This window comes from Harpegnathos saltator, unplaced genomic scaffold (assembly GCF_003227715.2).
Source record: "Harpegnathos saltator strain DR-91 unplaced genomic scaffold, Hsal_v8.6 scaffold29, whole genome shotgun sequence".
In the NCBI taxonomy this organism is placed as follows: Eukaryota; Metazoa; Arthropoda; class Insecta; order Hymenoptera; family Formicidae; genus Harpegnathos; species Harpegnathos saltator.
In genome coordinates, this window is record NW_020230083.1 from 47974 (window position 1) to 120062 (window position 72089).

The 72089-nt window shown below is 42.4% G+C and overlaps 2 protein-coding genes across 2 annotated transcripts; one reads left to right on the forward strand and one right to left on the reverse strand.

Annotated features, from left to right (window-relative positions):
* The first annotated feature begins 49826 nt into the window (after window positions 1–49826).
* LOC112588772 (AAA ATPase forming ring-shaped complexes-like) lies at window positions 49827–50852 on the forward strand. The gene has a single exon (XM_025299707.1). The coding sequence runs from the start codon at window positions 49827–49829 to the stop codon at window positions 50850–50852; it is 1026 nt and encodes a 341-aa protein (XP_025155492.1).
* Window positions 50853–59398: 8546 nt separating this feature from the next.
* LOC105182707 (uncharacterized) lies at window positions 59399–59875 on the reverse strand. The gene has a single exon (XM_011140354.1). It carries the CDS (start codon window positions 59873–59875, stop codon window positions 59399–59401), a length of 477 nt encoding a protein of 158 aa, XP_011138656.1.
* Window positions 59876–72089: the final 12214 nt, after the last annotated feature.

The following is a 72089-nucleotide window of genomic DNA, read 5'->3' on the forward strand; positions in this document are numbered from 1 at the left end:
CTGCGACGCGACTTTCGCTCGCCGTCGGCAAACTGCCGTCGGTCCACGCGCCTCGGTCGTCCGCACTCGCACCAAAGAGTTGGGCGCCAGGTGCAGCGGGCTACACCGTTCACCAACACGAGACGGTACACCACCCAAGGCCGAGACACGCGAATCCGACGGGACCGGTAGCTCCGCGGTATTTTACAGTCGGTAGACGGGAGGGTTCGATCGGGAGTCCGGGATTTTATCGGGAAAAAAATTGCAAAAATTGTGGTATGCTATTCAATACTGCGATTTATTCGGTATCGGTATTCACCACGCTCCGGAATCCCGCGCGCTGGTACAATTACCCGCCGCGTTATTTCCGCGGGATCGGTACTGCTTGCGCTCACAATCAATTGACGGGGCGAGACACCGAAACGTTAAAGCAGGTGGACGGTCTTACATGTACGGGAACCTCCCGGCGGCGTGGCCCTGGTCGGTCGTCTCTGCGCTCGTCGCTCGGTCCCTCGGGCGTTCTGGGATTTCGTTCTCTTGTCCGGTAGCGCACTGCACTCCGTGCCTCCTCTGGCGTTTGCTCGCGGTATACCCTTCTCTTTCGCCGGCACTATCCTTGCTCGTCGTTCCTCGGTAACGAACGGTACACACGAATTTTGTTCTATCCGAGAGGGCGGAACACGAATCAAAACCTTCTCAAAAGAGCGATATCGAATCTCAAAACCGTCTAGCGACAAAGCAAATCTTATCGACTTAGCGCCAAGACGATTTTCTCCTCGAGAGCGAACAGCGGAAATCTGCTTCGGTTTAGCGCGGAAAACGGAAGCTGAGGTCAAAATCGAATCTAATCTTCTTTCTCGAGACGAGAAACGAATCTTCTTCTTCCAACGGCAAAAACTCTTTCTTTTCCTCCGTTTTTTTGCGTGGGGTTCTCCTCTCCCCGTTTCTCGCCTTCTCCAGCGGTACCGCAATCCGTCCGCGGATCATTGTTGTTACTCCGCGGAACGGAAGCTTTGTCTCTCTCTCTCTCTCTCTCTCTCCATATCTCCGACTCTCTCTCGCTCTCTCTCTCTCTCTCTCTCTCTCTCGCGGCATCCCGCGAGCACGTCTCTCGGTCTGTCTAGCCGTTGTTTTTCAGTTAGCGGTCCATGCGTCGAGAACGTGCTGGACGGTATCCCGCCTCGCTTCTCCCGTCTCCTTCAGCGTGGTCTGACAACAAACACGACAACCGGTAATCTCGATCGGGACGACATATATTTTTCCAATAAAAACGATAATCGAGAGCGATCACCTGATTTACACGTGCCTGGCGATGAGCGGAGTCTTGTAAGTTCCTCCTGCTTCTCCTGTTCTGCTAGTCGGCTCGGGAGGTCCAGGGGCACAAAATTGCGGGACGCGAGACCATCGCACCTGCGCGCTCTTAACTCTAACTTCTAATTAATACGGGGGGGCAATGCGGCTACTCCCCCCTGCAATCCTCGCGCGATGTACTGTTCGCCCCCCCCCCGCACCCTCGCCTAAGGGTCGAAGGTTCGGCCTGGGACGGGCGCCTTCCCGGCTGCCACGTCATAGTGCAAAGATTCCTAAACAAACAGTTAGCGATTTTTCGTTTGCTCTTTTGAACACCTTCTGTCTTGCCTTCAATAATAGTAGCTTAGCAGATTACATAGACAAGTGTTTTCATGCACTTACGTCTTCTACTTCTCTCAATATAAAATCGATTATTTGCCTCGATATTGCTCATCTCATAAAACAAGTATGCCGATGGTCCTGTTTTAAGAAGTCATCACCTTATATTAAAGACTTTTACATAAGATGTGTCGGGCTGTTAACTAAATGTACGAGTATCGATAATTTTTGCGAATTATGTACAGACGTATTATCAGTCGCTTTTTCTGAATTAGAAGATGTAACTGATAACGAGAATCGAATTTACAAAGCACAAACGAAGCTTTTAAATATGATGAAAACTGACACAATGATTATTGCTGATGAAGAAGAAAGTACAGACTGTCATAAAATCGATAATGAAGAGGATAAACAAAATGAATCAAAAATTTCTGAATTCTTCCTTAAGATGGAAAAGGAAAGTAAGAAAATGGCTCACGGTAATCGACCGAATCCTTACTTCTGTCCAGATTTCGGAAAAAAGTTTTTGAAATTATCAAAATATTTTACGCTGTGGACAGCAGTTATGGCGACTGAAAAAAATTCAACAAACGTGCCTTTCATCCCGACGTCGGCACACAGCGAAGAATATTTTAGAGAATTGAAGTCCCTTGTACTAAAAGGCGAAAAATCCATCAGGGTTGATAAATTCATTATTATTCACTTACGATCGTTAGTCGGAACAACAAAATTATTACATGCATCGTGTCAGCCTCTTGACAATCATGACAATCATCCATCTGGCAGTCAAAGTTTATTGGACAGTATGAGTGACAATGAGAGTGTCAAATTAAATATTTCAAAGGATGATAACAAAACTGATTGTTTAAAAGTACTTGTCGACGATGAAATCCTCTCAAAAACAAAAGATTCTGTTACTAAGGATCAAATGTCGCCGGCTAAACATGCGACTGAACTTGAAACTGATGATTATCTGAACAACGCTAACGGTAAAATCCTCTCGAGAAAGGAAGATTCTGTTGCTGAAGAACAAACGGCGCCGCCGTCTGTACCAACTGAACTTGAAAGTAATGATTACCTGAACGAAAAGGAGGAGTGGAGAGGAATTAATAAAATTATTACGAAACGTGAAAAATATCTAACACCATGTGCAAATATAGAAAATATGCATAAGCGACCACGTATACAGACAAAGTTACCTTTGTTGATCAATGGTAATAGTTCATCACTCATTGAAACAGATAAAGGGCGTCTAAAAATAAGAAATACCTGTCCCTTTGATTCTGTATTGCAGTGCATTATTACTGCTTATCACGATTATCGTACAACGATTATGTGAATCAGACAAAAAATGACATTTTCAACTTGACTAAAAATCTCAGTCCCGTATAACTAATAAAATATATACGATGAGAGCAAATATTCTATTACAGTTCGTATCTGTAAAAAATGGAGAATTAGATTGTGAAATGAATATAGGTGTATTAATACAAAAATTGTTCAAAGATGAGCCTTCCATGATATGGGAGAAAAATTGCGAGAATTGTCATTACCGAAAAGTTAAAGTTGATCCCGTAATAAGCATTGATATACAGCCGATATGCACCGAAGATATACAAGTCTTGCAAAAAGCAGTCGAACAACATTTCGCCAAAACTGTTAAAAACTGCTTTCGTTGCAAAAGTAAAAACCTTACTTACACGTATAAAACCGGCAATCATGCTTTTATCGACATTGAAGCATTAGAATGGAAAGATGCGCGCAAATATCTTGGCGCCAATGAAGCATGTGCTATAACATTAACACTTGCTGCATTGCCAATAGATATAAAAATACAAAATGAAACATTCAAACTCGTAGGAGCTGTAAATTACTTACCCGGGCATTACCAATGCTATTTTTGCAGAATAAATGAAAAATGGGAGCTCGATGATGGTATTAGCAAGACAAAAGAAACAATACGAATAACGCAACGTACACTATTTGAAAAAAGACGTATACATATGTTGTATTACGTAAAAACTTAAAAAACTGAATATGATCTTCGTAATTGGAGAGAGAGAAAGAAAGAGAGAGAGAGAGAGAGAGAGAGAGAGAGAAAGAATGATATAAAGCCCGATTCAATATGTCCAGGAAGTTTCGAATAAAATAGTAAAATAAAAAAATGGATGAAATAGCACATAGACAATTTCGTGTCCAGGCATCCAAATTTGTTCAACCTTCTAGAAGCCGAGCAAAGGCATCAAATGTTAATTTCTTAATTATATATTTCAACAAACATTTTTGGCATCGGTTTTCACGGTTCAAAAAGCAGTCCATCACGCGGAGACAAAGATTAAAACCTCTAGTACGCAGAGTGTTGCAACTTTTTTCTGGACAACTACAAACGAAAATTCCTTCACTACAAACCTCTACGCATTATTTGGCTTCGATATAGTCAGTTTAGAACGCAGTCCCCCTGATAGAGTTGAAAATACAAACACCCCTATTACAAAAATTGCTGCCATTTCTATACTAGACAACTACAAACGAAAATTCTTTCATTACATATTTCTACAAACCCATTAGCGTCGATTAGAACCGGTTTCAAGTCAGCCCCACGACGGGGCGGAAATAGTTACCCTTAGAACTTAAGGGGTTGTAACTTTTTTCATGGGCAACTACAAACGAAAATTCTTTCACTACATATTTCTACAAACGATTTGGCTTCGATTAGATCAGGTTTTAAGTCAGCCTCCCATTTTGGGGGCTGACCATTTTTTCAACCCCTCGTAACTTTTTTATTTTTTAACTACAAACGAAAAGTCTTTCACTACATATTTCTACAAACGATTTGGGGCAATTTTATGAAAAAAAAATTTTTTTGTTGGGGTCGGCGCCTCGTCTCTATCGTTGCCGAGGCATCGGAAGAAAAGGTCGCTCTCGACAGTCGCACGGCCCCTTACATTGGCCGCCTGTGCGACTCCGGATTGTTCCTTCTCCGTATCTCGCGACACGAGGGGGCACGTGACGGCCGCATGCCGCGCGCGCCGAGGCGGTCCTTGCCTGCACGCGCGTGCTGCGTGCTCGCTCGCTCTTTTGCTCCCTTCGCTCGCTCGTTCTTTCGCTCTTGTCGCTCGCTCGTTCGCTCGCTTGCATCCTGCGCAGGGTGCATAACCCGCGGAATGCATTTTGCCCGGTTCGTAACGATCGGTGTATCGTTACAAAGTATAAGGTAAAAGTGAGATTACTCAACATAAAGAAAGATACATATAAAAAATAAAAGTGTAAAATGGAGTATATAATTTTATTTACGATGATGAAGATAAAACAACAACAAAATTTAAATATAACAAGAAACAAATTACGAGTTGCACAAAAGCCGTTCGATATAGATGAAAATACATTTAAAAAATTATATAGGTAAGAATTTTTGCATATTATGTAAATAGTTATATACATATAATTACATCATGTATTATACTTGTGTTTCTTTTATACAGGGTGTCTCATAACTAACCTGGCAGAGCTCGTGGAGACATAGAGCGGGTTAAGACAAATATAAAAGTCCCATACCGTTTTATGAGATTCGCAATAATTATCGAGTTATTAATGACAGAAATTAGAGGAATGAGCGCGCACCGAGACGTTATGGGAGGAGCATCTAGCCGCTCAGGCTAGAGAGCACTGCCCAGTCGACAAAGGAACTGTTGCCGGCGCGCGGCGAGGGGAAGGACAACGCGCCAATGTTTATGTCCTTACCTCGTTGCTCCTACATCCCGCCGCACCGCGTCTATGCTCGCGCCGAAATGGCCGCTGAATATTCGCGATTACAATTACGAGATTATTTTATGAGGTACCACAGACAGCTCATATTGAATTATAAAGTTCAAGGTTCAAAAGTTCTTTGATCAAGGAAAACATCGAAAAGGAGAAAGCGATAGAGAGCGATGAGATCTACAGAAATTCTCATTGTTTCCTATCGCAATCTATCGTTTTGCTGCATCGGATCCAAAAGAAATGATATCACGTAAAGACAGAGTACGATGAACACTTTTCATCATACTCTATTGTACTCTATCGTTAGGAGAATATTTAATTGTTAGAGTATGATAGAATTCGCGTAGAGACTCATCGTGTCCTATCGTTTTATTCAAGTCTACACGGAAAACTAAAGCGGCGTCTACAATGAGGATTTAAGGAGTAAAACTTAAGCTTTAAGCCGTAATTTGTGACGTCATTTCCGTTTATAAGGCTTTCTTGCCCGTACTTACTCTTGATTTTAAGCCTTAAGCGATTTGACAAAATTTCATTTCTTAAAGCTAAAATTTTACGGCTTACAGCCAAACGCAATGTAATGACCAATTAGAAGCGAGATATATGTAGATATTAAAATATAGTGCTTTATTGACTGTTGTTGACGGGCTTCACGATAGATCCGAACGTGAATATCGATTTCATTGAAATATCACAGGAAAATGTCAATGATGACATTTTAATTGCTCTTGTAAGAGAAAATCCGGTTCTATATGTGAAAACATTAAAAGAATACAAAAATAGGGAACTAAAACTTGATATGTGGAAAAGTATTGGAGAGACGATTGAATGTACAGGTTAAGTATTGTTTCTGTGAAATTGGCAAAATAGTAATTAGTTAATAGCAAATATTTCAATTTCGGTGACATTAGGTGAGCAAGCAGAAGGGCGTTGGAATACTCTTCGTAATATATTCACCAAGAAGTTGCGGGAAATGAAAAAGGTCAACCAAGTGGTTCAGGACGTAGACAGACGAAAATGTGGGTCTATTTTAAGCAAATGTCTTTTCTGACACCACACATAGCACATAGAAAGTAAGTATTTAGTTATCTTTAGAAAATATATAATCGCTTAGATAAAACATCAATATTTATATCTATAGATCACGCAGCTCAATAGAACATTCTTAGCAAGAAGAAAGTATGACATCACAAAGTGTTGTGAGATCCTCCTTACTCACTAAAGATTCTACAGTAAAGAGAATGTCAAATCCATTACTATCAAATGATAGATTGAATTCCATAAATGTGTCGATGTGCTCAGATGATAGTATTAGTAATCCTTCACGTGATGAGTCCTTATCAACTAGTACTGTTACGTCAGATCAGCAATTTCTGCTATCTCCAAAGATTATGAAGATAATATATCTGTGCATATAGATGATGAAGTACAAAAGAAAACAGCTGCAGGCGTTGTTACTATGAATAATAAAATTCAGAAGAAAAAAATAGTGCCAGCACTAGATCGATTTGCAATAAAAAAGCAGAAGACAACGGAAACAATGGAAAATGTACTTTGCCAATCTTCTCATACTTTCAATGTAATGGCAACGGCATATTTATATCGTGCTACTACTCAGCAAGAGCAACAGTAGCAGCATCCATATATCACAGCAATAGCTGAAGCAATGAAACGAGTACCAAATGAACAGCAATTGACTTGTTTTATGTCAATCATGCAAACAATTTCAACTTTTCACGTGACAAGTTATTACCAGATAACAAAGATATCTTTGACATACAAAATAGGTTTTATACAGGGTCATCGAAAAGTATCGGACCCCTCTAATATCTTCAGTTAGAATGCATTTTGGAGAAAATGTCCAATAGCAAAGTTGTATAGTTTCAAGCGGGGAGTAAGATGATGACCCTGACTTTGACCTTGACCATGTCCTTTAAGGTCATTTCAAAGTCAACCTTATTTTTTTAAATGGAACCCTCAACATTTTATTGCATATTCTTATAGAGTATCTCGAGAGCTTTCTAAAACACTATAATAAAACATTTTTTCATTAAGTACTTTTTGAGTTATAAAGGTTTGAAGTTAACAATTTTTTGACACAAAATGTAAAATATCTTGTAAAATATTATTTAGTTTTCAGTAATCATAACCTTAGTACTTTTGTGCGCGAAATAATGGACTAATTAATTGGTTTAAAGAAAATACATTAATTGAACAGTATCGACTCCCCATAATATTTTCAGTAAGACTACATTTTGGAAAAATGACCAATAGCAAGTTTGTACGGCTTCAAGCGGTTATGCTAGTAGACTATGGCGGAAAACTGCCCGAAGGTGATCGCGAGAAGCTACCCGAAAGCGTTGGCGGGACTGATCTTTATTGTCTCACTCTCGCAGGCACCAATAGTAATACAAGCTCTTGAGCAAACAATGCGGATCACTGATTTGAATCTTTGATGCAGTGCTGTCTTCTTCTCAGCGAGCAGCAGTCACTTCGTGGACGAAAACGAATAACCCCAAAAATTGTTTCTGTAACAAAAGAAGCCATTGCGCTTCAATTGATTGTCCCAAACATCTTCATTTTGTTTCCAATAGCCCAGAACTTTTTCGTGAATATTAAAAAAAAGAAAAAAAAGGCGCCAAGTACACGCGTCCCAGCATTTGCAAAAAAAATTCGTAAAAAACACTAATTGTTAAAAAATTGTTTTTAATATTACAAAGAAATAAAGACGAATAGTTCTCGAATATATAACATGAAAAAAGAATGTTCAAGAAAAATTGTTAATACGTTGGTACAAAAAACGTTACTTTTTAATATCTTATAAAAAAAGGTAATGAAATCAAAAAATTGCGCCAATTGGTAATGCAAAAGTATATTGTATAAAACATCAAGAAAAATTGTTAATACGTTGGTACAAAAAACGTTACTTTTTAATATCTTATAAAAAAAAGTAATGAAATAAAAAAATTGCGCCAATTGGTAATGCAAAAGTATATTGTATAAAACATAACAAACGATAAAGCAAAGAAAACTACAATAGAGTATAAAGATTTCTAGGATTAAAATATTTGCGTTTTATAACCATTATATTATATAAAGAATTTTTTATTGACATAAAAAAAGTATCTATTGACTAAAACTTAAAAAATATAAAAAATAAAATTAAAAATAAAATATAATTAAAGAAGAAATTGATAAATAATTAAATAATAAATAACAAAAATAAAACTAACATAATAATAAACATAATAAACGTAATTAAAAAAATGAAAATGAAAATTAAGATTCAGATAAAAACACTTGGTGCTCAGGATCAGAACAAAAGTCGTAATAAATTGTATATTTCAATCTTTCAGTAACTGTGTCGAAACAGTTTATACTTTTACAATAGCAGTTAATATTCTAAAAGTTAATATATTTAATTATAATATATAGGCATATAATTATTAATTAACGTTAATTATATATACGAAGGGCACGCCAAGTGTTTTTATCTAAATCTTAATTTTAGTTTTCATTTTTTTTATTATGTTTATTATTATGTTAGTTTTATTTTTGTTATTTATTATTTAATTATTTACCAATTTCTTCTTTAATTATATTTTATTTTTAATTTTATTTTTTATATTTTTTAAGTTTTAGTCAATAGATACTTTTTTTATGTCAATAAAAAATTCTTTGTATAATATACTGGTTATAAAACGCAAATATTTTAATCCTAGAAATCTTTATACTCTATTGTAGTTTTCTTTGCTTTATCGTTTGTTATGTTTTATACAATATACTTTTGCATTACCAATTGGCGCAATTTTTTTATTTCATTACTTTTTTTTATAAGATATTAAAAAGTAACGTTTTTTGTACCAACGTATTAACAATTTTTCTTGATGATTTATACAATATACTTTTGCATTACCAATTGGCGCAATTTTTTGATTTCATTACCTTTTTTTATAAGATATTAAAAAGTAGTTTTTTGTACCAACGTATTAACAATTTTTCTTGAACATTCTTTTTTCATGTTATACAGGGTGGACCATTTTAACCTTTAATGGAGAATAACTCGACCAGTGAGCGAAATCATGAAAAAAGTTTCATACAAAAGTTGTTGGACAAGGAGGGGGACGTATAACCATATCCTTGAATTTGACCTTGACTTTGACCTTAGGGGTTATTTGAAGGTCAAATAACATTTTTTAATTGGAATTGCCTATTTTCGACCCTGGATTTGGAAAGAGCGGGAAATTTTAGAATAGGATATGGTATGATCGATAAGATCAAATGTCATGTTTTGAGGTCATTTCAAAGTCAAAAGGAACTTGTACGTGTATTCATGCGAAAATCGTATCTGTATACGGGGATTTCTAAATTATCTTCTACACTTAGCATTACCCAGAGACAACGACGTGGACGTGGTAGAATTCTGCCTCTTTCGGGGTGCTTGTTTAGAGTGAGTCCCCTTGCCTCTCACTATGCATACTTTGCTATTGTTAATCTAGCTATTCAAAAGGTTTTCGAAAATTGCACCGTTAGCATTTATGCAATAATTGAGCCTTCTTTGGAAATGGGCCACTGTGCTGAGCAAGACATTTCATGGAATCGCTTCACAAGCTCGTCTTATGCGATTTTCCACATCTTCTCTTGTTGTTGGTTCTTCTTTGAAAACAACTTCTTTCAAATAGCCCCAGAGATAAAAATCGAGTGACGTCAAATCAGAAGAACGAGGAGGCCATGCAATCAGACCCTCTCGACCAATCCATCGGTTCGGGTACCTTTCATCTAAAAACCTCCTGACTATACGTGCAAAGTGCGGTGGTGCACCATCCTGTTGGAAGAACATCCTTCGTCTGGTTTCCAAGTCTACGTTCTCCAACAAATGAGGCAATTGATCTGTGAGCAAATCGAGGTACGTATTTGCATTCACAGTACGTTCGAAAAAGAATGGACCGACCAAGTATCCATTAACAATCCCGCACCAGACATTGAGGCTCCAGCGGTGTTGATTGTCAATCGCTCTATGCCAGTGCGGATTGGTATCGGACCAATAATGGCAATTATGCCGGTTCAACTCCCCTGTGTTCTTGAACGTCGCTTCATCGGAAAACATCACAAATCTAAAAAAATTAGGGTCCCGATCGATCTGCTGTAAGGCCCACCGGCAGAACTCGAGGCGTCGATCAAAATCGGCAGGTAATAATGTTTGGGTCAAAGTGATATGATAAGCATGGTACTTCCGAGCCTTCAAAATCCGCAAGATTGTGGACTTCGGTATTCCTGTGGATACCTCCAGTCTACGGCTCGAAATATGAGGATCGAGATAGACCGATGCCAAAATAGTCAGCACTCGAACGTCATTCTCGTCATATTCGTGATGACGACGTTGACGTGTCATTTGCCCAGTACGTGCCCTCGTGGTCAAATTTCTGATCGTCACGTTACACGGATGTCGTCTCCTCGGAAAGCGCTGAGCGTAAAGTGCTGCGGCATTCACATGTGGCCGGTAGGAGCACGCAGAGAAAGACAATATGTCCACGTCGCTTCCGAGTAATGCTCACATTTTTCACTCGTAAGGAATTATTCGCTGAGAATACAAAATAGTGTTATCATTGTTATTATTATCATTATCCGCCCAAAAATAATATTGATAATAATAATTATAACAATAATTATTATAAAGCTAGTATAATAAATATTGTTCATTGAGATAAAACTCAATTATTATCATACAGCTTGTCTCTTAGTATTAATAAGCAGAGATCTGGTGTGATTAAAATGGGAGATTATACACTCAATGAGATCGTTGATATGATTTATATTTTAGGAGAATGTCGAGGTGTCTATGTGAATGCCGCAGCACTTTACGCTCAGCGCTTTCCGAGGAGACGACATCCGTGTAACGTGACGATCAGAAATTTGACCACGAGGGCACGTACTGGGCAAATGACACGTCAACGTCGTCATCACGAATATGACGAGAATGACGTTCGAGTGCTGACTATTTTGACATCGGTCTATCTCGATGCTCATATTTCGAGCCGTAGACTGGAGGTATCCACAGGAATACCGAAGTCCACAATCTTGCGGATTTTGAAGGCTCGGAAGTACCATGCTTATCATATCACTTTGACCCAAACATTATTACCTGCCGATTTTGATCGACGCCTCGAGTTCTGCCGGTGGGCCTTACAGCAGATCGATCGGGACCCTAATTTTTTTAGATTTGTGATGTTTTCCGATGAAGCGACGTTCAAGAACACAGGGGAGTTGAACCGGCATAATTGCCATTATTGGTCCGATACCAATCCGCACTGGCATAGAGCGATTGACAATCAACACCGCTGGAGCCTCAATGTCTGGTGCGGGATTGTTAATGGATACTTGGTCGGTCCATTCTTTTTCGAACGTACTGTGAATGCAAATACGTACCTCGATTTGCTCACAGACCAATTGCCTCATTTGTTGGAGAACGTAGACTTGGAAACCAGACGAAGGATGTTCTTCCAACAGGATGGTGCACCACCGCACTTTGCACGTATAGTCAGGAGGTTTTTAGATGAAAGGTACCCGAACCGATGGATTGGTCGAGGGTCCGATTGCATGGCCTCCTCGTTCTTCTGATTTGACGTCACTCGATTTTTATCTCTGGGGCTATTTGAAAGAAGTTGTTTTCAAAGAAGAACCAACAACAAGAGAAGATGTGGAAAATCGCATAAGACGACCTTGTGAAGCGATTCCATGAAATGTCTTGCTCAGCACAGTGGCCCATTTCCAAAGAAGGCTCAATTATTGCATAAATGCTAACGGTGCAATTTTCGAAAACCTTTTGAATAGCTAGATTAACAATAGCAAAGTATGCATAGTGAGAGGCAAGGGGACTCACTCTAAACAAGCACCCCGAAAGAGGCAGAATTCTACCACGTCCACGTCGTTGTCTCTGGGTAATGCTAAGTGTAGAAGATAATTTAGAAATCCCCGTATACAGATATGATTTTCGCATGAATACACGTACAAGTTCCTTTTGACTTTGAAATGACCTCAAAACATGACATTTGATCTTATCGATCATACCATATCCTATTCTAAAATTTCCCGCTCTTTCCAAATCCAGGGTCGAAAATAGGCAATTCCAATTAAAAAATGTTATTTGACCTTCAAATAACCCCTAAGGTCAAAGTCAAGGTCAAATTCAAGGATATGGTCATACGTCCCCCTCCTTGTCCAACAACTTTTGTATGAAACTTTTTTCATTATTTCGCTCACCCGTCGAGTTATTCTCCATTAAAGGTTAAAATGGTCCACCCTGTATATCCGAGAACTATTCGTCTTTATTTCTTTGTAATATTAAAAACAATTTTTTAACAATTACTGTTTTTTACTAATTTTTTTTTGCAAATATTGGGACGCGTGTACTTGGCGCCTTTTTTTCTTTTTTTTTGAAAAAAGTAATTTTTGTTTAGAATTCACATCTTTTTTTACAAATATACATGTGTATATGTGTGTGTGTATATGTTTACGTTTATATGTAGACATTTATTTATTATTATTATTATTATTATTATTATTATTATTAAATAGAAGAGGTCCCACCACTAGCCCCATCGTATTTTTTGGCATATTATTTGACGGTCCTCTTTACTGATGTTACAAAACATATTATTATCTATATATTTTATATTTATATTACTTATATTTATCAATTTTTTTTAAGAAAAGTATATAAATGTTTCTAGCACCTCTTGACCATTATCTTTCTTTAACTTGCATATCATCAACTTCGATCCATACATTAGAAGTCCCTTCTCTACAAATACTTGTATAATGACCATTACCAATGCTTGATCCATGATGAAATATGGCATTCATGACTTTATAAAATTGGCCAGCTATTAATACTTTAGTTATTGGGACAGCGCATAAATTAATTGTAGGTATTTTCTTCAATTTATCATCCTGTAATAAAAATATACGTATAACAATTATTTTTTGTGTCAATATTAATGTCAATATTAATTCATTTTTAAACAACATATCGTTTCCTGCATATTGTTCACATGATTCATTAAACAATTGATGCCAGTGTGAGAACGTAACATTAATCAAATCTTGAAGCTTATAACTTTTCTTTTTCAAATCATTAATAGGAATTGAAATAATGTTATTATTTGTAATACATTTTGTATTATTACAAGATTTACATCGACTTATATTATTTACCTTATACTCCAATAAATTTCTTATATAATCGTATTTTGCGCAAAGAGCTTTAAAAAATTCATGTGCATCTCGTTTTTCATTACTAGAAAAATAGTCTCCTAAATATTGCCGTATTCCGTATGTACTCAGTTTTGCGAATCTATTTTCATATTGATGCGCTAATTTACTTAGAACATTTAACTTATCAGAAATGAACAATTGTTTTCTAATATCATCTAAATGTAACAAACATTGCAGTACTGCATTTGCATAACATGAAACTTTATCTGTATTTTGAAAACCATTTATGACCCATGTTGTTAGTGGAGTTTCTTTATGTGTTTCTTGAACAGAGAAAAATACGTTTGGCAATGTCCATAAGACATCTTTTATTTTACAATGTCACTTTTTTGAAATAGTAATCATTGCTGTCTCTGCTTTATATGTCTTTCTTAATCGATTATATTCAATAATAGCTTCTTCACTAGCTTTTATTGATGAAGGGTCATAGTTAATCAAATACAATCCCTCTATAGATGTTACTCGTGATAATGCAACATAAACTTGGCCGCAACTAAATACAGAATTACCTATATCCATGATAGCATTTTGTAGACTCAGTCCTTGACTTTTATGAATAGTAATTCCATAACTTAAAGACAATGGAAATTGCTTTCTAATGACATATGCTCTATCCGTTATCTCAAATTTAACGCTTACTCTTTCAATTAAATATTTCATACCTGACGGTAAAAGAATGTTTATTTTTTCTATATAGTTGGTTGATGTATCTTCTACAATTGAAATAACAGTAGCGATTGTACCATTTACAAGACCCAAACTAGTATCAATATTACGCCGTATCATAACTTTTGCTCCGACCTTAATAATAATTTGCTTTGAAAGGCCAGCTGTTTTAGAGTTATTATCATCATTATCTGACAATAATTTTAATACTTTCTTTTTTACATATGGGATACATTCAATAATATCTTCAGCAATCAATAATATTTCTTTTGAAGATATACGATTTAACATTGCAAGATTTAGAACATCGCACATACGAGGGCGGTCCGATAAGTACTTAGCCTCACCGCCCGATGGCGCCACTATCGCAAGAGAAATTTACTATCGTGTAGTACATTCTCGTAGACGGCTACTGTCGAAATTTCAGCCGAATCGGACTCGTAGTTTTGTTTTGACCGCGTGTGGAAGCGGGCGTGTCCGCGGATTTTAGAAAAATGGAAAAAGAGCAATATCGGTCGGTGATTCGATTCTTGTTTTTGGAAGGGAAATCGCGCAGCGAAATCAAAGAGCGCTTGGATGCTGTGTACGGTGACTCTTCTCCTTCGATGACGACCGTCAAAAATTGGTTTAACGAGTTTCAACGTGGTCGCATGTCGGTTTTTGATGAGCCACGCCCAGGTGCCCCGAAAACGGCAGAATTCTACCACGGAGGATAACATGACAAAAATCCACGATCTCGTATTGGCAGACCGCCGATTGAAGGTGCGCGAGATAGCTGAGACAGTAGGCATCTCAAAAGACCGCGTGGGTCATATCCTGCATGAAATTTTGGGCATGAGAAAGCTGTCGGCGCGATGGGTGCCGCGTTTGCTCACTCCGGACAACAAGCGCAACCGTGAGACCACTTCAGAGCAGTGTTTGACGCTGTTTAAGCGCAATCCGAAGGAGTTTCTGCGTCGTTTCGTGACCGTCGACGAAACATGGATCCACTGGTACACACCAGAGACCAAGGAACAGTCGAAACAGTGGATTTTACCCGGCGAACGTGCTCCGAAGAAGGCGAAGACTGTCCTATCGGCCGGAAAGATGATGGCCACCGTTTTCTGGGATTCACAAGGTGTGATCTACATCGACTACCTGGAGAAGGGCAAAACGGTCACAGGGCTGTACTATGCCGAATTATTGGGCCGATTCGACGCCGAATTGCAGAAAAAACGGCCCTATTTGGCGAAGAAAAAAGTGCTCTTCCACCATGACAACGCACCGGCTCACACCTCCGCCCTCGCCACGGTCAAATTGGTCGAATTGGGCTACGAACTGCTGCCCCATCCACCGTATTCTTCAGATTTGGCCCCGTGCGACTTCTTTTTGTTTCCAAACTTGAAAAAGTCACTCGCCGGGCAGAAATTTGAGTCGAATGAGGAGGTCATCGCCGCCACGGAGGCCTACTTTGCAGACCTCGAGAAAACGTATTTTTCAGACGGGTTAAAGAAGTTGGAGCATCGCTGGGTCAAGTGTATCGAGCTAAAAGGAGACTATGTTGAGAAATAAATCGCCATTTTTCCAAAATTTTCGTTTTTCTTTTGTAGGCTAAGTACTTATCGGACCACCCTCGTATAATAAGCACACAGTCCGGTGGTAAATCATTGATAAAGTTACATAAGTCATTTAATCTAGACTCAAATGAAATGCATTTAAAAGATATTTTTCTATTTTCAAGAATTTCTGAATCAGATTTAGTCAATAAATCAACTCGAATTCTGGATAATAAATCACGATAAGATGTGTCTCCTTGTTGACGCATATTGATTGTTAATTCGTCATAGTCGAATAAGGTAGCCCACAAATTAACAGTACCTAAAGAACCAAGATATTTATTAATATTTGCATCCGATAATTGTACAAAAATATGATCTTCGTGTACAGGTGGTAATTGAAGTAGATCTCCAAATAAAAGAATGTGTTTTTGTCCAAACCAACCATTGTCACAATCACTAGTATCATATATTTCTGATAATCGAATATGTATATACATTAAAGTTAAATTGGATATCATTGATACTTCATCAATTATAAAAGGAACAACATCTTTGAGTTCTGCTCTTAAAACTTTTAGCACATGATCGGATAATCGTTTATATTTTGGAGTATGACCATGTTCAACAGGTAATTGAAGCAATCTATGGATTGTCAAACCGTCAATATTAAACGCTGCTATACCAGTAGGTGCTGCTACCGCAGTATCTTTATTGAGATTTTGTCTTATCCAACATTTAATGGTTTTTATCACAAAACTTTTACCAGTACCGCCTTCTCTACTAACATATAATCGTAATAATTTAGTATCTGATGTCACAGTATCGATTACTTTGTCAAATACTCTTTTTTGATCCATATTCAATTTTTCTATCATTTCAGATATGTTAACTTTTTCTAATTCTTTGGTAATTTTATTACCAAGATCTTTAAGATCTTGCATTGTCTCACCAGCTTCTATATTTTGAATACCTATAGGATTTTCAGGGTCATCCTGTGATACATGACTTTTCTGTATATTTTCATCTAAATATTGCTGAACTAATTGTTTTGCAGTTTCAAATGCTTTCTTCAATTCTTCTAATCTCTCATGATATTGCAATGCCTCGGCAAGATGTAATTTCATCCGCTCAAATGATTCCGTATATGTTTCACATCCATCTTTAAGATTGTCCAATGTTCGCCATGGTTTGAATAATAGTAGCAATGAGAAAAAATATTTTTCCGGTTGTATATTAACATCATATCTATAATGATCGATGAGATATCCACGCTGTCGCCGTTTTAAATAATAACCATTACTTATTTTGTAGTATTCAATGAATTCGTTCCGTGGTTTAATTTTCGTTCTGTCGTACCACTGTGCAAACTCATAAAGAGATTTAGATTCTAGTTCTTTGGGTCTATTTGGGTAATAATCATCTATTAAGGATGGACAAAAAATATTTGTGGAGTCTTTGTCAAGAGCTTCAATTTCTCTACGGCTTTTCAATTTTTTATGTCGAATTTGATTAACATCTAACCATTTAATGGTTGTATTTGGATCAGTTCCATATAAAGGGATGCTTAACAATGTATCAGCAGCTTTCAAAGCTCCATATTCTCTGTTGTTTGTAAATCGCAACGCAATATTCCAAAGAAAACTTGCCAATGATTTATTGGCATTATTTTTAGTATTAAGAATAGTATCAGACAATTCGCATTTTCCGGCTTTATTCATATACTTACAAGGGACATTCGGCAACGCAGAAATTCAAAAAAATCTGAAACTCTGCATAATTGTAGAGCAGATATACCTAATAACAAAACAATTTTTCGTTGGTGCCCAAAAACGGTTTTAAGGGTGGAAACAACCCCTTGAACAAAGTTGATTTTTGTCTTTCTAAGCGAATATTATCGAAACTATTAAAGATATGAAAAAATGTTTTAGACAAAAGTTTTATGGTTTTAAAAGTACTTTATTATGCTATATTTAGATTTTTTAAAAATGTAAAATTGTGTATAAAATACCCCCCCTCCTTCTCTTTTTTCAAATTGTTAAAATCAATTGTCCAACCAAAATAAAGCTTATTTTATGACAAATTCAACCATATATAATAACATTATGTTTGGAAAAGGCAATATTGAAAAAAAAATTAAACATGCTCTTATATGTATGCTACGCGTACCAAACTTAAGGATTCGCTACTTGACGATGGCATTTCTTTCTTCCTCAAATCTTCCTCATAATTGCAAACTGTAAAAGATAAGGAAGGAAGAAAATAGAAAATCTAAAAAAGCAATAAAGTTGATGTTAAGAAGTAAGTAGGAGAAAAATAGCATGATAAGGATACAGTCACTAATATTTAAAAATGTTATAAATTATAAAATTTACGTAATAGACGTTTATTTTGCCAACATTGCGGCTACCTTTTTCATTAATTTAAACGACACGCGTAAATATAAATAAATATGTGTATGTGTGTATGTGTGTTTTTGTACGTGCGCACGTGTGTGTACATCATGGCAACATGCAAAACACTTGTCACAAGTTTTATGACTGTGCGACCAAAATAGCATTCTTTATCAAGTTCAGTGCAATCAAGGTTCATTATATTGACATATGTTATCTTCATTCATTTGCATATAAAAGCTGTCCATTTTGGAATACATTTCAGTGTTATTGAAGCAGTTATTGAAGCAGTACGTATATTATTATTGCTGTGAGAAATGTTTAATTAAAATATCCTTAAGATTTGTATCATAATGTCAGTAATAAATCCAGCTAATGTTATTAATTTGTTAATTGCGACATTTCATTTCACAAATATTGCAATAACTCCTGTTAATCATCAAGAGGTGGAACTCCATGATACAATTACTGATTTAATAAAGAGTGCTATACATCACGATATTACGATCGAACATGACTGGGGACTTGATTTTGACGATTCATCAGAACCGCATGACGTACAATTTGTAGATGTGTACGATATTGATGCTGAAGAAGATAATTATGGAAATGAAGTTTGCACTGTGGATGATGAAGGTGGAAATGTAAACTTAAATTATAAGAAAAAGGCAATCGAATTTTGGAAGAGTGGAAAAAAAGGACATTTATCTCTTACTTCTGTACAACATCGTTTTAGAAAAGTAAAGTTTAATTAAAAAATAAGAAGAATAATACATAGTAAAATACTTGAGGCTTTTACGGTGTACAGTGACCGGCAGTGATTCGTTCCGCGACAGAGAGAACTCTATTTCCCCTCTCGCGGAACGCATCATTGTCGGTCATTGTACATACAGCTTTGACTATAAGTATAAAGCATCCCAAAAAATTTATTTAAATTGTGTAATAAAAACATACTATATGAATATATGGAGAACATAATATAGTATACGAGTATATGGAAAAATAATATAATAAAAAAATATAATATAAGAATATGTGGAAAATAATATTTATTTTACAATATTTATTGTAATATAATATAATATTAATATAATATAAATTATAATATAAATATAATATACATAAATATAATATACACATTATATCATAAAATATTAATATAATATTTATTGTAAAGAGATTATATATTTACTATGAGTATATGCATTGATTTCTAGGAAAATACAATGAGTTAGAATGCTTTATACTTATGACCAAAGCTGTAAATTATATAGTTAGAGTCGCGTTGTTTTTTATTTTAAGTTTTACAATTTGATGTTTCGTGAACATTTAATTCGTATATAACTTCTTTTATTTTTGAATTCGAATTGTTTAATATTGAGATTTGTTTTCTTCTAGGTAAAATCTATTCAACAATTGCACAGATGGCAAGAACATGTAATGCGTGGGGGTTCAAATACAGACAAACTTGTAGTTATTGCTGAATATGTTCTTATAAAATTCCAAGAAGCTGTTAATAGAGGACTTATTATTCATGATATAAATCTGCGAAAATGGGCACTAGAAGCAAAGGAACAAGTGGATTTTTCTTCATTTAAAGCAGCAAATTGGTGGATATAGAATTTTAAAAAGGCACATCGTATTACATCACGTAAAATAACTGCATTTAAAACGCGGTCTTCTCATTTAACTGATCTAACTATACGTCAAAACGCTGAGGAATTTGTAAATACAGTAAAGCCACATATTAATGTAATCGGTGCTGAATCAACTTATAATGCGGACGAAAGTGGCTTTAATTTAGAGATACATGCAGGAAGAACATTAGCTAATGTAGGAGTGAAGACAGTTGGAGCTACTATCCAATCTTTATCTGCTATGACTCATAGCTACACCATTATGCCTATTATATCTGCAGATGGACATCTCCTTTCGCCTTTGTATATAGTATTAAAAGAATCTACTGGTGTTTTTGGACCACAAGTAGAACAAACTCTTTTTAGACCAGTGAATATTTACATTGCGGCTTCAAAATCAGGGAAATTGACAATTGAACATTTCAAAAATTGGTTCCAAGAAATGTATCTACCAAACACTGGAGAGAAAAGTATACTACTGCTTGATTCATGGACAGGACATTGCCCGAACCAATTGGAAGAACTTGTACCAAAAGACAAACATGTAAATATTCTAACAATACCAAAAAAAACAACTGCTTTTATACAGCCATTAGATGTTTTTGGTTTCAGAATCTGGAAAAATTTTGTTCGAAGCTTTTCTGATAGTGTTATTATAAATAATTATGACATAAATTTACATTTACGTAATAACATAATAAAATTGCAATCCTTAACACACAATCAACTGTCTTCTCCAAGATTTCGAAATTTATTTAGATATTGCTGGTATAAAAGTGGTTATTTATCAACACGGCCTGAAAAATTTCATAATCCAATCGATTATTGTTATTTTAAAGAAGAAAAACGTATACCAAAATGTAGCATTTGTGGTAAAATGGCTTTTATACGTTGTGCATGGTGCAAGCAATATTTTTGTTTTGAACATTTCTTTGAGCAATATCATTATTGTAATAATTATATAGAATAAATAATATTTTACTGTCCTCAATTCCTGTAAAATTTGTACATATTATAATCCATACCAAAATATAAGATATCTTTCACTCGAATATCTATATCGACTACTTAATTAATAAAACCTATATACTGAATGAAGCAAAACACATACACACAAATGTACACTGAATAAATTTATAAATTATATTTTTCATTATTAAATCCGTGTGTGTTCTCCTTTTTTCTTCATATCATTCATTTCCTTATTTGTTCTTTACAATTGAATTTAAAAGATTATCTATATTAGGGTTATATACACTCTCTCTGCGTCCTCCTTATCATACTGTTCTTCTTCAACTTACTTCTTAACATCGACTTTATTGCTTTCTTAGATTTTCTATTTTCTTCCTTCCTTATCTTTTACAGTTTGCAATTATGAGGAAGATTTGAGGAAGAAAGAAATGCCATCGTCAAGTAGCGAATCCTTAAGTTTGGTACGCGTAGCATACATATAAGAGCATGTTTAATTTTTTTTTCAATATTGCCTTTTCCAAACATAATGTTATTATATATGGTTGAATTTGTCATAAAATAAGCTTTATTTTGGTTGGACAATTGATTTTAACAATTTGAAAAAAGAGAAGGAGGGGGGGTATTTTATACACAATTTTACATTTTTGAAAAATCTAAATATAGCATAATAAAGTACTTTTAAAACCATAAAACTGTTGTCTAAAACATTTTTTCATATCTTTAATAGTTTCGATAATATTCGCTTAGAAAGACAAAAATCAACTTTGTTCAAGGGGTTGTTTCCACCCTTAAAACCGTTTTTGGGCATCAACGAAAAATTGTTTTATTATTAGGTATATCTGCTCTACAATTATGCAGAGTTTCAGATTTTTTTTAATTTCCGCGTTGCTGAATGTCCCTTGTAAGACACAACCGAAGCAGACGACGCTTCATCCTCTGAACTGGGACACATTTCATTTACTGACACAACCAGCCAAGCTAGCCTTAAGGCACCAACATACTACTCATACGCACACACACAAAACTCCACATATATAAAGGTGTAGTAAAAAGAAATCCATTATTTTTCCAATAGATGGCTTTAGTTATCTGTATCTCGCGTTGTATAAGTCCGATCGGGTTCCACTAGATGGCATTAGAAAGATGAGATTTCGTACTAAAAAAACTTTTCTGACAGTTTTGTGATTAGTTGACTCAGTTTTGTTTGAGCGCGCGTCAAAGATGGATACTAGCAAAGAGAAAACACGCTATATTTTACAGTTTTTCTTCGATAAAAGCGAGAACGCAAGCCAGGCGGCTGAAAATGTGAATAGTGTTTATGGTCCTGATACTGTAACTGTGATACTGTAACAGCCAATCACGCGCAATTTCGGTTTCGTCGATTCCGTTCCGGTAATTCGATGTCAAAGATGCACCACGCACTGGAAGGCCAATTGTCGAAAATATCGATAAAATCATGGACATTGTCGAGTCCGACCGTCATGTAAGCACTGTTTCGATTGCCCAAGAGCTAAAGATTGCACAAAAAACCGTTTGGAACCATTTGAATAAGCTGGATACAAAAAGAAGCTCGATGTATGGGTGCCACACGAGTTAACGAAAAAAACCTCATGGACCGAATTTCCATCTGCGAATCGCTGCTGAATCGCAACAAAATCGATCCATTTCTGAAGCGGTTGGTCACTGGTGATGAAAAGTGGATCACTTACGACAACGTCAAGCGAAAACGGTCGTGGTCGAATCGCGGTGAGCCGGCGGAAACGGTGGCCAAGCCAGGATTGACCGCCAGGAAGGTTTTGCTGTGTGTTTGGTGGTATTGGCAGGGAATTATCTACTATGAGCTGCTCCCCTACGGCAGAACTCTTAACTCGGAACTGTACTGTCAACAATTGGACCGTCTGAAGGAAGCAATCGCCCAGAAGCGGCCAGCTTTGGCCAATAGGAGAGGAATTGTGTTCCATCAGGACAACGCCAGGCCACACACATCGATAGTGACTCGCCAGATGCTCCGGGAGCTTGGTTGGGAGGTTCTTATGCATCCACCTTATAGTCCGGACCTGGCACCAAGTGATTACCATCTGTTCCTGTCCATGGCGAACAATTTTGGTGGTGAAAAATTCGCTTCAAGAGAGGCTTGTGAAAATCGACTGTCTCAATTTTTTGCCAATAGGGACGAGGGCTTCTATGAGAGAGGCATAATGAAATTACTTTCAAAATGGCAACAAGTTATCGAACAAAACGGCGCATATTTGACCTAAATCAGATCATTCTAACTATGATAATTAAAGCCTTCAATTTCATGCAAAAATAATGGATTTCTTTTTACTACACCTAATATTAAATCCCGTTCATTTGAAGAACAGTCTGACTTAGAAGCCATTACCCTTTCGGACCAAGAAAACGAAGCAGAAAAAGCTTATTACATGGCTAACACATCACCATTTCTGCACAATTAGTCTAACCATTAGTACCGGAAGCCACGTAATCCAGAATTTTATAAACTACACGTACTATATATATCACGCTTTTATATATATAGCGCTCTATTCAAAAATATCATATAAAACCTTTCTTTTTATTAGTATATATATATATTTTTATTAATATATATCACTCACTCAATATATGTAAATATACATATATCCAGCATATATAGTGTACCGTATTTCTTAACTGAATAACCAACTCGTTCCTCCAAGCAATCAAGCAATATTACATACAGAAACACTACTTATAATAGTTAAATAGAAACACCCTTAAGCATTGGAATCTCTCTCGGCATAGGCCTCGGCGCCCCTGGCTATTGCCGGTGAATGCAGGTAAGCCTAAAATGAAATAGAGGATAACCGTTATCGTCATTCTTAGGAAAGACGAGACGTTACAATTATAAATTTACAAAAAGAATGTATTGCACTCACTCATTTTCGAGACGCTACATTAATTCTTCGCAACTGCGTTCGCGAAAGTAGATCCGTTGTAATTTGAAAACTCAAAATTTATAGCGAACCGTACGTTGTGCTTTCGATTTAAATACGATTTTCGCGGTGCCTGTTGTGTTTCTTTACCTTCAAATTCGTATGTAGCATCTGGTACTTGATAAAAATCTTTTAGCTTAGAATTGAACAATGATACGAAGCGCTCACTGTTCATGTCGCAATTCGACGCTTTTGGAACAGTAAATAAATCACATCCCGGAAACGATTTTTTTGTTGCTGCTGTTCCAAAAGTGCCGCTACTTTACGCTGTGAAGAAGGAAGCGTCTCGTACAATACTTTTTTTATTGTTTTTTCATTATGTTTAGCGTGTATTGTACCGCACCGCACTGGATAACGATCGGGCGACTTCATTGTTACGTCGTAAAACAATGTGCCGTTAGATTTACGTGCTAAGCTAAATATTCCTAAGTTTGCCAGAAAAATAGGTGTGACCAATACGTAAAAGCCGTCATTGCGAACACAAAGTATAGTATTGTAACGTCTCGTCCTCCCTAGGGGTTACGTCGACGTCTGTCCTCAATTTCTTTTTAGGCCTACCTGCTTTCACCGGCAATAGCCAGGGACGCCGAGGACATTTTTCGCTATGGAAGGGCCTGAGAATGTGGATGGTTTCGGGCTGTCGGGACTGGGGTATATAAGTTAAGTGGATGAACGAGGTATTTTGGGTCGTGGAATGAATGGTTGCGTTTAATGATTCGGGAGGCCTGTTGTCAAGTCAACTATTATATTTTATTGTATGCATAAGAGAGGAGACTACAAGAAATATATATATATATATATATAAGTGTGTGTGTTTATAGTAGTTTATGACGCCATTAATGGGTAGGGGTTAAATGGATACAATCATTATGTTACTATTCTAGTAATTACTTCTAATTAGTGAAGAACGGGGATATAATATGCCTCGTCTGCCCCTTCTACAGAAATAGACAGAGTATGGTGAGGAGAGTCGGAAGGCAGTATAAATGTGGCGGGTGTTAGTGTATATGGTGTATACGTGTATATGTTTCCTAAAGTTGATATCGGGCCTGTTTGGCTGCCGGTGTCTTCGGAGGAGAGGTGTCCACCCTTAGACAACGAAACTTTCTCCCCTTCTATTATATTATTATTAAATTCAGTAGTAGGGTCAGCGGCTGATTTAATTGATGTTAACTTGAACAAATCTTTCAATTCTTCGCTATCCTGTTCTTTGTCTAGTTCAGAGGTGGTGGGTGATCTTAATATTTTGGACTGTTCTTCTATCCACGCCCTAGTGCGTGCTAGTTTAGCTAAATAACGCCTTCGGGCAACAACTCCGATACGCTTTGGCATCTATATAGGCATTAATTTCAGTGTTCGTCAGTATTTCTGATTCTAAGTGCTTAGTGTTTATTACTTTACTCACTGTAAATAATAGAAATGCGACCGCAACGGTCTCTTCGCACGGCAAGTGGTCGAGGTATGATGGAGCTCTACTTCGGCGGAGCTTCCGGTCAATCAATAGGATGGATGGAGCTCTACTTCAGCGGAGCTGCCAGAGGGATAATAAATGTTGAAATTAGTCTTGGAGCATCAACCTAAATGCGAGGGGCCTGACCAAGAGCTCATTAAAGCATGGAGCTACTAAGTTGAGGCGCCCCAAAGCAGGGCGCTACCAGTCCTAAGGTTGAGGATGAAAAAGCTACGAGATAAAGAAGGCCTGGGGCTCAATCAGAGAGAGAGCTACCAGCTTATAGAGGCAGAGTATTGTAATGTCCTGCGACGTGCTCTCCACCATACCATTTTTTCGCCTCTACAACAAAATGCTAGCGAGAAATATAGGTAGATTCAACCATCAGAAGTATTTGTTACTGTTAAAAATTATCGATAAAAGTTCATATCTTTTAAAATAATAATAATTTTAGAAAATCGCGCAGTACGATTTAAGGCTCTTTCAAAGTACTACAAATTATGTTGTAGTAAAATTTTTGTAAGATCAACAGTTAAGAAGTTACGACCATCTGAATGTCTCGACCAATCAGGAAAAAGCATGTTTTTCTTAGTAACTATAAGGCTTAGAAGAAAAATCTTAATTGCTAACAATAGCATCAAAAGATCTCTATTTAATGACCATATTAACATTTTGAAAAACATTAACAATTAATAGAAAACCAACAATGTTACTTACCAATAGACTTCAGAAAATTCTAAAATTCATACGCAGGAACTATTGAGACGCCAGTAATGCGTACCTTCCGTTAAAATTAAGAAAAGTCAATTTAAAATATTTTCAACACCTACATACCTAGAGAACATCTTAGTGAAACACAAGCAAATGTCAAAACCTCAGAATATTAATTATAAAAGGAAATAATACCAAACGATAACAATTAATTCTTGCCCACAGACAGAGAATCCTTTAGATAGTACATTCCCAAAATTTGGTAATTTTTACTTAGAAATTAATAAAACTCATTTATTCAAGTTCAGGGGTCGCTCAAATACTTTACTTAGCCCAGAAACTCACTATTTTAGCCTTGGTTACGTTTAAATACTTTATTTAATTTAAGCCTTCTGTTCACGTTCAAGCTCCGCTTAAATATTACACTCTTTTAAAATTTGTTCAAACAGTATAACAGCTCGAACCCATCACTAATAATGAAAATTAATTGTTCATCGAATCTTCTATTACCATGAGCTTCTACAAGGTCCAAAAACCGGTAATTTATACATAGGAACCGTTTATAACAATTGTTAATTAATTACCGACGCCAATAATAACGAAACCTACCCAAGGGGCCTACCTTATCGACATACGTAAGTAGAGAGCCCTATGGTAGAACTCAGCCTTGCCGAAAAATATTAATATAACAACAGTAATAATAAGGATCCCTGTAATAAGGAATCCTATTTTTCCAGTTAACAATATTATAAATCTCTACATTCTAATACCCACTGTTAACAATATGCATTTCTTATAATTTCTTATAATAATTCTTATAATAATTCTTAATAACCACATTTGAACATTAATAACAAATATTTCTTTTATTATAACACATGCATATTGTCTTTATAAAATTATAACTAATTAATATTATAACATTCTATTACGCTATCCATATAATACTAAATTAGGCGTATATTATAACCTTAAGAATTACACACACATTATATTAATAATTATATTAATGTTATAATAGCACATAAGTACACACTTACGTTAATTAATTAGTTAATTAATTTATTAAGGCTGGCGACAGGAAGTCTGGGAGATAAGCCGGGCGAGAAAAACAGGCCACCGTGAGCGCTCTGGAATCCTCGAGTAACCCGATCCCATATCAGGTAACATAGGGCATCCTGTTAACCACGCTCCTTATCACATCCGGCGGCGCGCCGAGATGTCTCGACATCTCGTCAGCATCACGCCACTCAGTCCCACTCTGAAAAACCTTGAACGCTCCTACTCCGGATCCCTCTCATATAATCCCATTACTCCTACCATATAGCCTACCCCACTCTCGAGTTCCATTGTCCGGACCGAACGAGGCCCCGGGAGCAGCTCCCACCGTAGAGCCGAATTCCACCTTCCAAGCAGTAAAGACGTACCTCTCTAGAGAGCTCTCAGTCGCCTGTCATAATACTTGTGAAGCGAAAGAGTGTCCCCGAGCAGACGTGCCACCAAGGACAACTATCTGTCTCATTAAGAGCCTCTGACTACGCTCCTTCAGAGCCTTCACAGTAGACATTATACGCATCTTCGGGCTGTTCTTAGGAATAGTCCGTGAGAAGTGTTTTTTGATTTGTGCTACGCGAACCAGTCGACTCCGGCTCCAATCATCGCGTCCGAGCCGTTCGCGTCAGTATACAGTTTTATTCAACCGCCGAACCAGCCATTCTCCAGGATTTCCAAGCCAAGCTTAGGCTAGTGGCATATTGACGAATATTATATACAATAAAAACGTTGCGAAATAAGATAATAATCGTAAGTACTCCTTTTATTTTATGCACACCATATACACACCATGTTACGCGATTCATATAAAGCCAGTGCGGTTATAATATCCGCAAGTGATTCTCTCTAAATATTGCGTCGTGAGTGAATAAGTGTCGTACTCCTTATAATACGGTAAGGACGCTTGACAATTCCAATAACCGTATACTCATAAGTTATAGTTTGCTTTCGTTGACATCAACATATATTATTCACTTGCTTTTATTATTCTTCACATTTGCATTCGCATATACGTGTTCTATGATGCGTTAACCGTTTTCCAAGTACTACTTTTGAATTTTCGATTTACGATACACTATAAGGTGTTAGAAGAAAGAGAGACATCCTTGTCATTTTGATTTATTCCATTTTTTTTGGTACCATGATACAGTACCTGTCGAGCCAGTGAGCCATTCATACAATATTCCTTATTCCTCCTTCCTTGCGAGCGTACGGCAACGGTGCAAGGCACAGGGCCATAGCGCACGGCATCGGTGCAAAGCACAGGGCCGTTTCATTAGATGTAAGATCCTCGTCAGCTATGGCATCCCACCACACTGACACCGTCTCCAGGCGAACTCCTCGCGCCGGAGACTCTGCTTATTACAACTTGCTTACTCCAACCTCCCAGATTCTCACACTTTTGATAGGAAGTGATATTATCAATTTAACCATAATCTTGTAAAAGACTCGGGAAAGGCCGTCTTTTTAGTATATGTGCTCTCTCTCTCTCTTCCCTTACAATACACTAGTTATAAGACATCTTTATATACACATATATATGTAATCTTATTCTATGTATTCATGTATTTGAAATTATTCATCCTTTATCTCCTTTTTGACCTGCAATTACGTACGTTCAATTTGCTATATTCTTACATTATTAAAAGTTTCAAGATTATACTCTACTTATCAGTATATTACAAGGCTTTCTTCAGATATCTATTCCCTCGCATATAATAAGAATAATTAATAAAATTGCATTTTACTCTGAATTTTGATATTCTGCTTTGAATCTACATATGCATCAACTATCCTATGATACTTTCATTCAAGGAATTTAGCTCAGACAAGTGCATCCTACCTCACCCCCATTTTACATGTAATTTTTGCCATGTATTTGTGACATTTTGATATTTGATTGATATTTGATTATTGTGTATTTTTGACATTCTTGAAACTGTGTGTACTCATGTGCGCCATTGCACCGGCGTGCGTGTTAATAATTCTTATACGCTGTGAATTTGTCATTTTCCTATAATCCTTGAATTTTTGTATCCATGCCGTTACACAGGCTCACGATATTTCGGTATTTTGCATTATGTATCCTAGTTTTATCTAGTATCCTCGTCGCTTTTGCTACTATATTTCTTCTAGTTGAACATTTTCTCGGGATTCAGTCAATCAAGATAAATCGAGCTCTTTCACTTTCATTCATTTATTTAATTCAATCATGCGCTACTATAGACTCTTGCCAGAAGGTTCGTTACGAATTGAGTAACCAATTTACCTTTTTTTGCACAATATTTCTGCGACCCTGCTAACCTTCAGGGAGCGCCTCACGGGTACCACCCGCCTCTTTCCTTACCTGACTGAGGAGCGCCTCACGGGCGCCACTCGGCTCTCTCCATCCCAACCCTTCTATCCAAATCATAAGACAACCTCTTATCCAACAAGAATAGAATTTGGCAAGTAAAATCAGGCGTCTACACGGTGCATAGTATCCTTCATAATTAGGGGCGCAGCTAACGGCCGCCACCCTACTCTTTCATCCAAAACCATTGCCCCAACACAACCTAACCTTACTAGAGCAACCGTGAGAAGAGCATAATATCAAGTTATTTAACAATCAAACCCTGACATCAGACCTTTTAGTTGATTAATTCATTCCTGGAATCTCCATGGTTTAGATGGACGTAACCAAAACCGTTTTGATCATCATATTTTTCTTTTTTTTTCTCAATGCGCGACCACAATATTATTTAAGAAATGAAATCTATAGATGCCGAATAAACATCGCGGCGGCCGAAGACAAAAGGCCAGACTGCAAAGAAAAGAGGCCTGCAAGAGAGCGGAGCTGTTAAGACAGCATATGGACCCCACTAAACCGAGGATCATACATGACGTCACGGGACGCGAACTGATTCCCTCATCATATGTCAAATTTTTATTGCAAAATCGTCTCATTAGCACTTTTAAACTCTCTCCACATCCCACACACTCTACCCCGAAACGCTTTATACCAGAGTTAACACCATCACAAACACCTTCTACAACACGCTCGCGTAAAACTCGGTCCAAATATAGGCACATTACTACAGAAACACTCGATATAGAAGTCATCGATTTAACGCAAGACGATGAGTTTAATAACAAAAAGGTAACATATATTTACCAGTTGGAGTCTTACTCCACTACTGAACCCCCTCGTACACTACCATATTATTTGTATCACACCAATAAATCAGTCTAAATATATATCAAAAAATTATTTCTTTCCGAAACCCTTTGTAACCTTTTACCACTCACCCATTTTGTAAGAATAAATTCATACACTTCTTTCTCTCATCTGATTGCTTTCTTCCTCACCTAGCCTTAGATTAGTTTCATAACCATTATCATTATGCTATCTACAATCATCATACTTCCCTCTTTCACTGCCCGGAAAAGCTCTCGGCGTCTCAGGCAGTGCCGGTGTAAGCAGGTAGGCCTAAATAAATAGAGAGCAGGCGGATCACGATCCCTAGGGAGACGTGAGACGTTACAGTATTCAGGCTATTGAAGGAGATTTCGATTGAAAGAACTGTTATTAAGATGCATAGCAGCGGAGTGGCGCGAAGGATAGTTATTACCACTGAACTATATAAATTACAATTCTGATTCCAGACTATTCACTTTTATATCGCTAAGGAATACCCTTTCATTTAAAAGAGAATATAATTACTTACAAATAACAAAGTTGTGTCTGGTAAATGGTGACTGAGAATACGTGTAGGATAGAGCACTAGCTGGCTTTCAAGAGGTTCCTAAATACTACTACTTATGCTTCTGAAGTCCAACTGACTCTCTTGGCTCTCTGTGCTCAACTCGTCAGGTCGGGGAGGTGGGTGTGGAGGGAAAAATGCCTCTGGTAGGGATATCTTCTTATAGGAGGAGAGTAGAGGGAGAGACAGACGTTCGGAGATGATTTCATGCATGTGTCATCATGACTACTTCCGTTGATCTTAGTCCTTCACGTATTCTCTTATATATATTTCTACGCATCGCATTCTTACAAATATCGATTAAGTGTTCTTGGAATAACAGATTAGATAACGCTTGTCGGACGTGTTGAGTGTTATGTTGTTGCGTTTATTTATTGGTGGTTTGCATTTTTCTTTTGGTTGATTTAGCGCTAGATTTTGTAATTTCTGATTCTAGAATGGAATGGATGGAGATAAATTTGTTTTAGGCTTGTTTTCATTTGTATTAGAGATTAACATTTAAATACGGCAATAGGGTTCGAAACGGTTCCTAAGGTAGCCGCGGGGAGGTACATTCGAGTAAGGAGACCTAGAATCACCTGGAGTCCCTAGATATGGGGAAACCGGAAAGGACTTGTCGACATGAATGATACATTTGGCCCCTTTTCTCTGTGTTCCGTTCGTTTTTTCGGAAAAGTAAGTGTAATGCCCACACTTTATTCGTCGTTGCGCGTCACATGGCGTCGAAATAATCTATGGTTAATGATATAATTTTTAGGGAGACGAAAAATGTTTGATGATTTTTGTTAGCGGGAGGGATTATTAGTATCTCAAGGTGTTGTTGCTTCAAAGGCGAATACAGCGATATGTATTAGGTTGGATCTCTGGCATGTAATAAATTTATTATAATTTTGCAATTAATTATTATCTGGTGGAGAATAATTTCTTTTACGTCTTGTCTATCCGTTGAGTGATATAGAATGTTACGCGCGTAGCATGATTTTCCGGTCTCTATTGGTTAAGCCGTTATTTATTTGTTAATTAGTGCATGTGTAATTTCGGACTGTTGGTGAAATGTTAGGGGATTTTGTGTTCTGGAAAAATTGTTCTATGATGTTAAAGGAATTTTGTGGCCCTGTTATAATGAGCCTTTGTTATTAATTATGATTGTTATAAACAATGACATCAAATTTTAATCAATAATTAAAATATCGTTTCTCTTTCATTGTGACTATGTTCTGACGTCTTTATGGTAATGTGGGTCCGCGGTGATTTGATTGTTATTTGTCTGATTATTTATATAAACAATTTGAATAATTGCAGCAGACTGTTTTTCAAGCTCGATGGTACCATGTTGAGAGTGTCCGTTATATTTTTAGCGATAGTGAAAATTCAAAATTATTTTACAAAATTAATTTGTTTATTCTTAATTTAGTCGTTTTCCTGCAGCACGAGTGATCTTGAAATTGTTGCTGTAGGTATGAGTGTTGAAAAATTATTTCTTAATTTTGATTAATTTTGCAATTGCAGTGACTTTAATAGTTTATTTGTGCAGTGATAATTGTTTATTAACGCGTGGAAGGTTAATATTATTGTTTTTACGGGTTATTCTGCGTGTGGATATTACTTTTTGAATTTTGTCCAAATAGCCTTTATCCATTCCTAGGTGCTAGTTCCATGCGGGGATATTTGCTCGGCGTTAGCGCGTATAGGTGGTAGTGGTTATCTGAGGAAGGGCGTTTAGTTATTTCGCGGTTGGTTACTTGGCGGTCTCCATTTTGTGCATGCACTAGTCAGCTGTCAGTCTCGAATAGGCAGTCGTGCATGTAAGGTAGAAAGAGGCAGAAATATGTATCCTTTCCGCCAACGATTCCCTCGGCGAAGGTATTTCCGCCCGGTGCCGGCAATAATAGTGAGTATATGTCAGGGTATTAAATGCATGGATGTAGGCTCAATTAGGTGCACATTAGGATATTTGGTTATACTACTAAGGCATGTTACTACAGTGCTTCTGCAACGGGGATGTGACCTTGAAAACGGAAATTCAAATACACGGTCTGCTGTCCATCCGTGAAATGACGGAGGTGCGTTGGAAGAGGAGATGGAGGAGGAGAGAGGCGGCCGATTTTTGGCTATACGATGACCTAGATATGCGCGCTGACCCTGACGCTTACGGTCTAAAGAATTTGTTCGGGTGAGTAAAACTCATACTATATTCAGATTAAAAAGCACATTTTTAGTTGGTAAAAATTTTTGTTCGTTATAGGGAGCGAGCGGAATACTGAGACCGACGCGTATAGGTGTTATATATTAATATCGTAATGCCTGTATAGGGATGTTTCATAGAATATAATTATTTTCGATTAAATTTGCATTATTACTCATCATACTCCCTCCTCTCTTTCCTCCTTTTGCTAAATTAGTAAGAAAGAGGTGGGTAAAAGGTATTAATTGTTAACGGTGAGGTGGTATGAGTAACGGTTTCTGCTAGGATTAATCATGATATTGGAATGCGCGGCATATCTTATCGAGGAGATAGCGAGATGGAGGAGGGGTAGTTCATTGCTGGCTTTGCACAGTGGAAGTTGATTTTGTCCATTCGTTTAAGTTTTAGTAGCAAAAATTCGTTAATTACTGTTACTGATAACTCCTTGTAATGGGAGGATTAATTTTATAACTATTGTGTTGGTGATCATGTGAAAAGCTATTGAAGTATTGGTGATAGCATGAAGGACAGGGTAGCTATGAATACTATGTCGGTGTCGGGGTTATTACTCAGGAGACCCTTTTTTGCGTGAACAATAATTTTCTAATTTATTATTTTCTGCAACAATTTCAGTTGAGTCGGTAAGGAGGAGCGCGAATGAGTACGCTCTGCGGCCGCGAGACGACGGTGGCGCGACGTGGCTTAAGCCTACCGCGGTGTATTGCTCTAGGTCCTATGAATGAATATGTTCCACCATCTTGTTGCACAGGTGGGTGTAGACTTTTAAAATTTTAGTGCATCGCGGTTATTAATCATTATTTTATCCTTGTTTGCTTTTCGGAGGCAGGTTTAAACATAGGTCTGTGAAATATAACTAAGCTAGTAATATACTAGGATTGAATATTAATAAATGGTATTATAGCAATAGCTTATTAGGTAGGGTGGTAAGTAAGTGGTTAGATTGAGTCTCTATACTTAACAGCTGTAACGCAGATATATATATATATCATTAGTCTATCTTTTAAAGGTATTGAAAATGAGATTATAAATTGTATATGATTCATTACTGTCTTCCCGGCCTCTCTGCAATCATTTTGCAATCTGTAGAGTTGCCATCAAATATATTTAAAGTAATGAATTATTAAGATATATATATATATATATATTATATATATTATTGATGAAGTGTATTATTTTGTGTAGTATGATACAATATACTGGTTATACGAAGGCAGTCCGATAAGTACTTAGCCTCACCGCCCGATGGCGCCACTATCGCAAGAGAAATTTACTATCGTATAGTACATTCTCGTAGACGGCTACTGTCGAAATTTGAGCCGAATCGGACTTGTAGTTTTGTTTTGACCGCGCGTGGAAGCGGGCGTGTCCGCGGATTTTAGAAAAATGGAAAAAGAGCAATATCGGTCGGTGATTCGATTCTTGTTTTTGGAAGAGAAATCGCGCAGCGAAATCAAAGAGCGCTTGGATGCTGTGTACGGTGACTCTTCTCCTTCGATGGCGACCGTCAAAAATTGGTTTAACGAGTTTCAACATAATCGCACGTCGGTTTTTGATGAGCCACGCCCAGGTGCCCCGAAAACGGCTACCACGGAGGATAACATGACAAAAATCCACGATCTCGTATTGGCAGACCGCCGATTGAAGGTGCGCGAGATAGCTGAGACAGTAGGCATCTCAAAAGACCGCGTGGGTCATATCCTGCATGAAATTTTGGGCATGAGAAAGCTGTCGGCGCGATGGGTGCCGCGTTTGCTCACTCCGAACAACAAGCGCAACCGTGAGACCACTTCAGAGCAGTGTTTGACGCTGTTTATGCGCAATCCGAAGGAGTTTCTGCGTCGTTTCGTGACCGTCGACGAAACATGGATCCACTGGTACACACCAGAGACCAAGGAACAGTCGAAACAGTGGACTTCACCCGGCGAATGTGCTCCGAAGAAGGCGAAGACTGTCCTATCGACCGGAAAGGTGATGGCCACCGTTTTCTGGGATTCACAAGGTGTGATCTACATCGACTACCTGGAGAAGGGCAAAACGGTCACAGGGCTGTACTATACCGAATTATTGGGCCGATTCGACGCCGAATTGCAGAAAAAACGGCCCCATTTGGCGAAGAAAAAAGTGCTCTTCCACCATGACAACGCACCGGCTCACACCTCCGCCCTCGCTACGGTCAAATTGGTCGAATTGGGCTACGAACTGCTGTCCCATTCACCGTATTCTCCAGATTTGGCCCCGTGCGACTTCTTTTTGTTTCCAAACTTGAAAAAGTCACTCGCCGAGCAGAAATTTGAGTCGAATGAGGAGGTCATCGCCGCCACGGAGGCCTACTTTGCAGACCTCGAGAAAACGTATTTTTCAGACGGGTTAAAGAAGTTGGAGCATCGCTGGGTCAAGTGTATCGAGCTAAAAAGAGACTATGTTGAGAAATAAATCGCCACTTTTCCAAAATTTTCGTTTTTCTTTTGTAGGCTAAGTACTTATCGGACCATCCTCGTATATCTATAACTAGTTACATTTTTCATTTCAGTATCTGTATCTCTAACTAGTTACATTTTATCTCGTATCTGTATCTAAATTTGTCATTTTAGATACAGATACAATTTTGGTGACTTTATATATGTATATGCACTACAGCAGATATAGGGAGCAGTAATCAAAAAAGTTATATGGAAGTAACGTGCCATTATATAAACACTGATTTAAGTCGATGTTCTGCTGTATTAGCTTGTAAAAGAATTAAGTTTTCTCATACTTATGCAGAAATTGGACGTTTACTCACTGAGATATATAAGGCATTTAACTAGTTGGGAAGAAATTAATTGGCACAGTAACTGATAATGCCACCAATTTTGCGATGTCGTTCAAAGTGTATTCTATCCCTGAGAATTGTAACACAGAAGATATTGATTTTATTAATGATGATGATCAATGCGTTATTTCAATACGCAATATTCCTGATTTTAAAACTCCTCATTTGTCTACTGATGTAGACAGTGATGATGATGAGTTTATAATTAATTTAGTACCACATTTTCGTTGTTGTTCACATACGTTAAACTTAATTGCTACAGTAGATATTGAAGGGGCTATGAAAGTCACAGATTATAAAAAAATGTATAATTCAACGTTTGCAAAGTTAACTGCATTGTGGAATGTTTGTCATAGATCAACAAATGCTTCAGATGTAGTGGAAAATATTTGTAAGTACAAATTAATAGCTCCATGCCCAACTAGGTGGAATTCCTTATATGATTCCGTAACAAGAATTCTTCATGTTAAAGAATATTTGTCACGAATTTGTGAATCTCTGCAAAAACCAAAGTTGAAGTCATTGGAATTAGAATTTTTGGAAGAATACAGGCATGTAATGGAACCTTTGGCCAAGAGCATAGACTTACTTCAAGGTGAAGAAAATTGTTATCTAGGATATGTCTTGCCCACATTGTTTCAGATAAAACAAACGTTGAATTCTTTGACATCCTTAGTGTATTGTGAACCATTAAAGAATGCTATTCTCTCTGGTATTTCAAAAAGATTTGGTAACATATTAAATTTAAAAAGTGATTCTTCTAAACCATATATATTTGCAACTATTTCATTGCCAAAGTTTAAGTTGAGATGGTTAGTAGATGAAGAGATTGAGGCTGTTAAATCATTATTCTTGTCACAGATGGAAAAAATACATAGACTTAAAGACAAAGATACGAGTAATAATATTATAGATTTTGACAAAGATGACTTTTTCGAAATATTAAAAAGTCAGCGTACTACCAAAACTAATTCAACCATAGATGAAAATACTTTATCCGCGGTGTGTATCATGCAGTTATTAAAATACTTAGATGATAAATCTAAGGATTTAAAATCTTTGTACAATTACGATATTATTCTCGAGATATTTAAAACGTACAACACAATCCTACCCTCTTCAGCGCCAGTAGAATGTCTTTTTAGCGCTAGAGGACAAATTTTAGTACCGAGAAGAAACCGTTTATCCGATGATCATTTTGAAATGCTTCTTATGTTAAATAGGAACAAAAATATTTGAGAAAGTAACTTATTCAATAAGTCATAATCATCAATAAGTATTATAACTTTTCATCATTGACATAATATTATAATTCATATTTTTGTGCGTATATTGTATATTGTATATTTTTCATGATCAACATGGTAATATTTTTATTTTTGTACGTGCAAGTAGCCTGCTAACCTGCTAAGGTGTATAGAAATATATATGCAATGTTATTTTAATAAATAAAAATTTAATATAAAATGTATATGACTTTTTAGTTTAAAATAACTTGCCAATACCTATTCAAATTATAAGATTGTATTCTATTTTAATAATGTTCAAAATGGTAATTTAGATTTTTACAGAGTAAAATAAAAAAAGCTTAAAACATCCTATTGTAATTTGAAATATTAGCTATTAGCTTATTGTGTTATTAAATTTACAACCGATATATTATTTATAATTATTTATTCGCCGATATTTACAAAATGCGATAAAATAATAAAATAATAAAAAGAATTTTTATTATTTTATTATTTTTTCAATTTTGTTGTTTTTGTTCAATATATTCCTGGAAAGTATCTGAAGTGCATCTTAGATACATTCTCATAGTATCTGTATCTATATCTAGTTGCTCGCGTGAAATTCGTATCTGTATCTATATCTAGCTACATTTTTCTTTCAGTATCTGTATCTATATCTAGCTACTTCAAAACATATATCTGTTACAACACTGGTCTCATCCTGCATGATCGTGTAGTTGAATACAGCCCGCTAACCGATATAGTGCGCAAACTCAACTAACATAAAAAAGTATGTATGAGAAAAGAATAATACACGAAACAAAGTGCTATAAACGGCATTTCTCTCCCGGATGTATCAAAAAATGTTTCACCATGGTTGTGCCGACGTTTGTCGACTTGCAAGGATTCATGGTTGAAAAGAGATTTATGATAAAAGAAGCAGCGATACTGAAGAACGGAACTATTCTTTCGCACTACGTCTTCACGAGTCCAATGCCATGGCATCTGCTCACAAGATCAGACAAATCGAGGGCCTACTGGTTAACGGCTAATCATCATGGATTACGATGGGAAGATGGAACCGTCAAATACTGTAAAGCTAAACATCTGGTTACTGTAGCTGTGTCGGGTGATATGTATGACGAGCTTGAAGATAATGCATCTTAATTTGTGTACGTGAAGGGATATGAGAAGCGGGAATGGTTGTTACACCTTCTGGATGACAATGTGAGAAGCAACGTGATCATTAAAACCATGGACACCGATTACGATGATATGCTTTCTCTGCAAAAATTGAATAATACTTTTCGATGTATTAATCATATGAAAAATTGTGCATTACAGAATGTACTAAATATTTTCAATTGATGGTCTCGAAGCAAATTGTACGACGCTATACAGAGTTTGTCAAAAGTGTGGAAACCCTTAAGTAATTTTTGTAAAAATAAAAATATCAAAAAACGGTAAAACACGTATTTTGATTTTTTAAAAAAGCTACCCTATGACATGGATACCGATCATTTCCCATCCCCTGGTACGCGGGGGTAAAAGAGGGGTTGAAAATTTTAAATTGGGCTAAGGTTCGAGTGGGGGCTCATTTGAAAGGTCTTTTCATAACAAACACATCCTGAAAATTTTAAGTCGCTACATCTCCCTATTAAAAATGGCGGCCGTTCAAATTTCGAAATTTCATGCACTTAGTGTTATCCAGGATCAACCGGCTACTTAAAATCAGTTGTTCTCACGGCTACTTAAAATCAGTTGTTCTCACGGCTACTTAAAATCAGTTGTTCTCACTGCTACTTAAAATCAGTTGTGCTCACGGCTATTTAAAATCAGTTGTTCTCACTGCTACTTAAAATCAGTTGTTCTCACGGCTACTTAAAATCAGTTCTCACAGATCTTAGGCAGATTAAAAATTAAACGTTTTAAAAATGGCTGGCGAATTGTCGGAATGTGAAAGGATCACTATCCTCATGATGCGTGGATGAGATGATAACGAGCGGATGTACGGTGCTTTCGCTCAATTATTTAATGAGACGTATCCGAATCGTCGAATTAATAACTCCATTGTCTTAAAAACAATGGAACATTTCAGAGAAATTGGTAGCGTAAACAATCGCCCTAAATCAGGGAGACCTGCCATTAACGAAGAAAAACAACTTGATGTTCTGCAGATATTTATTGAAGGTCCCAATTCTACTATTAACAGAGCTGTTCAAACTCACGATATTGCTCCCAAGTCCGTTTGGAGAATTTTAAAGAAAAACAAGTTCCATCCATACAAATTACAATATGTTCAAGAATTGCAAGACGGAGATGTGGAGCGTCGTATAGGTTTCTGTGAAAGAATGATGGCACTAATAGATGTCCGGCCCATGTTCCCTTATCAAATTGTTTTTACAGACGAAGCAACTTTCACGTTAACGGCAGAAGTTAATAATCAAAATTTTCGTTTCTGGTCAGATGAGAATCCGAATTGGGTGCAGGAAACTCACACACAATACCCACAAAAAATAAATGTATGGTGTGGAATAATAGATGGCTACTTAATAGAACCGTTGTTTTTTTTTTTTAATCTGAACACTCAAAGGTATGACAGATTACTTGTAGATCAAATAATTCCAGCCATACGAAATATTTTTCCAAATAATTTCGAAGAAATATGGTTTCAGCATGATGGAGCTCCTGCTCATTTTGGTTTAAGACCACATCAAATTTTAAATAAGACTTTTCCATTATGATGGATAGAAAGAAGGAACAGAAATGAGGGAGGAGAGGATTGGCCATCTCGCTCACCAGATCTAACTCCTCTTGATTATTATCTATGGGGACATCTGAAGAGTAAGGTTTACAAAACAAAACCTGAAAGCATCCAAGAATTGATACAGCGAATAAGGGATGAAATAGATTTGATATCTTTTGAGACGAATTGTAGAGCCATTTCTGCATTCTATCAAAGATTGGCATATTGTTAGGAAGTAAATGGCAGCAACTTTAAGCATTTATTTTAACACACTGACAAGGGACATGTCACAACTGTCCGGAACCGATTTGATTCCCCTTCAAATATGTTGTTAAATACACAAATCTAAAAGAAACGTATCTTTTTATATGTGCGAATATTGAGTTTTAAAGGGTGAAACATACCTTTAAAGAAAAACGGTATTTTTCTTTAGAATAGAATATCTGCTAAACTATAAGCGATAGAAAAAAAAGAACATGTAATGAAAATTTAGTCGCTTGAAGAATACTTTAAAGTTATATAAACAAAAATTTTTTATTTTTATTTTTTTTAAGAACCCCTACCACTTAATTTTTCTTTGCAAGATAAAAAAATTACCTACTTATGATAAAATTATTTTACAATTGAATCTTGAAAATATACATGTCGCAATAGTTGGCATAAACAATTTATATCTTACGTTAAAAAATTAAGATAAGATTATGTGTATGTGTTCCGGATAAGTTCTAATTAAATTATTTTACAATTAAATCTTTGCGAAAAAATACATATCGCAATATTTGGCGTAAACAATTTATATCTTACTTTAAAAGATAAGATTATGTGTATGTGTTCTAGATAAGTTGATAATATATATTGTTTCATGTAGCAGCGTAATTCACAGTCAGTGTAGTCTTCTCATTGTAATCATATCTATGTAAACTGTTTTTATATTGCAATAGAAAGCAAAATTTAACATCTTTGGAAATGATTATCAATCCGCTTAACGTTGTTAGACTTTTATTGGTGTCAATAAATTCAATATATCTAACAGACACGCCAGTAACTGAAGCAGAACAGGAATTAAAAGAAAACATACAAAAATTATTGCTGGATGGTGTTTTTCATTATAATGGGTTGGAAGTAACGGAAGAAATATATATCGATTATGAAGAAACTTATAAATTACATAATTCTGAAATAATTGAAGATGACGAAGAAGCATGGAATGAAGATAATTTAAATTCTCATCCTCATTGTTCAAATGATGATACAAATTTTAACAGTTTTTATAAAAGACGAGCTGTTGAGTTTTGGCGACATCGAGATATTGATAAAAACAGTAATGACAAAAAAAGGAATCGTCCTTTAAAAGTAGTGCAAAGTAAATTTAGAAGAGTTTCATCTGAACGTCAGTTAAGGCGATGGGAAGAACAAATAAATTCAGGTGGAAGTCGTATAGAAAAATTATCTTACATCTCCAAATTTACACACGATAAATTTACTATAGCTGTTGAATCAGGATTCATGGTTCATGATATTAATCTAAAAAGATGGGCTTTACAAACTCAAGAAGAAATAGGAAATTTAAATCCTACGTTTAAAGCATCTCACAGTTGGATAGCAAGATTCAAGAAGTCTCACCGAATTATTCCAAGAAAAATTACGAAGTTTATCACTAGAAGAACATTAGAAGATTCTGTTGATTTGCAAAAATCAGCTGATGATTTTCTGGAAACAGTAAAACCTCTTATTGAACAATTTGGATCTGAAAATATTTACAATTCAGTTCAAAGTGGTTTCCAATTGGAAATTCATTCTGGAAGATCATTCTGGAAGATCTAACCAGGGAGAAAAGAAAGTAGAACGTGTTGTGCAATTTATATATCAACAACCCATTCATATACGATACAACCAATAATATCCTGTAATGGCAATTTGTTATCACCTTTATTTATTGTATTAAAAGAAGCTAGTGGTAAATTTGGACCAAGAGTAAAAGAAAATTTATTTAAACCAGAAAATGTCATTGTAAAAGCATCGAAATCTGGTAAAATGACATCAGGTATTTTCTTTCCTAACTATTTTCTTTAACAAACTTATTTCATTTTATAATTTAATAAGAGTTATAAAAACTACTATATCGTTTATATTTTTTATAGATAATTTTAAAATGTGGTTAGAAGAAGCTTATTTTGCAAACATTGGTCCTAATAACGTTCTTCTTATCGACTCATGGACTGGACATTGTCCCAATACTATTTCGGATTTAACCCCTCCAGGAACACATATGACTACTATGATAATACCGAAAGGAACTACAGGGAAAATACAACCATTAGATGTTTATGGATTCAGAATTTGGAAAAATTTTGCTAAAAGATTTTCAGATACGGTTTTATTGTCGGAAAGTAATATAAATTTACATGAACGAAATAATATAATAAAAATTGCAATCTTTGATACATAATCAATTATCATCCCCACGATATCAAAACTTATTTAAATATTCGTGGTTTAAAAGTGGTTATACGAATGAAAGACCAGAAGAATTTGAAAATCCAGTAAAATTTAGTTTTGACGAAACATCAACAAAATGTGATATTGAAGGTTGCAACAATACCAGGTATGTCGGTAATTACTTTCCGGTTTTTGTAACAAATGTCACTAGCCATAAGTATGCAATGTTATGATTTGATACATATGTCATTTTATTCTACTGATATTAACCTCAAAACTACACAGGTTACGTTCCGTCAAAATAACAGCGTTATAGATTAATAATTTTTTGAAAATGTCGAGTTTTGTGCTTGAAAACGTGCATTTGCGGCACGCATTACTTTTCTTGTTTAATCAAAAGAAAAAAGCCGCTGAAAGTCATCGTTTGCTGGTAGAGACTTACGGTGAGCATGCTCCAACCATAAGAACATGTGAAACGTGGTTTCGACAATTCAAATGTGGTGATTTCAACGTTCAAGACAAAAAACGTCCTGGTAGGCCGAAAACGTTTGAAGATGCGGAATTGCAGGAGTTATTGGATGAAGACCCAACACAAACTCAAAAACAATTGGCAGAAAAGTTGAATGTGAACCGAGTAGCAATTTGTGAACGATTACAAGCTATGGGAAAGATCCAAAAGATGGGAAGATGGGTGCCACATGAATTGAATGACAGGCAATTGGAAAATCGAAAAATCGTCAGTGAAATGCTGCTTCAAAGGTATGAAAGGAAGTCATTTCTGCATCGAATAGTAACGAGTGATGAAAAATGGATTTATTTCGAAAATCCCAAGCGAAAAAAATCATGGTTATCACCTGGCGAAGGCGGCCCATCAACTGCAAGGCCAAATCGCTTTGGTCGCAAGACCATACTCTGTGTCTGGTGGGACTAGGTTGGTGTCGTATATTATGAACTGTTGAAACCTGGAGAAACAGTTAATACTGATCGCTACCAACAACAAATGATCAATTTGAATTGTGCATTGATCGAAAAACGTCCACAATACGCTCAAAGACATGATAAGGTGATTTTGCAGCATGACAACGCGCCGTCTCATACAGCAAAACCAGTCAAAGAAATGTTGAAATCACTTGGATGGGAAGTTTTATCGCACCCGCCGTACTCTCCAGACCTAGCTCCATCCGACTACCACCTTCTCGCATCGCTTCTGGGGCACGCGCTTGCAGAGCAGTATTTCGCCGATTTCGAAGAAATTAAAAAATGGTTCGATGAATGGTTTAGCTCAAAAGAGAAACAGTTCTTTTGGAATGGCATCCATAAATTGCCTGAGAGATGGGCAAAATGTATAGAATCAAATGGCCAATACTTTGAATAAATATATTTTAACTATCCATTGTAAATAACGTGTTTTCTTTAGCGAAAAAACCGAAAAGGAATTACCGACACACCTGGTATGTTGACAATGCCTTCGGGTAACAATAGGTTATAAGTTTAGGTGTTTGCATCTCGATACTTACAGAATTTGATACATCAAACCGACTCTATTGATCAAGCACCAGGGCACAACGTGACTAAATTGGCACAATAGATTGTCTAGAAGTTCTCAACAATGTTCCCGATTAGGCGATGAAGAGATCGCACTTACTTGCTGCAAGGCATTCTCGTGGCACGCACGTCGATATTTGTCCAGGTGCGCTTCGATGTAAGCCTCGGACTTTGCATTCGGACACTTAACGATCACTGCTTCACTCAACATTCCCCAAGAACGAGCGTTGTTATGCAATGAAACGATAGCCATATCTTCTGCGGGTCCGTTGAGAAAAATGTCACTTGCTTCCGCCACTTGTGGAATGTCTGTAACATTTTGCGCACTGAACTCATGTTCGAGATTTTCATTGGATGTAATACCTAATTGCTTCATCCAACTTGTACTGATGTCCAAATTAACGTAGTTCATATTATCGCACACTTGGAGTGTGCGATAATATGAACACACGGAATATTGGCACACGGAGTTTGTGCCGATTGTAGCTGCAATGACGGCCTCGGCTCACTCATTGGCGTAATCGATGTCTCTGACGGATACGGATACTCTAGTACAGATGTTGTTGAATGCAGCACTTGCTCTAGTCGTCCTTGAGGAGGCGGTGTTCCGTATGTAAAATTAGGCGACGCGACCTGTTCGACTGACAATGATGCCTCGGCTAACGATGAAAATGACGCCAATGGTATTTCAGCCTCTTTATTCTGCGAAGCGACCTGAAATCCGTGCGCGTCGCGCTTCAGCAAAATAGATATGTTATCGGCCAATATATCATCATTTGAGCATGCGGCAGACTTAGATTCGGTAGAGTTGAGCATAACGTCCGAGCTAACGTTACTCTGCTGTTCAGTTGGCATCACCGTTTCAATAGTGACTTCTTGAATCAACGCATCCACATTAGTAATATTTTCACATTTACGTAAACTGTCAGTCGTATCCTCCATGGCGATCACTGATATGATTTCTTCCACCGCTGTTACATTATTTTATTTTTTATTTTCAGAAAGCACGAAATTGCCATCATGCCCCCGATAACACACCTTCTCTAGATGCTCTATATTCGTGATGTTTGGTAAATTGCAGTCCGCTTGTTTTTGTGACGCTTTGTTATCGAGTGAAGTCGGAATTATCTTGTGTTCAAAAGTTTCAGTTTCACTTATCACGTGAGCGCCTACTTTCATCGCCGCTTCGACGTCGTCGTTTAATGTAACGAGTGTAGTATCGTTATATACTTTAATACTCTTGAGGTTGGAACTGAAGTCATTTAGCACTTTGCATAAGTTATAATTGTGAGTCTCCATTGATATTTCACGAAAATCGTTGAAGTCTTCTCGCGAGAAATATTGTAACATTTCATAGCGAATATTAAGTCTATTGTTTATTTGGCTCAATTCCTCATATATGCGCTCGTACACTCGTTTGACGTAACATCGTGATGTTCGCGTATCCATCGAGCCCTAGGTTGATGTGTCTGTTTTATCGAAGACATTACTGTGTCCTTCGTACATTGAAAATGTAACGGCACTAACGACTTTTTTTCGGTGTTGCTCGAGAACAAATATTTTTTTCTAACGAGTAGTTAACACTGACTGACACGTACGCGCAACTCGTATTCAACACTCGCGATTGCTATCTTGTTTCGAAGTGACCCGACTCCTTCGAGAGAACGTTTGGATGTGATTGAATTTCACCCTTGTGCGCGTCAAACCGAAAGACGATATCTCCCTCGGATCTTCAAATAACGTTTCAGGTCATTTCGAAAGATCCGCTCGGCGTTGGGTTAAGGTGGGAGATACCTGAAACCAGTCTAGTTCAGATTTGCTACGACCAATGTGAAATCTTGACTGAAGATGCCTCAACTCGATAGCATCTTATTCGACACGACAATGTGACACTTAGACGTCACATTTTGACACCTCTTTCTAAAAAAGAGAGTCGTGTTACCATATAGCAATAAGAAAAGGCTCGACATCACCGAACAATTATCGTTAAATTGCCGATATTTTTTATTGTGTTCATCATCTAAGCAATAGAACAGCAGTACCATGACGTCAATGATACCGCGTCGTCGTTTCGTCACAGAGAGCGACAACGACGCTTGCCATCACAACAGCGAAGAGAACGGAATAAGGCTGTTGTCGACGACGATACAAGGCAGTATGGAGCGAGAATTTGCATCGAGCTTACAGTTAGAGCAGCCTATATATGTGCAATTCGATTCTTTCGAACAACGATTGGCCACTTTTGATCAGTGGTTACGCAACGCATTGCCGTCGCGACGGCATCACCGAGATTTAGCGTGAGTCGGTTTCTTTTACACAGGTATCTCCGATTTAATAATGTGCTACAGTTGCGGAATCGTATTGAAAAATTGGTATAGCAGTAACGAGAGAGATGCGACCATAACAGATAACACATTTGATCTGTGGCGGGAACATTTGTACTGGAGTCGAGAATGTTCCTGGGCCAAAGTTGTATGCCGTGTTCATTTTCTCAACGAGGATACCGCTGAGCCCGAATCAGAGAAAGCTGCTTCTCTAATTCCGGCACCGAGAAGACCGATCAGGTTCGATCGTGGTGACGGTGTCAATGGAATTCTTGGCATGGAGGAGAACAAATGTACCAGCGTAGGCGAGAGCGCTCAAAAGCGTTCCAGCGTCGACGAGGACGAATGCAGCCTCAAATTGCGGCGATTTACTGCTTACGATAATCAGCGACGACGACGCGACTTCGATGAGCGCATAGCCGATCGAATGTAAATGGATTACATACCGGTGGCTACTCGTTCAATTGGCACAAATGACACGGTTGGCGTTACAACTCTTTCGGACCGTTTGAATGATCTACGCCTAGCCACACAGCGCGACGTAAAAGAGTATACGCAATTGATCGAAAGCTTTGAACGCACGTGTTGCAACACTTCAAATTCAGTCGTGCAAATAGAAAATCTCTGTAACCGAGCTACTCTATTGTTGAATGTGCTACGTCACACGGACCATGCCGCGATTCGTGAAAACTTATTTTTAGTAATCGAACAAACAGAGTCAGTCAGGCAGTCGTATAAATGCGAACGAATCTTTGACGGCGATGCACTGACGCCGTCGACACCGACATTTCGATCTCAGCAGAAACTCAAAGAGTGTAAACACGAGTGTATCATATGTTACAAATATGAACGAAACGTTCTGTTTTTACCTTGCAGACATACATTATCGTGTACGTACTGTAGCAAAAATCTAACTGAATGTCCTGTTTGTAGAGTGATTATACTCTTTGCAATTCAAATTCGATATTAAAACATATTATCGAACATATGAAATGAATATCGTCGCAATATTAATGAACGTAATGCCACGTAGTGGGGAGAGGGGAGGGATGTGGATGAAGAGGGGGGGGAATGGCTCAATAAAAACGCCAAGATCGCTGAACGAAGAATTTATTCGTACAGCAATGAATTCGTCGAAGAGTTCGAGCAGTGACAGCGATTGGGACAAGTTGTTCGTGTTTGACGCAACGGGATCTAATTTCGTGATTACACGGCGCGCAATGCCACGCAGTGAGGAGGTGCTCGATAGAAACACCAAGACCTCTGGAAGTTCGTCAGACAGTTCGAGCAGCGACACCGAAGAAGATAATTTGTTCGAATATGAGACAGAGTCAGACTTTGTCCTCGCTACACCTCGTGTCCCATGGTTTGAATGGTGTGCCTTGGATGGATCGTCGAGTATCCATCGTTCGCTTATTGTGATCGAGCGCGCGTGCTACGTCGAAACTATTTCAACCGTAGACATCGATTTCGTACTAAATCGTCAACGGAATCGTTCGAGTTGGAACGATCGGCGATTTCACACACCGAACCATTGTTGCAAGACACGTTGATAGCCGATGCAATATCGCACGCGCTTGACACCGCTCGCACGTTTCATAAAACTCAGCTGTATAACGTCAACAATATGAGGCTACCTAAACTGTCATTGGTTGCAATAGCTCGAACGATTCGATCGCAAAAAGTTATACGCGAATCTTCAGCTGCTATGTGGACTTTGCTGGCTAATAGTCAATTAAACGATCGAAAACTGCTGGTTCATTGTCTGATCCTGATATTACGTGCATATACGAAAGAAATGGACGATATATCGTTACAAAGAGGATAAAGCGATATAGCGCATCATCCATTTCTTTCGTATATGCACGTAATATCAGGATCAGACAATGAACCAGCAGTTTTCGATCGTTTAATTGACTATTAGCCAGCAAAGTCCACATAGCAGCTGAAGATTCGCGTATAACTTTTTGCGATCGAATCGTTCGAGCTATTGCAACCAATGACAGTTTAGGTAGCCTCATATTGTTGACGTTATACAGCTGAGTTTTATGAAACGTGCGAGCGGTGTCAAGCGCGTGCGATATTGCATCGGCTATCAACGTGTCTTGCAACAATGGTTCGGTGTGTGAAATCGCTGATCGTTCCAACTCGAACGATTCCGTTGACGAATACAAATTATTGATGACGCTAAACGCTATCGAAGGAAGTATTTCGGAAACGACTCGACCTGATTCCCAGCACAAGCAGCAACAGAACATCGACAAATGACGGGAAACGGCGTACGGTGGTTTACTCTTTGTGAGCGACGAGAGAAGTATGACTGTTTGGCAAACTGTCAGCGATCGTGACTTTATACGACTAATATTACCCGAATTGCTAAAATTATCGCAACTCAGTGTAAATTCATTCGAGAATGCATATGAATACAACTGCAGCGCACTGTTTGTACGATTACTGTACGATCGTTTTTGTCACGGATTTGACAGTAATAGTGATATTTCGAGGAAAGAAATTCATTTCGCTTTGATCAATGCATTCGAGTACTGTTTGTCAATCGGAAATTTGGTTGTAGCTGCTCCACTGAGTCTTATTGCTCCATACGCTACGGTGCAACGTGCGGCTGACACGATACTACGATTAGTTAGTACAACAACCGATACTAGAATTTATACGCGAAGACAGTGGTCGTACAAGAGGCTTGGTGTCTTTTTAGATATGATGCGTTGCGTACATGGGATTCCGATACATCGATGCGAGCTGTTATGCAGTTCGCACGATACGATATTTCGATCTGCGTTGCGAAACACTTTACGCATAATGATGTCGACTGTTTTCGGGTTCGATGTATGGGAGGAAGCGTTCGATTTCCATGAGCATTGTGAACGTATATATGAACGAGACAGGCACAATGAATTTGAGAATTGTTGGGAAGACGACCGCGCTCCCAAGAATCACGATACGGATAGTGACGTGGACAGCAATACCCTTGTAGGTACAAAGTTCTTTCGAAGGAAGTAATCGCACGCAGTGTGAAATCCACTGAATTTGTCAAGTTTAGCATTAGCGAAATCAGTTATGGTTCATGGTTTTCTCGCACCTATACAATTTACCGTGCCATGCAGACAACGGGACTTGGTACGTCGCGCTCTCACAGATGTTATGTATGCGATGCTATCGATGTTATCCAAACAGTGCCACTTGTGGAAATCTCGACTGTTATAATTTGTAATAAACATATATATATAAACGTATGCATATAAAAAAACATTTATTTTTTACCTTTCCCCAGCGCAAACAACTTTATCGTATTCGTAAATGTCGTTAGTTTATCACGTAGCAACGTCAATAGCGTGTGTACCTAATACGCCACACGCGTCCTATTTTTTTCCTAATCAAAGGTGTGCAGACCTTGAGCACCGAGTTCGATGATCGTCCTGTAATATATGTGTAGGACGCTCACGGTTTCGAAATAATAATCGATCTTGATTCGTTTTATGGATCTTATTTTTCGTACACGTTGACATATCTTGGTGAACGTATACGAAAAATAGGATCCATGGAACGCCGAAATCAGACATCGAACTCGGATACTTATCTGGTGAATGCTTAGTCGCGCGTTCGGTTCTCTGGTTCATAACATAAGATCCACCATCTTACGTTTCGTGCAGTGATCGACGAAAAAAAATGAATCCACCGAGATGAGTCAGCGTCACGCGTGCGCAATTCGAACAACGATCGGTATAAATATCAAAATGGCGACGGCGATACGGTCAACGACGAATATGCAACACGATCGAGAGTACACGCGCGACTTGCAGCGTTTCATTCGCGAGTACAACGACGAAGCTGTAAAGATCGAGCGTCTCGAGAGCATCAACAACGGAGCGGCAGCGGACGGCCACGTTCGCCTTGGTGCCAAAGTAGCACGATTTTTGGACCTGTACGAGGACCGTTTGCAGGCGAGCGACCATATGTTTCTGAGGCGCGAAACGGTAGCACGAACTATGCAGGCGCTCTTGTTGCGTTCGATGCAATTGAGCGGATTTGGCGACCTCACTAACTATACCTATGAACAGCAAAATCTGGAACGCGACTTGGCCACCGCGCGACGCCGGTTGGAAAATGCTCGCAACAACGTCGACGTAGGTGACAGCGGCGGCGATGACGTGGATCCGCGTACGGATACACGTGGACTGTATGAATACATTCCGTATGAAAGTCTCTCAATTTCTCTCGACGACTTGCCGGGGTACGAGGAACAACATCGTCTCATCGTGAATGCGTACTTTGATTTTGACAGTAGCGCGTCCAACGCGAAACGCAACGCTCGCGACACCAACAATTCAATAGACGGGCGCAAACCTCGTACGAAGGCCGGCGCCAACGTGATTTTGTACGGTCCTCCGGGTACGGGCAAGACCGTGGCTGCACGCGCAGTCGCGCAAACATTGCGACTCAACTTGGCGTTCGTGAACGCTGAGAATCTTCTCTCCTCATATCGCTCCGAAACGGAAAAGAACTTGCGCATCCTATACGAACGTATGTGCGCTTTGGTTCACGTAACCGGCCGCAATGTTTTGCTCATGGACGAAGTGGATGGCTTGGTGAAGAATCGCAGCGGTAGCAGCGGCGCATCGCCTATCAACAGCGGCGATTACAGCTTGCTCACGCGGTTTCTCACGATACTAGAGTCCAACGACGGTATGGATAAGTACGGCGTGTTCATCATGTTTATAACGAATCGATTGGACAATATGGACGACGCATTTCGACAGTGATGCACCGCCGTCTTTTTCGAATATGTCACGAGTCGTACGTCTTTGGCCACTTTGGCCGGTCGTTTTCTGGCGGATTCGATGGACAACGTCGATGACATTCCGCACAGCACCGCGGCCATGGACACGTTCAAATACTGGGTACCTGGCGACTTCGCTCGCTTCAAACGCGAATTTGTAAAACCCGAGCGCATGAGAATTTACTTGCAACGCATCGGTGTATCAGAGCGCGAATTTTATCTCCGAATTTCTAGCAACGACGGTGGACAGGATGGTGGTGGCGACAGCGGTATCGATCAAACGCGTAGTGGAACGAACAGAGAAATTGTTCTAGACATGCATATCGTTAATTTAGCTTCACGGTACAAACCGATCACGCCGCCACACAAATACAACGAATATTTGGGCGACGACGACAGTACGCGGCGTTAGGACGAGACATATGGAATACATTGTACGCAGAAAGTAAACTCAACTAATTTGGACTACTGTATTTATCTTTATTCATTTAGTTTCAATGTATATGTAAAGTCGTGTAACAAGTAACGAGCTCTGAACGTCGCACACTTCCAGGTCAAAAAAGTTATTCCGGCGAATAACTTCGAGATACTCAAAATATGGCCGTTGTTGTAATCGTAATATCGAGAGCAGATACTCGACTGGTGTCATGACCGACTGTGTCCTGGCGACAGTGGAGGCCTCGTTATCGTAGTCGTAAAAGTTATCGTTTCGATAGGTTGCTCCGTCGTCACAGGGCACTTTGCCGACCGAGTGGGCAAATCTCCCTACTTCGAAGTCGCTCCATGACCAACTGAGGGAGATCTCCTACCTTTCTCTTAGCAACTTGAGAAAATGCTAGGTAGAAAGCGTTGAGTTAGCTATGGCTCACGCGGTTAGCAAAGTGTTAAGATATTTAAGGAAAATTTCTTCAACATTTAACTTACGATATCTCGTTAGCAATTTGTCGCAAGAAAAAGTGATATTAGACTTTTTTATTCTATTTAGTCTTTAGAATATATTGCTACAATAGCGTCCAAATTTTTATTAACTTATCAACTTTTGGAAATTCCGAAATTATTAAATTAACAAAAGTCAAAGCGCTAATGTAACAATATATTTTTTACGTCAAATGGAGTAAAAAAGTCGTACTATTTTTTCTCTCGACAAATGATTAGCGAGATATCGTAAATTATATGTTGAAAAAGTTTTCCTAAAATATCAGGTGTAGTAAAAAGAAATCCATTATTTTTCCAATAGATGGCTTTAGTTATCTGTATCTCGCGTTGTATAAGTCCGATCGAGTTCCACTATATGGTGTTAGAAAGATGAGATTTCGTACTAAAAAACTTGTTTGACAGTTTTGTGATTAGTTGACTCAGTTTTGTTTGAGCGCGCGTCAAAGATGGACACTAGCAAAGAGAAAATATGCTATATTTTACAGTTTTTCTTCGATAAAGGCGAGAACGCAAGCCAGGCGACTGAAAATGTGAATAGTGTTTATGGTCCTGATATTGTAACAGCCAATCATGTGCAATTTTGGTTTCGTCGATTCCGTTCCGGTAACTTCGATGTCAAAGATGCACCACGCACTGGAAGGTCAGTTGTCGAAAATATCGATAAAATTATGGACATTGTCGAGTCCGACCGTCATGTAAGCACTGTTTCGATTGCCCAAGAGCTGAAGATTGCACAAAAAACCGTTTGGAACCATTTGAATAAGGCTGGATACAAAAGAAGCTCGATGTATGGGTGCCACACGAGTTAACGAAAAAAAACCTCATGGACCGAATTTCCATCTACGAATCGGTGCTGAATCGCAACAAAATCGACCCATTTCTGAAGCGGTTGGTCACTGGTGATGAAAAGTGGATCACTTACGACAACGTCAAGCGAAAACGGTGGTCGAATCGCGGTGAGCCGGCGGAAACGGTGGCCAAGCCAGGATTGACGGTCAGGAAGGTTTTGCTGTGTGTTTGTTGGGAGTGGCAGGGAATTATCTACTATGAGCTGCTCCCCTACGGCAAAACTCTTAACTCGGAACTGTACTGTCAACAATTGGACCGTCTGAAGAAAGCAATCGCCCAGAAGCGGCCAGCTTTGGCCAATAGGAGAGGAATTGTGTTCCATTAGGACAACGCCAGGCCACACACATCGATAGTGACTCGCCAGAAGATCCGAGAGCTTGGTTGGGAGGTTCTTATGCATCCACCTTATAGTCCGGACCTGGCACCAAGTGATTACCATCTGTTCCTGTCCATGGCGAACGATTTTACTGGTGAAAAAGTCGCTTCAAGAAAGGTTTGTGTAAATCGACTGTGTCAATTTTTTGCCAATAGGGACGAGGGCTTCTATGAGAGAGGCATAATGAAATTACCTTCAAAATGGCAACAAGTTATTGAACAAAACGGCGCATATTTGACTTAAATCGGACCATTCTAACTATAGTAATTAAAGCCTTCAATTTCATGCAAAAATAATGGATTTCTTTTTACTATACCTGATATCTCAAAAAATATTAGGCAAATGAAAAAATATTTCAGGCAAAAATTGTTCAAATTAATTGATAGAAAAAGACAATAGAATAAAAAATTGGGATTTCTGTTTAAGAAAATTAATGATCAGTGAATATTTAAAAAATATTTAAAAAATGGCACCATTCGTAAACAAAACGCTATCGCTATCTTATGTCCCCCTTTAAGCCATATAACTTTTGTATGAAACATTTTTCCATATTTGAAGCCATTTCTGAAATCCAGGGGTGAAGTCAGACTTTAGAGATACTCTACTATAGAAGTTTAGGATGAAACAACCTGAACATATACGCCTATTTGCGTTCCGCAATTATTTGAATATTTCCTCGCGATCATCGCTAATATTTTACCGATATTTTGATTGCGTCTGTTGCTTCTTGTTGACATGCGACCCGTTTTTATACGAGATACGAATACTTTTTTGTCAAAAGCGTAATCAGAACGTTCGACTCTGATGCCGGTTCGCGCGTGCAATTTCTCAACGTCTCACAGCCGACGATGGGCAAAACTTCAGGTCCACCATGTATAAGTGTAGCCAAGAGTGAATATATTCTGAATGTACCATGGAACGATATCAAAACTAAACTTCAGACAGGATTTTTGGTTTCAGCCATACGAATAATTATTTGCAAAGGCTTGATCAAATATCCACCAAGAGATATACGCGAAGCAATACTTCAAGAAATGCATTGCACTCCAGTAGGAGGTCACAGAGGAGTAACTAAACATACAACAGAATTCGTCAGAATTATTACTGGGAAAATTTGGAATCAGAAGTCCGATGTCATATTCGACAATGTCTGCAATGCCAATTAAACAATTGGTCCGAGTAAAAACTAAACAACCCATGGTAATAACGGATATTCCAGGATGGACATTCGATAAAATTGCCATGGATATAGTAGGACTGCCACGTACTAAAAATGATAACGAGTATATATCCTCACAATGCAAGATCAACTAAGTAAATTCAGCTTAGCCGTACCATTACCGGATCAAACTGCTGCAACTATAGCCGATAAACTCGTGAAGAAATTTATCGCTATTTTTGGACCACCTGAAGCCGTGCTCACCGACCAAGGAAGAAATTTCATCAGCGATCTAATAAGAAAATTAGCAAAATACTACAGAATACGAAGGTTTCATACAACTGCTTTCCATCCACAATCAAACGGTTCCTTGAATAGATCTCACCACGCACTAGGAGAATATTTGAAACAATACGCAACCAATGAAAAGGAATGGGACGAATGGGTAGATTTAGCGATACAAAATTACAATACTTGCATACATGAAGCCACTAAGCATACACCATACGAATTAGTTTCCGATAGACCCGCGAGAATGCCGTCAAACGAACCACTACTCGAGGATGACAAAATAAAAATATATGATGATTACTTGATACAGCTATTTATTCGATTACATAAAATGCAATTACAAAAAATGACAATCTGACTGACGCCGGAGTCAGTCGAATAAAATCTAAAGGCTATTACTATAAAAAAATTAATCCTCAGGCTTTTAAACCGGGAGATTGTCTTCTTGCTAAGGGAACCTAAACCCGGAAAATTCGAAGATCAATATACTTTTTTTCTTTTTTGTTAACGCAGGGGAAATCCATCATGGATTGGACTCTTTGGGGGGAGTCGGGGGTTATGTCAGACTCTTACTGACTAAAACCCCTGCAGGATGTCCACCATTCGGACCGTTATGAGAGGAGTTAAGGGAATTACTCCCGTATTCCCTCCCCAACACCTCCCCAACACCCCGACCCCAGGGCTCTCCGGGAGCCCCTCGCCTCGAGCCACGCCTGTCTCACTGAGGGAGTCCAGGGCGCGGTCCCCTGACCGGTATCCTGGCCGGGTGGGCCTCCTGGTACTTGGAGGGAGGGGATATCCAGCTTCACTCCTCTCCCCCATCGCTCCCCTCCGAAGGAGGGGGCGGGGGAGTCGAACCCAGCCCCAAACCGGGCTTCCACTCCCCCTTCGCCTACCCTATCCGACGCCTAAGGGGGAGGCGGGTGGGTATCAAACACCCGTCACCCCCTCCTCCCGCAAGTCCATAGACGAGCCCGAGGCGGCCGAGGAGGTGGCCCCGGCGAGTCAGTGGCCTATCCTCCTCCTCGGCCGGCCCCCTCGGGTTCGCTGTCCATACCCGGGGAGCGCCGCCCTCCCCGCCGCTGTCTGCGGCGGTCTGCGGGGCGACGCTCCCATTCGGTGGCCTCCTTCTGCGACATTACATCGCGATAGAAGGAGGCCGTCGCTCCCCATACCTCCTCGCTCCCGCACATGGCTTGCACCATGCGCGGGAGCGAGATCTTGCTTCCCGCACCCCACTGCCCGGGCGAGAACACCGCGCTCCTGGCTCCATGCCTCACATTCAGCCAGGACAATATACTGGGCCACACGATGTATTAGAAATAGTGAATAGAAACAATGTCAAAATTAGACTGAAGAAAAATAGTCATATCGTTCATCCGAACACTTTTTTATGACCCAGGGGGAATCCATTATGGATACCCCACCTTTCCTGGGGGAAGAGGGCAGGGTTATGTGGGACTCGCACCCATTAAACCTCCTGGGGGACACCTGCCACTGGGTACTGGTGCTGGGTTCCGGATTAGTCCCCTATTGCTTCTTCCCTCAGCACACCCACTAGCTCATGTTAACTGGGCCACTACTCCACGGAGTCACGGGACTTAGCGGGTGAAAAGGGGGGAGCGGAAGGGAGAGTCGTCCCTATCTCGCAAATCAAGGCTCCTTGATCGCCGTTCCATCATGCCTCCTCCTTTTCTAGGCCTCCGCATCCCCACGGAAGGGGAGGGTTAGCCTACGAGATGAGGACTGTCCCTCCACGTGCCTGAGCTGAACTCAGACACGCTTAAGCCTGTTTTTTTTTGGTCACGCAGGGGAAATCCTCATGGATACCCCCGACCCCTTGGGGGGGTCAGGGGTTATGCCGGATTCGTACCTGCTAAAACCCCTGCGGGGTGCCTACCGTTTGGACCGTGGTGGGGGGAGTCAGGGGAACTACGCCTGTATTCTCTCCCCGATCCGAGGCCTCCTTAACCACCATTCCGTGCGGGGAGCGCTTCGTCCCATAGGTTGCAACGCGCGACACCGCCGGGCAAGATGACATTTGCCCGGCTTCCTGGCCAATACTGTACAAGGTCGGCGAGGGAGGGGGTGTCCAGCCCCACTCCCTCACCCCCACCTCGGGTAGTCTGAGGTGGGGGGCAGGCAGGCAGGGTCCGTCCCCCACCGGTTTGTCCCGCCACCCCTTATTCTTCCATCACCGCAGGAGGAAGAAACGTCCCCCCAGGAGCAGCATGCATCAGGGGGAGAATTCCCCCCGGACATGATGGGAGAAATCCCATCCACACTTAACTGTGGGCAGGAAGACCCTTATCGCCCTTCCGGGTCGCGCAGCATTCCCGAAGAAGCGTCACGGGAGGCACCCTCCCCTCCCATGACACAGGGAGGGCAGGCCCCCCTCCCCTGACGCTCCCCAGAGTCAACCCATACCTGCTGACGTGTTTCCACGCCCACCTCCGTCGTCTCACCGACGGCATCTAACTATCCCCCGTGGCAGCCGTGGAAACACGCCTGCCCCCAATGGGCTCCTCGTTGGGGGGACGATCGCGACGGCGCTCTCTGTGCCCGCCGCCCCCTTCGCTTGTAAGGCCAGCCAGCAGGCCGGACCGGCCATTCGATAGCTGGCCTCGGGTCCAGCCGCTCGACACGCCGCGCAGTCCGGTGCATCCCTGCACGACCGCGCGGTGTGCCCGCCCCGGCTATACCGGAAGCACAGGCCGTTGTGATCTACAGCGGCCGTGCAGTTTACCCTGGTGTGGCCAGGGCCTCAATATCGAAAGCACTGGGGTGGCCTTGCCTCCAGCAAATTCACACTTACGGCGGACCACCCCATTGCGAAGCCTCCTTACCTGGCCGCAGTTACAGCGGCCACCAGTGGGAGGCGGGCCCACGTCATTCCCCGACTTCTTGCTCCCCAACGGAGGGGGCTGAGTTGAACGGCTCCAGCTGTGCAACCCGCACTTTTGGTCAGAGCCGTTCGTACCTCATCCAGGGAGGCCGCCTCGTTAAACTCAACGAGGCGGACTTCCCCTTTTTGTTCGAAGCGCGCAATCGTGGCCCCAGGCAACACTTCCCGGGGCCGATCGGCCAATCGATCGGCTTTGTTCCCCCCGGGGTCCGGGTCCCTGACGCGAACAATGAGGACGCCACCTGCGCTCCTCCCGACGTCCACGCCAGGGATCTATAGATCCCCCGAGGGGAATCTCATCAGTTGCCTTCCTGAGGGCCTCAGCATACAAGGCCCTCTCCGGAAGGCGCACGGTGACCGCGGCTGTGGTTGGCAGCGGCGACCATCTCTTACCCCTCATAGGGAGAGATTGGAGGGATATTGCGCCCCTCCTCTCCTTCCTCCCTCTGCCCTACCTCCACGTCCCTGGGGGCCACGTCGAGGGGCTGAGCTTTCCTCCCCTCATTCCCCCTTCCTATATTTACCTGGGCTGGTGGGGGGTCCCTGGCCGAAACGGCCTCCGGCGCACCTCCAACAACAGCCCCTTTCCTCCTTTTTCTCTTCCTTTGCCCCGCGGTCTCCCACACCCCGCTCACACGGGAGAAGACCGCGGCCGCACTCGTTCCCTGAAGCAGATGCGTGACGAGGGGCCTCCACCCGTATGCCTGGGTGGAGGCGTCAGCCTTCGACGTCTCCTCCCGCTCCCAGAACCCCCATTTCGACATCTATTCTTCATCTGTCTGAGTTAAGACAGGCTTCCGTCCTCTTTCTTTATCCTTCTGCGTTTGAGTCCAAACATGCTCCTTCACTGACCGCACACCTACTCCCACGATTCTCTGTGCTGGCCTTCTCCTAGCCTTTTTTCTTCTTTTTTACGAGGAAATCCATCATGAATACCCTGACCCTCGGGGAAGGGCCGGGGTTATGCCGGACTCCTACCGGCTAAAACCTCCCCGGGTGGCGCTGCGAAGGGACTTGGATCGGAGCCCCGGTGCCTACGTAACTGCAATTGGGGCTACGAGTCCGGATAGACTCATCGTCTGTCCCTGAGGGTTGGAGCGGGGAGGGGGGAGGCGAGCCTGAGCTCTCCTCAACCGCCGCTCCCCATGGAGGAAGGGGGAGGCGAGCCGAGGCACTCCTCAACCACCGTTCCCCCTTTCTCCAACCCTCTCGCCCCGCCTATGTGACTGAGAAGGGGGGAAGCAGGCAAACGCCTGTGCTTCAACCACCGTTCCCAGCCCCCAGGCGGGACGCCACCAAAATACCGTTGTGTGGCTGACTAACCCACCGAATCAGCCAGCCACCCTACGTTGGGAGGGCTGGTTGGGACACCGGGAGACCCCGCCCTGTGTCCCACCCTCCCGCCCGGCGGTTACGGGGGGAAAAATCTGATGCCCTAGCCGCCGGGCATTTATGTGCCTGTTTTATAGGCAAGGGAGAAGCTAGCCCCCCTTCCTTCCTACCCACACTCCCACGAGTGTGAACCAAGTGAGGCTCGGGGGAGGGTGGTTTGACAACAATTGTTTTCACCTTACCCCCGCTCGACCTCATCCGATTCCCGTCTTGGGGATCGGAGGTTGACTGGAGGGGAGTTGTCCATCCCCCGCCAGTCTCTTTTACTTCCTGCCCTTACGGCAGCGATGACCTGTGCCGAGGCACTGGCCGTCGTCGTTCCTCCCGACTGAGTCCCTCCCCTCCCGAGCTTTGCCTTGCGTGGAGGCATTACTCGGGTGGGGACGACTCTTCCTTGAGCGATGGTGAGGGAACATAATAAGGAAGGAGGATTGGATAGGGGTAGGGAAGGGGTAGGATGTAAGAGGGGGTGGAAATGGAGAAGGAGGCGTAATAGGATAGCGATTAGGGTGGTGGAGGGGGAAACCCCACCATGACCCTAATCGCTTCTTCTTCGGACGAGTCCGCATCTCTTTCCCGACTAGGGGAGCGGCGCTCGGCTCGACGGCGCTGCCGTCTTCGTTACACCCTGCCCCTTCCCTCCGCCTGACGGCGAATTTCTTCCGCCGCCTCCTTCTGCGCCATGATGCTTTCGCAGAAGGAGGCAAACACCTCCCACTTTTTCTCACTCCCCAGCATGGCCGCAACCACACTGGGGAGCGATAAGTCCAGGCCTAATTCCCTGACCACGACTCCGCGCTCTGCTGCCCACGCTGGGCAGTCTTGTAACGTGTGTTGCGCGGAGTCGTGGTCATATTCGCAGTGGTGACACTGCGCTGTGCGTTCCTTACCTATCCTTTGCAGGTACTCACCGAAGCAGCCGTTTCCGGTGAGTACCTGCGTCATTCTGAAGGTCAGGGTCCCCGATGCCCTGTCCACCCATTCCGGGAGACAGGGCTGGATGGCCTCGACGGACCTCCTCCCATATCTGGCATTTGCCAGATTTCTTTGCCACCTCAGGAAGAGGTCCTGCCGAGCCTGGTGCCTTATCCACCGCATTTCCCTGGCGAGCGCTACGTCTACTCCCCTCTTCGGAGCTCATCCTTTTTCCGATATACCGTTCGGTACATTAGGGCAAGGAGCTCCAGGGGGAGCATGCCCGCCAGGGCCGTCGTCGCCACGTGGGATACTGTTCTATACCCCCGGATGACCTGCCCCCCCTGACCGCCACCGTCCTATACGCTCTGCGCAAGAGCGCTTGTAACGGACGGCTGACGGCCAGGGCCTCTGTCCACACTGGGGCCCCATAAAGGGCCACTGAGTTCAGTACCCCAGCGTGGAGGCGACGGGCCTTCCTATTTGGTCGCCCGATGTTCGGCATCAACCTGGACAGGTTAGCCGAGATTACCCGCAATCGGGGGACCAAGCGGCTTATATGCTCTTTAAAGCACCAGGTACCGTCCAGGGTGAGGATACTTCATCGGGCCTCAATGGCGGCCCTTACCTTCCCCATCCGCAGCTGTAGTCCCTGGGGTGGCTTCATTCCTCGTTTGTGAAAGAAAATTTCCTCTGTTTTTCTTTTAGCCACCACCAGGCCCAGTCTGCGGATGGTACGCACAGTGCAAGCCACTGCGAAGTTTTCTTCTCTTACAGCATCCCCCCAGTCTTCCCCCCGGCTAAGATGAGCGTGTCATCTGCGTAGCAGATCATGCTACAGCCGGGGAGGAGGGCGGACCGGAGGACTTGATCGTACCCGAGGTTCCACAGCAAGGGGCCCAACACTGACCCCTGTGGAACCCCGCAATATATCCCCCTCTCGCGTATCTTGCCATCGGCATCCTTCCAATTCAGACACCGACCTCGGAAATAGTCCCGGATGACAGCCGTGTGGTAGGGCGGGAAGCCCAAATGATCTTCCATGGCCTCCAGCACCCTACCTCAGGGCAGGGTGTTGAACGCGTTGGCTATATCAACACAGCCACCGCCAACCTGCCCTCCTGCACGATGGCCTCCGTGAGGGCCCATAGACGTTGAATCGCATCCACGGTCGACCTGCCCTTACGGAAGCCATATTGACCGTCATCCAGGTCTGGACCTACCCGGGCCATATGCTCTGTGAGGCGGGCTGCTATCACTCGTTCGAAAACCTTGCCCGCCTCATATCCAGGAGACATATGGGGCGATACGCGAAGGGGGAGTCCTCCGGCTTGTCCTCTTTACGAAGGAGGACCACACTGGCCCTCCCCCAGACTGGGGGAAACTTCCATTCCCTCAATGCCTGTGTGAAAAGGCTTGCCATCCATTTATCTATGTACCCCATTTATCTATGTATGAGGCCAGGGTCAGGACTCGACCGGGGACACCATCCGGGCCGCGTGCTTTCCGGCTTTTAATTTTCTTGATGGCCCCGGCCACCTCCTCCTCATTGATCCCCGGTACCTCCCCCTACTGTTCGGGGGTAGGGATTTGATAGAGTCCCAATGGGTCCTCCTCCCTAATCGGGAAGAGGGTTGCCATGACACTTTCTAAGAATCGGGGGTCCATTGTCTCCGTAAGCGGGGGCGTCTATGGCTTCAGCTTTTGCATCACCATTTTGTACGGACACCCCCGCGGGTCAGCAGCAATGTGAGGAGGAGGTTGTCCCATCCTTTTCCTCTGGCAACCCTTATTGCGTTTCGCAGTTTCTTTGCTGCCGCACAGAATTCCTTGCGGGCGGCCAGAATGGCCTCGGGGTCTGCCTCCGGGTTACGTTTATTCCGGAGTCTCCTGAATGCCCGCCTGAGGTGGATCGATTGCCGTCTGAGCTCGGCAATATCTTCCGTCCACTACCAGGCGGTTCTCTTTGGGCAGGATCTGACTCTGGGCATGGCCTGGTCACATGCACATGTGACCATTTCCATAAAGTTTGCCATCCCAGGGTCTAAATCCGCCCTTCCGTCCTTTGTGACCAGGTAGCTGCCTCGAAGAACATTTCCAACTTTTCTTTGTCCAACTGGCTTAGGGCTCACCGTTCTGTTCGGGGTACTTTTTCCTGCCTGGGCCGCAGTCCATCGGGGGTGACGGGGAACTCCATTTCGATTATTAAGTAGTCCGAAAGGGACTCCATCTTCTCCGCCACCTCCCAGGCCCGCACCCGCCTCAGGGCCGCAGGGGTTGCCCATGAAAGGTCAATAATGGACTCCCCCTGCGACCCTACAAATGTTGATCTATTTCCTTCATTTAGCAGGTGCAGGCCTAGATCCGCGGCCCATTCTTCTACTTATTCCCCGCCTGTCACCATCCCGGGATCCCCACAACTGGGATTTGGCGTTGAAATCACCGGCGATGATGACAGGCCCAGGGAGCCGTCTAACGACCCTCCCGATTTCTTGGAGCCTGGACCTGTAGCTTGGTAGGTCCAGACTCTTTGTTGGGGGGAGGTAGACCCCGACCACGATCAGGGCCTCCCACCTGGTCACAACATATCCCCTCCCTTTGCCCAACGAGGCTGCGGGAGGGGAGTTTTGTTAAACCTTCCACACAATCGTGACGGAGCCCAATTCGACCCCGAGCCACATTGGGCTTCTGGGGACATGAATGGGGTCCGCCGCGATACCTAGTCCTGCACCGCGCTCCGTCATCGTGTGCTCAAAGAGCGCTAGTGCTTGACGGACGCGGTGCAAGTTTGCTTGTAGGAGTCTGATGGCCATTATGATAGTTGTGTTACTATTTCCCTATCCACTTACTTACTTAGCTCCTCTCTTCTTCCCATCTTCTTTGTCTTCCTCTTCTCTCTTTGGGGGAGGGGTTTCTCCACAGGTTTACCTGTTTCAATTCCCTTCCCTTCTTCTCCTTTTCTTTCCCCTTCTTGGAGCGCACGCTTTTCCGCGTCCTTTCAAGATACCTACATCCGCCTCTCCTTGCCATGCGTCTGCTGGTCGGCTGGCTCGACACAGCGTTTACTCCCTCTACTTGTGAACTGCAGTGAGCGTGCAATTCATTCATGTCCTTGGACGTAGCAGGGGTCGTCATAGAATAATCCGAATCCGTGTTGGGTTTAATATTGAAAGAGTTGCTTATTTTGGTTTGTAACCCACAACTCCGTACGGCTCCGCTGCCCGGGCGTGCCCGCATCCCCTGGAAGGGAGGAGCCTTCGAGTTCCCTCAGAGGAGCAGCATATGGCTCGGAATAAACATTGCCGGCATTTGGCCTCCCGTCCCCTATACTCGCCCTGACCACCGTTTCTGGTGCCAGGCCGCTTTCGAGTGTCCCGTGCCTCCGACAACATGGGCATCGTACGGAGCGCCGCCACGCGGGGGGCCCCATGGAAGGAGGTAGCTCACCGGTGTCGCACCCCACCGGGAGCGCCTCCCCCATGGCAGCCAGCGTGCTCGCGCCGCTCAAGGGTCCGCTTTAAGGGGATGCGATCGCATTCCCTCAGGCACAGCATACAGGGGTTCCGGCCCTGCCTCGGAATACGTCCGAGCGGTCCAGAACACCCCTCCACCCCCCGGGTACCATGAGGGGTTCCAAACCCTCATGGTGTGCAGACCCGGGTGTGGGTTCCTCTCTCCGCCCGGCCGTGACCGGAATGGATGAGGGAGAGGTCCTCCCCGTTCGGCTGCCGGAGCACCGGCGTGCAATGCCTCCGGGGGTGTGGTCCTCTGCGATGGCGCACGAGGGTGTCTCGACCCAAACTTCGGAATACGCCTGAGCGGGCCGACACACCCCTCCATCCCCCAGGTACCATGGGGCAAACCCTCATGGTGTACACACCCAAGTGTGGGTTCCTCTTTCCGCCTGGCCTCGGCCAGGCGGGAGAGGGAAAGCGGGGAGGTCCACCTTCTTTGGCTGCCGGAGCACCGACGTGCAATGCCTCCGAAGGTGGGGTCTTTTCCCTCTTCGCCCTAGGGTGACTCGATCCCGACCTCGGAATAAGTCCGAGCGGTCTGAGTCACCCCCCGGGTACCTTGGGGGTAATTCCCCATGGTGTGCAGACACGTGTGGGGTCCGTGGCTGTGACGGATGGAGGACCCCATAGGATGAGGGAGAGAGGTCTTCCCCTTTTCGGCTGCCGGCGTACAATGTCTCCAAGGGTCGGACCTCTCAGAACGTAGTAGGGCACCCCGGCCCCGCCACGAAAACGTCCGAGCGGCCCGGAGTACCCCTCCGCATCCCAGGCACCATGGAGGAGGATCCCCATGGGGTGGAGCCCTGGAAGCGGGTACGTCCCTCCACTTCCGATCCGTCCATAACGGACAGATCGGGGCAGGTCCTCTCTCTTCGGCTGCCGGAGCACCGGCGTGCAATTCCTCAGAGAGAGGGGTCCCCTTCCTGAAGCGAGTGCTAAGGAGGTCACCCCTTTCGGCTGCCGGAGCACCGGCGTGCAATGCCTCCAGGAGTGATAGTCTCCTCCCACTCGTTTCATGACCAGTCTGGTCATAGACCAGGCTGATCAACCAGTCCGGTCGGGTGCTCTTGGTCCAGTCCCTCCGTACAGACCACTCCGGCATGGTAAAACCTGCCAGAGGCCGAAACCCTTGCCGGCACAGCTCTGTACGTCATTGGGATCTTCAAGCCCCCCCCCCACCACGACAAGGTGGCACCCACGGGGGGGCCTTCTCTTAGCCTGCTCCAACTCTTCCCTATTGTTAGCCAATTGTCCCGAATGAGCCGGAGCTCCTCTCTTAGCGCCTTCTCTACGATCACCCATTTCTCTTTTTCCTTCTTAGCCCTCTCGAATTCCTTAATCCTGGCATCTATTTCCATGGCCATATCAATTCCTGAACTGTTCACTGAATTTCAATTCCTTCTCAAGGCGTACACTTTTCCTATACAGTCCCCTTCCTTCCCTTGCTAGTTCCCAGATTTCATCCTGGATGGCTTCGAAGATATCCGTCACTTTCTCTTCTTCGTCCTCATCCCATCCTCCGCTTCCTATGACCAGCTTTAACAGGTCTTTCAACTTGCCGATATTACCCTCATCCCACTTTTTCACGGATTCCCTGGAGAAACCCCTCCGGGACATGCATGTCCTCTACTTCTGACGATTTAGAGACTGTCATCGTCTCTATAGAGACCGCCGATGCCTCCGATAATCTTTCCTCCTTCTCCTTCCTCTTTCTTCTACTCTTCTTCCTACTTCCTTCCGTTTGTCCAATGTCTGCCATTTGGGTTTTATCCCACCATTCCTGGCGACTCGACCGGCCGGGCATGCCCGCACCACGGAAGACATGACCCCATGGTGTCACCGCGGAACCGGTCTATGTCACGGGTACGGGGAGAGGCATCCCGGGCACTGGACTCCAGCCTCCTACTCCCGCCCCGGCCCCATTGCTGGGACCGAATCGGTTTCAGGGGCCCTTGATCTCCGACCCTCGGGGTACCGCCAAGAGTGCCGCCACGCGAGGGGCCCCGTAGAAGAAGTTAGGTTACCCGTGTTATAACCCACCGGGACCGCTCTCCCACGGCAGCCAGCCTGAACATTCCGCCCAGAGGATGGGTTTAGAGATGATGCGATCCCCATCTCCCAGGCTCACTCCAAGGGGCCCTGGCCCCGACCTCGGTATACGTTCGAGCGGCCCGGAGCCCCCCCGCCACTCTGGGTGGAGGGTTTCAAACCTCCACGGTGTGCAGATCCGAGTGTGGCCCGTTTCTTCGGGCTGCCCGAGCACCGGCATGCAATGCCTTCGGAGACGGAAACCTACCACACACGAGGGTAAGATCCTGCCCCTCCGACTGCCGGAACACCGGCATACAATGTCGGAGGGGTGGGGTCCTTCTCCTCGACTACCAAACGTGGTCGAGCCTGACCATTACTAGGCAGGCCGCTATAACTACCCTGGTCACTCTTAGTCCAGTCCCTCAGTACAGACCACTCCGGCATGGTAGAACCTGCCAGGGGCCGAAGCCCGCCAGCACAGCTTTGTACATCAGTGAGACCTTCAAGCCCCCCCATCACGACAAGATGGTGCCCATGGGTGGACATCCGAACAGACTTCGAATCTCTTATACAAGGTGCGGCGCCAAAATCCGGACAAATTAGTTATTTTTTTGAAGCATAATTTTTATTGCAAAAATGGAGAAGTTTATAATTATTTTTTTACTAAATTGTTTGTTAGGTCATAAAGAACACATTGGCGCCCATACAAGAGGACGCTGGGGAAGATCCGTCCTTGGGCGCCCCCACAGACGGAGGAGCTCCAGAGGAGCTCGCCAAGGCCCGGAGAAAGCTCGGTGGCAGGGGCAAAGCCCCTGGCCCCGATGCGATTCCGGGCTGCGCCTGGGATCTCGCGTTCACCGAAGGGATCTGTCCGCAACCACCTGCAGAGTCATGACAGGATGCCTCAGGAAGGGGGTCTTCCCTCCAGAGTGGAGGAGGGCCAAGTTGGCCCTCCTCCCGAAGAAGGGCAAGGAGCCCGGTAGTGCGTCAGCCTACAGGCCGATCTGCCTGCTGGACGAGGCGGGCAAGATGCTGGAGCGCATCATCGCGGACCGCCTCGTCCAGCACATGTCCTCGAGTGGGCTGGACCTCCATGACCGCCAATACGGGTTCAGGCCCAGACGATCCACGCTGGATGCTATCCAGTGGGTCCGGGACCTGACCCGGGCTGTCGTGGAGATAAGGGGCGGGGTGTTACTGGCAGTATCGTTAGACATTTCCAATGTCTTCCACACCCTGCCCTGGCCGGAGATAGGACGGGCTCTCGAGCACTTCGAGGTGCCCGCCTATCTCCGGCGGATAATATCCGCCTACCTCGGGGACAGAGACCTCGCCTTCACGAAGAAAGGCGGGTGTACTAGGCTAGCCCACTATGGAGCGCGGTGTCCCGCAGGGGTCGGTGCTCGGCCCCCTGCTATGGGACATCGGCTTCGACCGGGTTCTTCGCATTCCGCTCCCCGACGGCTGCCACGTCGTCCGCTACGCAGACGACACGTTAGTGGTGGCCGAAGGGAAGAATTGGGAGGAGGCCCGCTTCCGCGCGGAGGTGGCAGTGGCATCGGTGGTGGGAATCCACCATCGGTGGTGGGAATCCACCATCGGAGACCTGGGTCTCAAGGTGGCGCCCCATAAGACGCAGGCTGTGTTCTTTCACGGCCGGCGTCGGGCGCCGCCTGAGACTCGGGTCCTAGTCGATGGCGTCCACGTCCGCGTCGGGCCGACGATGAAATATCTTGGCCTGACGTTGGACAGCCGGTGGTCATTCGGGCCACATTTCAGGCAGCTGGTCCCCAGGGTACGCAAAGCCGGACTGGCCGTGGCCAGGCTGATGCGTGCCCAAGGGGGCCCAGGATGGCAGGCTCGCCGCTTGTATGTCGGTGCGGTTCTCTCGGTCGCCCTGTACGGGGCACCTATCTGGGCTCCTCAGCTGCTGACCACCGCGGTAGGCAAGCGGCAGATGAGGCAGGCCCTTAGGCCCCTCATGATCATGCGATCGTGCTGTCGATGCTACTGGCACGACAGCACGATCGCTCGATGGCGCTGTATCACGACGACTATGGTCGAAACGCGATGACATTATCGTCGGGCGACAGCGCCGTTGCGACGTCGCGTTTTCGCCAACGAAGAACCATATTTTACATCACGCACGACGATCTGTCGTTTTTGCTGAGCGATCTGGCGCATCGAACTCGCCAATCGCATCGATCTCGGTGTCGTCGTCATGACGGCGGTGACAACAACGACACCGAGATCGACAGCCCGTCGTCGTCGTCTCGTCGAGTCGGGATCGAAAAGGCGCGAGCTCGCGACGTTGAGGATCCGTTCGTGGTGTCGATGATTCGCGCGGATGTGCGCCAATATGTCACGCTGCACCACTTGACGGCGGAGGTATCGTCGTTGCGACTAGTCGTCGATTCGACAATGTTGCGTCAACAATTGACCTCATGTCGCGTATCGTCCGGTGTGGATGATTTTTGCTACTTGTACGAAAAGATTCGCGAAGACGAGCGATCGCCGCCGTGTCCCTTCGAGCAACACGTTCGCTGGATTCGCGATCGAAGTGCGAACGACACGGCATCGTCGGTCCGCGGCGCGCTATGGACCGACGACAATGGGTCGTCGACGATCCGCCGTCGAACCGACGATCCGCCGTCGAACGAGTACTCTTGCTGCGAGTGGCACTCGACGGTGATGCTCTATAAGATCGGACGGCTCGGTGTAATCAACACATGGTGGGTCGAGCGCACCCTTGATTCGTTCGAACAGCACAATTCGCCAGAAACGAGCATGCGACTGTTCGAGGCTCCGAGATTCGTGCAATTTCACACTGGTTTCGCGCAGTTCGACTCTCGTCTCGCGGAAGATGCGTTCGCAGCGCGCATCGTGCACTGCGTGATGAACAACTGTTGCTGCGTAGCGTCCAAGTGCCCGTGGCACGCCTGGACATTCGCAATCACTGTGTCACTGGACGCTATCGTGCGTCTGTACGGTACCGCGGCTACGCGCGCCCACGCGCGAGAACATTTGTGGTGCGATCGAGATCGCACTGTCAGCAGTTGCGGCATTTATTTGGCGAATGTGCGATTGAATCGATATCGAGCCGATCGATCGCTCGCGCTGTCACCCGTAGAAACGGGCGTGGCGATACTACTGCTCGGTCGCGACAAATTGTACGTATGGCCATTGTGCGAAAAGTCGCTCCCGGTGATCGCGCGAATTACGAAAAAGTCGAATCGCCAAAGGGACGTCGCATTGAGACCTCGGGGCATCGATCTGCACGATATAGGTACGTGCGAGGTCGCGCTCAATCGCACCTTTGCGGCGATCGGTTCATCGTACAGCACGCTAGAAATTACCGCGGCGCACAGCGACGAGGGTGGTCACGATCACGATGTAATGACGATCGCTATGAATTTGACGGTGTTGACCGTATCCGAACTCGTGGCCAATTACGAACGCGGAAGCATAATCGATGCGGTGACGCGGAGCAATCTGCACGAAGTTTTGCTCGATAACGTACAATGGTTGCGATTGTGCGCAATCGGTCGTTAGTACGTCGTCGGAGACAAATATTTTTTTCGCCCCCCACTTTGCCGTTTGTATCATCACGCACAATACGATCGGTTTGAACCGGATGAAAAAAAGCACGATTGTGGCCCCCCCGAGATTTCTATACATCCCGGGTATATTAGAGCGCGCTGGGCGATGGGAATCGTGTATTAGATAGTCGATCGCGCATTCGTGAGGTTTAGACGACGGCGTTATGTCGCGAATCCGACGAATGGACAATAACAACAACCAACCGTCCACCAGTGGCGATAATAACAATTCCATCGTGAACTACTCTTCGCGTTGTTCGAGGTCGCAAAAGCGCACAATTTCCGCCACCGTGACGAACGTGGACGCGGACGCATCAACGTCGTCATCGCAACGCGCGCGACAACGACGATGATCGCGGCACCGCACCGAAGATCGGATGATTTCTCGGCACCGAACAACGAACCAATTCGCAAGGAGAAGACAACACCGACGACGACACCGCATCGACTCGATTGCGCCTGGTGCTTGATCATTTGCGCGACTACGAAATCTGGTTGAACGAATTGCTGCTCTCTTTGGCGATGGATCAGATTCGCGTTGCGAATGTTCGATCGCAGACTCTACCGCTGTTCACCGATGAGACGTATCTGCGCAACGTCTGGTTCGGCATTCCATGGCGTTCGTTCTGGACTTTGGTATTTCCGCGAATGTGCGAAATTGTCAACTACATAGACGTGCCGCAACGCACAATGCACCCTGCACCAGAGTTCAATAGCTCGCGCCGCGTGGATCCTCACGAACCGTGCCGATTGTTTTCCGATCCGATCCGATTGAGCAGCAGTATCGATCGTTTACGAGGAAACGACAGCAGTGCAACGTCATCGTCTATCAGCTCGACAACCAATAGGACCGAACGCAACAACAACAGTAACAATAACAACGACGTAGAGATCGAATCGGCCGACGAGCAAAACGATCGCGTGTACTCGATGATGTGGAACGAAATATCGCATACCGTCGATCGTTTCGTCAGGACAATTTGGCTCGTGTTGGCTCATCATGCGCTGCAAGTTGCGACCGCGAGTCAAATGCGAGCGATCACCAATAGCAACGAACCGTCGTTGTACGACGTGCTGCGCGAGTCGTACGAGAACGCTATGCTGCTCGGCCGAGTAGTGCTCGCGGCACCGTTGAGTTTGTTCGCGCCATTAAGCACGGTGCAGACGATGAACGATTTGCAAATGCGACGACTACTGACCAATCGTTGCAAATATGGACGCGTTTATCGCTGTATGATCTCGATCACGACGCTCAACGCTGTGTATTATTCGATGCTGGCGCGCGGTCTGAGACTGAAGAATACGTGGCACGTCTCAACCGCAACATGGCCGATATTCGCTGCGAATCACGCCGCCCTGGCGATGAAGCATTTTCGCGGAGGTTTGATCGACGGTGGCCTGACGCTAAACACCGCTCGCGAATATGCTCGCTCGCACGCTCGCTTGTCCAATGTGCTGCTAACGGCCGTACCGCATGACAGTCTAACGTCTTCTAATCACACCGATTTGGCCAATTTGGCGAAATATCTGAATTTGACCGTTCCGAAGCAAACAGTACCTAGTAACTTCGATCTGGCAATCTATCTTGATATTTTTGCGCCAAATGGGCCAACAGATCGTCATTTGCTGCTGCGACATTACGCGCAAGATCGTACCTGCTACGTGTTTCAGGACAATGGCATCTGTTATCCGTCTCGACTACTTCAGCGATTGATGATGCCCGCCACAACACGGCGTTATCGTTTTTTCGACTCAGAAGATGAAAACGACGACCATCATACGAGTACCGTCGTACGCCGAAGCCGTAGCTCGTAACGCGAATTCGGACAACGCAACGGATGGCAATATCGCCGATAGTACCAATCGAGCGCGCGTATCTTGCAGATTAAGCAATATTTTGCAAAGTTGCATGTTCACCGTCGATGAGATTCGAGCAATGGCGAATCAAAATTTTATTAATTTATTAGTACTGTATCCGAATAGCCTGTATCACGATGAGCTTTTGCGTTATCAAGTGCACGGATTAGCGGCTTTTCCACATCGAACGCTAGACCGCAATGTTCACATTGAGATACTGACCGATTTATTCGTCGAGCACACAGTACGTATTTTGACGCGTTGCAATTGTGCCGATGTATAAAATAAAACCATATTATGTGCGTAAGTGGTTCTTTTTTTATTGCAACACTTTCGAAAAAAACCCGTTCCTGTTTCAATGACTCTACGTTCCGTAATGCAATGCATACATGGCATAATATAACTCTGCTAGAGCGAACATCGTACGTTCGCACGATGCTCGCACGTTCGCACGATGCTCGCACGTTCGCACGATACTCGCACGATGCTCGCACGTTCGCACGATGCTCGCACGATCGAGCAATTGTACAGTAGTAACATCCCCCGTACGTAGTACGGAGCAGTAGTGTTCCTAGTCCTATTGTACCTCTGACTGCTCCGTACTACGTACTGTACAATAGTACCAGCCGCGCGATGGAACGCCTCGTTATATACATTTTACCCCTTCCACATTGCACCTTTTGCACAATAGTGGGAGCGTGCTAAACGTTATTTATTGGTCAATTAAAGCAGTCAGAGGTACAATAGGACCAGGAACGCTACTGCTCCGTACTACGTACAGGGGATGTTACTATTGTACAATTGCTCGAACCGCGCGATTCACGACTCGCGACTCGTGCGAACGTACGATCGCACGCTCAGCGCGAGCATCGGGCGAACGTACGATCGCACGCTCAGCGCGAGCATCGTGCGATCGCACGCTCAGCGCGATTTATTTGTATGGAGACGATGTAAGAATGGTCTTCACAATAAAAAATACAATAGCGCTTTGAATCAACATTATCTTTTTTTGTTTATTTATCGTCATTCTCTCTTGACAACATCGAAACAAATACGCAAAATAACCTAATGTGCATTATTGTAACAATCGTGACGTTTCAGTATTATCGATCAATGGTCGTTTCGATCGCGTATTCCAATATATCGGCAATTTTTCTTGGCGTCTTTGGGTTGACAATTTTGCTTATTGGTGACGCTGGGATAAGTGTATCATTTTTACCGACTGCTACTGCAGTGTCGGTACTGTTTGTTTTCGCAATGACATCGGAAAACGTGTATTTTACATTTTTGCGATTTTTATCAATCACTCCATCGCGATTCGGTATTCTCGAATTTGATCGCGATCGCGATCACGAGCGCGTAAGCGGTTGCGATTTTAATCGCGATCGCGATCTC

Excerpts from the sequence above, each read along its gene's own strand:
- LOC105182707 (XM_011140354.1), bottom strand. The coding sequence starts at position 59,875 with ATGCGGTGGATAAGGCACCAGGCTCGGCAGGACCTCTTCCTGAGGTGG.
- LOC112588772 (XM_025299707.1), top strand. The coding sequence starts at position 49,827 with ATGGCGACGGCGATACGGTCAACGACGAATATGCAACACGATCGAGAG.